The sequence below is a fragment of the Astyanax mexicanus genome, chromosome 9 (assembly GCF_023375975.1).
Source record: "Astyanax mexicanus isolate ESR-SI-001 chromosome 9, AstMex3_surface, whole genome shotgun sequence".
Classification (NCBI taxonomy): Eukaryota; Metazoa; Chordata; class Actinopteri; order Characiformes; family Acestrorhamphidae; genus Astyanax; species Astyanax mexicanus.
Genome location: NC_064416.1, coordinates 44475578 through 44547666, shown reverse-complemented (window position 1 = coordinate 44547666; position 72089 = coordinate 44475578). Strand labels below are relative to the sequence as shown.

The following is a 72089-nucleotide window of genomic DNA, read 5'->3' as shown; positions in this document are numbered from 1 at the left end:
ATTAAACACATTTTTAAAAGGTTCTGGAAAAATTCACACCAAGTCACACCATGCTGTTTCATTCTCCTCTGCTGCCCCCTAGCAGTCACCCCCCAGCACTGCCAGAGAGGTGGGAGGTGTACAGTCTGGCAGCTCTGAGACGGGAGAGAAGCTGGAAAGATCAAACAAAACCACAGCGAGCGAATGGAGGACATTTATGGATGGAGCATGTGTAGCAGAGAGGGGGGTTGAGGGACAAAAGCCCACCTGGTAATAAAGGCTCCCGGGACGAATCCAACACCTGATGGAGATCAAGTAATCAGACATGACAGGTATAGAGAGCTGAGCAGTGCTACAGACTAAGTGCACACAAACGTAAAGCCCAACAATTAACACTGTGAAAACCTGAGCTACGATGCTAATGTAGAACACAACTTAAACTTTCCCAATAGACTCTGTGCAGAAGAGGCTGTGATACAGTTGCAAGAAAAAGTACGTAAACTCTTTGGGATTATACTTGGATTTCTGAATAAATTGGTCATTGAATGTGTTCTGATCACAACAATAGACATTTTGCAGGAACACTTAAGACCATCTGTCCTCCAACTGAAGCTCAACAGAGGATGGATGATGCAACAGAACAACGACCCAAAACATAGAAGTAAATCAACAACCGAACGACTTCAACAGAAGAAAATATATTAATACGCCTTCTGGAGAGTCCTGACCTCCTGAACCCAATTGAGATGCTGTGGCATCATGACCTCAAGAGAGAGATTCACACCAGATATCCCATAATATTATAGCTGAACTGAAACAGTTTAGTGAAGAGGAATGATCCAGAATTCCTCCTGACTGTTGTTCAGGTCTGATCTGCAGCTACAGGAAACGTTTAGTTGCTCAAGGAGGATCAACCAGTTATTAAATCCAAAGATTCACATACTTTTTCCTCCTCACTGTGAATATTAACATGTTGTGTTCAATAAAATCATGCAAACATATGTTTTGTTTTGTGTGGTATTATTTTAAGCAGACTGTATTTGTCTATTGTTGTGAGTTAGATGAAGATCAAAACACATTTAATGACCAATTTATGCAGAAATCCAAGTATGTGAAGTCCAACTGTATTTTTCCACCTTGATTTACACAGACTGGTTTATTTTATGCCCAGGTTTTTAATGCGTTAGTTTAGCGAGAATTAAACATGAATATTAGTGCAAGCTTTCAGAACACTGTTTTCAAATTCAGTAGTGAGTTTAATTCTTTCCTGTGGAACCGGGGAGCTTTCATGATAATTCTGCTCTGTTTGGGTGTGTTCAATAATCTGGGCTTGCTCTTATTATTTGCAAAAGCGTTACAAAACTGTACACATCTAATTCATTAAAGTAAAATGTCATGCCTGTAATTCTGCAGTATTTTTTGATAATGGCTTTTAGCCCAAATATCCCAAACACTGTTTCATTAAGCCGACTAGCTTCTTTAGCTATCTAACTCCAGGCTGCTGCGCTTGGATTCATAACCTCAAATGGCTGCCTACACCCTAGAAAGTGCATGAAACAGTTATTACGTAATTGTTGCCCGCCTATGTTCTCTTAAGTAAGAGGAAATTAATAAGTTTGTACGCGACTTGCTTCTGTATTATGTGCACAGAGTCTATCAGGACTGTGAACAAGGGATCTATACTTCTACAGTCAGCACTGTGGACACTTGATCTACATCCCATCGATTAACCCTGTGAAAATGTAGAGATACAAGGCTGATGAACAAGCATAAGACAAGACATAACACCATGTTAACTGGTGGGTATAAGTTACATTATTTTCTGTCCCTGAAGCTCAAACATGACAGCAAACATGTTGGCACTGAGTTAAGGGAAAATATTGCGTTTAATTTCTGTATGAATGATCACCTTAAACAGAAGAGACTGTTTGCTATCACTATGAAAGAACTAAAATTAACAGAGGAGTAACACTGACTTACTGCAAATAAAATCTACTAAAATCACAAACAAGACTTTTTGTGCAGTGTGACTTTATATTTTAAGCTAAGCTCTGTTAGCTAAGTTCTGTAAGTGTAAGCAGCTCAGAGAGGTAACTCGGAAGTTAACCCTTATTTATCTTTTTAAAAACTAATGCTGACTGCATTCTGACTGGGATTCGTGGTCAGTTTAGGGGTGCAACTCTTTAAGTCTACAGTGAGCACCACCTAAAAAAATCCTCCTTAAATGTATCCGCTCAACCAGCAGTTCCATATCAAGCCATAGTTTTAGTCAAGATAATGTTAGCGACTTCCTATTTTTTCTCTTATTCAATGTTACTAGAGTTGCTGGAGTGTATAAACAAGACATTTTAGTCTCATTTTAGTAAATGTACATTTCTGTTTCACCATAAATGCAGCAGCAGTAAAATAAAATCTATCCAAACATGTTTAATACAAATTTAAAGCCTTTTTTAAAGGTTTTTCTGACTCACATTGTGTATATTCTATAATTCTTTGTGTAAACACTCCTATTTAATAATGGTAGGTTGTGTGTTTATCATACAATTACAACATTAGTTCTCTAAATATCTGACATAATTTTTGTAAAATATTTTATATATATATATTAAATAAGTTATAAATAAATAAATATATTTCTCTATAAACCAATTTATAATTAAATTATAATTATAACTAATTGAAAAAATAATAATTAGTTGCAGACCTAGGACTGTTTGTCTTATTGCTCACTGGTGTGTATAGATCAAGGCTCTGGAGTGGAATAAATAAATAAATCTCTCAGAGTAGATCCAGTCTGATAAATGGTGTACCTTTCTGCATTTCAGCCTCAATATAAAATGTTCCTAAACTGCTTCTAAATTAAAGCCTAGTACACCCAAAACCTACAGTTAAAATTTGTAAGAAAATGTAATGGTTTTAATTTATCCATTAAACCGATGTTCAAAAACAAATCTGATGATGTTCTAGGACAGTTAATGATGATGCATTTACAGGTTGCAAGTAATTTGTATTTGTTCCTGGCAAATCATTTTGGAGCCTTGATTCATTGCATATTTATCACATGAAAATTGCTGAACAGAATCATGGTAAAATCCTATAATGCATTAAAGTAACCCCTAAAAATCACAATAATTAAATCATGAAGATTATAAGGATAAGGAGTTATAAGGATAAGATTTACATCCCCACTACGCATGAATTAATGGAAGCAGAAGCATCAAGAGCACAACGGCTCTGCGCGCTTGTTTAACAGACTGTTCTCTGGCCCAATCAGTATGAGTAACTCACCTGGTAGGTGGTCCCTGCCCAGAACTGCCTGAACTCTTTACGGCTGCAGGCGACAACAGCGCTGGTGATCAGAGTGAACGGCACAAGATACAGCAGAGCCGGCTGCCCCATTTTGGACAGCAGCATCACCACAAACGTCACCACCAGGCCTACACAGTACGCTGCACACGCACACAAATCCAAATAGTTACACATAAAACATACATTAAATATTTCTAGAAATATATAATACTTAATTATATATTAAATTATAACCATTATCATCATAGCAGATCAACAATTCACTGCCCAGTTTATGCCACTGGCCTGGGACTAACTGCTCACTCTCTGCTACAGATTACATCTAAGTTTATATGAACTGTTTCCACTGCCGATGTGGCTATTTACCTGAATATATTAGACCTATGTAGATGTATAATGACTTTTTATCATTCATTTATAATATTTAAGATTTATTTATATGACCAAAGGAGGATGGGGTTCCCCTCCCCTTATATATTAGCCTTGATAGTACATGTGATATTACATGTTTACATTCAGAGTCTAGGGTTCTTTCAAAGGTCAAGGTTTAGAACAGTCCAAAATATGTAGGTCTAAATTGACACTAAAAATTGTAGCTTTACAACAGTCAAAGAGATCTAGATCTAAAGTGATGCTAAAGATGCAGCTCTAGACCAGAGGTCTTCCAACTGTGGGGCACACAATCAAATTGCACAAATAAAATTACTTGACCAGAATTTTCAAATATACACTGCTGCAATTTGCATATTACCGTGTGTTTAGGTGGGCCCCAAGTTGTCAAAAAGTGCCAAGTGGCACTTGGGACAAAAAGGTTTAAAGAAACCTCTAGACTGATGCTAATGGTGCAGCTCTAGTCAGACCATACAAATTATCATTGGAATGATGCCAAAAGTGTAGCCATAGACCCAATGAAACATGTTGTTTTGGACACACTGACCATATTTGGACATTTGAGCTAAATTTGAACAGTACAGATAGGTGGAGCTAACATCACTATACAAATAAACCAGATTTATTTTTTTAAATAAGTTGTTTAAAATAAAATGAGAGGAAAGTTAGGACATCCCCACATGTATTACAATTAAAATCAGATGTTGCATTTTTAAACCCTCATTAAAGAGTCTTTCTATTGCCTTTAGATTTATCAAATACTGACGTAAACATACATCCACTCATTCACAACCATCACTACATTCATACCCTAGACATTTTTAAATAGATTTTTATTTTGTATTTAATTAATAATAATAATCTTTTGTTTGAAACTTTAAATCTTGTGTTTCCCTCTTTTTTATGTTGGGCGGTGTGGACGAGCCCATGCAATAACAGAGGACTTTGGAGAAGTCTGTCTCATTTAAAGCTCAGATATTAGTTTTGTTTGATCTTAATTGTTGGAGCGAGTGGATTAAAATGGCAAAACCATAAGAGCTCTCTGAGGCCTTTAGAAAGAAGAGTATAGATGCAGATAAATAAGTCTGAGAGTGGATTTAACAAGATCTCAGACTAGTTCTTAAAAAATGAGCTGTTCCACTGTCTGCTAAATAATTTACATTTAAAGAGTACTTAAAACAACCACCAACAGCAAATTCAGGAAGGAGGAAGTCTTCAATAATTCTACAATGTCATTATGGGACCTTCATGTACAGTAGCTCTCATCACAGCTGATGTCAAGGTACAGGCAGCTACCATTAGAAAGACGCCAAACCAGTTTCATTTTCATGGAAGGTGTGCAAGGAGAAAACCCCTTACATCAGGGCAAGTTAAGACTGCACGATATATTGTTTAAGCATTGTTATCGTGATGTGCGCTACAGCTTAGATAGAGATTTTCCACCACGTTCCTCGGGCCGGGTCGAGTCGGGCTCCAGAAAATAGTCTGACACGTAGGCATCTGTTTTTTAATTATATTTTTATTTTATATAAAGCTCTGGTGTGATAATCACAATGTTGCTAAGTAACCAATTATTATCGTTAATGAAAACAAACCAATTAACTAAAACTGAAAGTGAAAAAACATTTTTAACTTTATAGTTAACTGAATCTAATAAAAACGGTAATTAAAAGGAAAAAAAACGTAACTAACTGGAACTGTATTGTGTGTTTATAAAACTAACTAAAACAAATTAAAATTACTCATAGAATACCACTCGTTTTCGTGTCTGTTTTGACCCGAGCAATTTTACTGGGCACAGTGTTGTGCCGCATGCGCACGCGGAGTCAGATTCGCACAACAGCGCGCACTGAGGAAGCTGCAGAATAGGATAAGAATATGAGCGCGAGGGAGAAAAAAACTTGTTCTGTAGTGAAAAAGGAGAGACATTGGAATAAACACCACACAGATATAAATACCTGTGAGTAACTCATACACCTGAACACCCTACGCGGAAAGATGAACTGATAAATCTCTTTTTCTCTCTCTCTTGTTTTCTCTCTATTTTTCTTCCTCTCTCTCTCTCTCTCTCTCTCTCTCTCCCTCTCTTTTACTCACTTACTCACTTTGGTGAAAATTAGTGAAACCTGTAAAGTTTATTGAGTTTTTGAATTTGTTTGTGTTTCTCAGAGATCTCACTCTAAAAACCAATTAAAACTAACTGAATTGGAGGAGAAAAAGTGAAAACAAAATAAAATTAAACTATAATGAAAATTTCCAGGAGTAAACACCGTCGAAAAAAAGAACAGTTGCAATGTACAATCTTTCTAATATCGTGCAGCCCTAGGGAAAGTCCTCAAGTTTTCCAGTGAACACCTACACAAACATCAAATGTCCAGATAAACCGCAGTAACAGAAGATATGTATGACGCAAACCAAACTTATAATCTGTGCACAAGAACTTTATATCTACCGTGAATCATGGAGCTTGTCTATGAAGGTAATCTGTCTAAAAACTTAAGTGGAGGTGGACCGTGCAACATGACAATGACCCAAACCTTTACAGAAAATCCACCAAGGAAATCTTACTAAGATATTGGGTAGGATGATTTCAAAAATGGGCTATCCATGCAATGGACTGTCCAACTTTCTCTCAATTAATCTCAAAGACAGGTAGATGGTTTTATGAAACATCTAATTGAGGTTATTTAAACCAAAGGGGGAATATTAGCTATTAGGGAATAGGGAGTCCTAACGTATCCACACACGAAATGTAGATTTTTTTTTTAATTGAACCTAAAACTTATGTATAAAAATATTTTTCTTTTATTTGTTTAGTTTTATAAGCTCCATCTCTCAATACTGTTGAAAACTGTACGGAAAGGTGAAAAGGTGAGAGATGTATTTCTTAATGAATGCAGAAGCTACAGCTGTACAGTTTGATACAGTACCAATGGTGCAGGAGATGAAGTAGATTCTGTTGGAGCTGTTGATCCACATGTCAAACCTGTGGCAGTATGCCACCAACAGACCTGCAAAAAAACAATGCAGGGGTCAGTCAGGGATGCTGAAAGACAAACACACCCTTTTACAGTGCTTGATAAAGATTCTGAATCATCTAGCTTTAAAGAAAGAAAAAAGCACATTAATAGAAGCAGCCTTTACTGAAATACTACTTATAACTTCAGCCTAGGGCTGGAGGAAAAAACTAATCGATATCACAATATATTTCTTAATTTCAGTCAATACAATACGACACCAATACAGATATAAACAGTATAAAAGCTACCACTCTTGGTGTATAAATTCACGCACTGAAAAAGCTGGGTGATATGATTAAAACTTAACATCACAATATTTAAAGACATTTTCATATTTTGACACAGACAAAATGCATAAGCAGTGGAAGATTCTGCTATTTAAATTCTATTTTATTTTATGCATTTATTTTTTACTGCACATCATCCAATTGAACAGGATTTGTTCCCCTTTGTAATGAAATTAACAGTTGTTAATTTGATATGATATAAAATAATATTGTGCTATTATTTTAAGGACATATTGCCCACCCCTTGTTTCCAGTATGAGTGAATGCACTGTGATCTGATTTTTGTGGCCCAGCTTTGATCATTATTTAGATGAATCATTATTTTAACATTCATTACTCTGATGAAGCTGAAGCTGAGTGTTGAAAATAAATTTATACCACAGTTAGTTCTGACCCTGCAAGGTGATTGGCTGAGAAGAATTCTATGAGTGCTGTTGTCAGCCAGTAATGCACTGTAACGCCACACACAGGTAACCTAGCAACAATGCAGCGCTTACAAGCCAAACAGCGCAGCTACAAACAGAACAGCAATAAAACTGTTTTAACTCACAGAATTTGTATAACCAAACAGATCGTATTTTCTCCTCCTCTTTAACTCAAAATCTTTCAATAAACAGCGATAATGAAACTGTGGTATAATCGCAATAATACACTCGAGGTTTGTGCTATAAAGTGTAATATTGTTACGATGCCGCAGGCTGAGTGCCGTAGATCAGCACAGCAGTGCCAATGTTACATGTTACACCACTCCCTCTCTTGTATTATTGCTTAATTATACGTAACCTCCGCAAAACCACCAGCTCATGGCAGAACATTAGAATAAACATGTGCACTACTGTTTGTGTTCTGTCTCTGTCTGGGTGGAAAGAGTGCCTCACCTGGAACAATGATGTCACCATAGCCCAGGATGGAGAACTGCATGCCACACAGGTTCTGTGCCCAGGCTGAAAAGCGTGGGACACGCATCACCACGGGCAACTGAAACACACAGACAGACATATAACTATTCTACACAATGTTACCTCTAAATGTCAAAAGGAGGCCATTTGTTAGTGGATTAGTGAAACAGGGTTTAATTCAGTGCTAACAGCACCAAAGAAAAGCACTATCTATATAGTTAAGAGAGTATACATGTGTGTATGCGTGCGTGCGTGCGTGCGTGAGCCCAGACGGAGCAAGCCTTACTTTCTCGTATGCCGGCGAGGGGTCGGCAGAGACCTCCACCACATCACCCTACAACAAGGAGCCCAAACACACAAGCACACACACACACACACACACACACACACACACACATACACATACACATACACATACACACACACACAGACACAGCCCAGATGGTTAATGACTGTTACGTTGCAAGTTCTCTCACACACTCAAGTGCACATATAAACACGCACACACACACATTTACCTTCTCTCCTCCAGCACCAGGTCCAAGTGCTACCTGCACCATGATGCTCTCTCCATTCTGAAACACAAACAAGCACGTTTTATCTATTATAACTATTCAAACCCAGAAAATTACTGCTCATGCAGTTTTTTGAGTTTTTTGCTTAGTATTTGTTTATTGTTGTGTATTTTACAGCCGTTAAATATCAGTATTCATCTTATCTGCTGTCACTAGTGCTGGGCAGTTATGTAAAAAATAAATAAATACACAAAACTGATTTCTAACCGACGATGGAAATTACCACTGTAACCCAGACAGTTATTTTAATGTTTTTATCTTCTTTTTAACATATTTCCACATGTCACGAGTCACGTGGCCCTCCCTATCTAATCTTCAACAGGGAAGCAATATAAAGGAGAACTAAAAGAAGAACTGAGCAGCAACTAGAGCAGCTTGAAACAAAGAAAAGACTGTATCTAAAATGCAATAAAATATTGGGTTGTGTGTGTGTGTATATATATATATATATATATATATATATATATATATATATATATATATATATATATATATATATATATATATATATATATATATAGAGCGAGAGAGAGAGAGAGAGAGAGAGATGAGAAATGGCTAAAATAACAAAAAAAGATGCAGAGCTTTCAGATTTTTCAGATCTCAAAAAATACAAAGAAAACAAGTTCATATTCATAAAGTTTTAAGAGTTCAGAAATCAATATTTGGTGGAATAACCCTGTTCAGCTGGTGATCATCCATCTTCCTCTTGATTATATTCCAGAGGTTTTTACTTTGGGAAAAATCAAAGAAAGTCATAATTTTTCAGTGATCTCTTTTTTTCCCCGAGCTGTAGAACCTTGTTTTATTCTTCAGAATTCAGATTGACCATTGCAAATGAGCTCTGTTTTGACTGGCTGTATAATTATTCATTTAAAAACAAGCTGAAACTTGAACACCCCTAAAAAAAATAAATGGGCACAGAAAAACAGTTCAATCAATGTGCTGTTTTGGCAGCTCAGTTTGTATTTGTATTGTTTACAGAATAAACACTACATTGTACTTTTATTAGTGATTATACATTACTTTAACCTTCATTAAAAAAAAGGTGAATGTAGTTTACCATGATATAGAATCTGATTACCTCTATGGGTTATTTGTTATTTTTGTTGATTTTTTTTGAGTATTTACGTATGTACAATGATATCTATGCCACAGAGTCATTTTATTAATGTAAAATGAAAAAACATTATTCTAATTCTGAAACACTCACAGGTGTAAAGAAGGGAGTGATGAAGACGAAGAAAACATCATAAACCAGCAGGAGACAGAGCAGGATCACACAGATCTACAGGAAAAAACAATAACCACATTATTACAGACACTACAATAACACCATCACCACAGTGCTACACCTCACTGAACTCCAATTTCTTCCTCGAGTCTTTTAACCTGTAAAAACTGAACACACTGCAAATTCCTACAGAACCACAGTCATAATTTAAAAACTGCACACACACACCTGATTCATATATTCAGATTAAAAACACAGCGTACAAATACATACACTGAAGATTCATAGTGGATTCAAATCACAGTGAAAAAACTAAACCCACTGCAGAATTATAATCGATAAAAGTCAGAGTAAACTTTTACACACTGCATATTCACACTGGATAAAAACTACAGTGTAAAAACTACAAAAATCTTGTCACCTGCTCACCTGAACTACAGACAAACCTAAAAGCAGTTTTATTTACTACAGTTAGCTTCAATCATCCATCACCAATCGTTAAAATCATTCAAAACAAACAGCACCTTGTAGTTGGAAAGAGTGATGGTCTTCATGAAGTTCAGGCAGAAGGCAACACCCAACAGATCCTGCAGGATCCAGATCCACCTAAACACACATAAAGTTTTACTTGCCAACTTAAATTATGGCCTTAGACACTCTCACACACACACACACACACACACACATACACACTCGGACGCAGACACACATAATAATGATTTCTAGTGTGCTTTAGCCTCTAGGCTAGACCACATCCTGCCCACAAACTCTCTTACACGCGTACACACACCCCTCAGACCTAACACCGAGCATGCATGGGTGTGTGTGAGAGAGAAAGTGTGCGCATGTCCACATGGTACCTGTCCTCATTGCGGTAGACACCCCACACCACCGCCAGAGTGATACACACAGCAGCCAACAGCAGCGACCTCAAGGAACAGCTCCGCTCTCCACAGGACACACTAAAGGAGAAACACACACAAACACACACACACACACACACACACACACAAAAGGTTATAGAAAATATAATAATCATCTTTTAAAGGTAGTCCAACACTATCCATAAAACACTCAATGCAGCCTTTGCAGTGTTAAATCACCTTACAGAGTCTTTAACTTTCCCTTTGACAGAACCTAAAACTTGCAAATACTTTTTGTAGCTTGAAGTTTTTTTCCTAACTCTTCTTTGCGGTGTAGCCCATGGTTGTTTTGAGGTCTAGTTGTCCATTTTCAAACCAAGATAATTGTATATTTGCATCCAGGATTTGCTAGGATTTTGCATAATCCTTTCTTGTCCACACAAGTGCAATATTGCAATTTTTATGACGGCTAAAGAACGCTGTTAGACTTGTGATAGGGATATGTGAGTGAGGTCTCTGGCATTAAATGTGGATATGTGGATTGCTGTCAGAGTGAATTGTCTTTAGCACAGCTAATTCTAGCCAGATGTTGCTTGGTCATGATTGTTACCACTTGCTGGGCTGTGCACTGTGGGTGAAAACAATGCCTTCTGTGACACTATACTGGTACACGTGACACTGTGGATGGAGAAATGTTAAATGCCCACACATCTTCAGAAATGTAATGTTCCATCATGACCTCTGATTATGTGCATTTTAGAGCATTATAATGCACTTTGTGTTAATGCAATCAATAATAATTATGGGTGTCAACGTTAAAGCGTTAACGCGCGTTGTTAATTTGTAATCAGTAACGCGTGACTTTTTTTTAACGCAAGTTAATTAAGGCACCATGTTTGACTCCTACTTACGCTGTAATCTGCCCCGCCCAACGCACTGATCTGTTTTTTGGCTGAACGACTGAACAGCGCTCTCATACAGTGTCTCCAGCAGTTACACTCCGGTTCAGACTTCCAGCTCAGACCCGGTTAGAGCTCTCTCTTTTTCTCTCTTACTTATACACGCGCGCACACATGCACAGACCCACACTGCACTGCACTGCTCCTTATCTCTGATATTTTTTAAATATTCAAATTAAGTTCGATTTCAGAAATCCTCACAACCAATTTTACAGTCCAATTTATCATGCATTCTTTATTCCAGCACCTTGCGTTGATTTTTATCTCCTCTCAAACATACAAGTATACCATTATTTTAATTGACACCACTAATATACATATAATTGCATTTTACATTTCTTACATTCATTCTTTTATGTACATTTAAATATCCACTATAATAATTTACGTCTGAAGAAAAAGAAATGCAATTAATCGCAGTTAATCACAGAATTTTGTTGTGATTAATTGCATTACATTTTTTAATCGATTGACACCACAATAATAATATAACTCATTAATTGCAAAAATGCATTGTATCTCCTCTAGTAAGTGTGCTTTTACCTTAGTTTGCCGCAACCGATTGCGTTCATGAGGGCATCAAGGCAGCTGTAGAGTGCTGTAGCCGAGGCCAGGCAAAATATGACGACGATCACATACACTGCAGAACACAAACACAAATACACCAGTTATAATCAAACCTCTCCACTGTTATATCTTAGGCTTGTTTTTATTGCGTCTGTCACTATTCCCCCCTTTTTTCAGGTGGATTACACAACTGATTGTCTTACTGGGCTTGGGCTTTAAGAGGCTTTTTTTTGTTCCTGTAATATTTTTTTTAGCCTACATGCAGATATTTGTATAATACTTGTTTTTCTGGAATGGCACTTTCGTGTTTTTTTTCCTTTATTGCATTAATTGCATTAAATCGTGTTCCTATGGTTATTTCTAGAGTTAAAGAAATCTCAAAAAAAGCATTTTCTATAATGGCGCTTAAAAATGACAATATTATCATTTATCGCAATAATTTCTGGGACAATATATCATCCTGAAAATGTTGTTATTGTGACAGCCCTATTCATTTCTTTCTTTTCCATATATATTAGTGACATAATGCCAATGCAAATACAGAACATTCAATAAATATAATTTTAATATAATATAATTTATAATATTTTCTCCGTTCTGATCTGATGGCTGAGCAGGCAGTCTCCCTATCATGTTGTTGAATCTTACCCCTGAGATAAGTAACACACATCATTACTGAGCAAAATTTAAGAGGAACACCAAAGACAAACAATCCTCTGAAGTTGTCTGCCTTGTAATCAGTATCATAGCCAGGTTATGATTTCTCTCTGAATTAAATTAAAAGTGTTTTAAAAATTCTTAAAACCCACGTAGTTCAACGTGTCCTAACTCCACACATTTGTTATTCTTCTCTTCTAATATGCTAAGAAGATGGAAGACCTGCAGTTACTAAGGTTGCATACACTGTTTAATGAAATCATCATGAAAAACTGAATTTATCTTTTGTTTTTATTAAATAGATAAGTAAAACTGCACTTCATTGATTTTAGAATATATATATATATCCACTTCTTCTATAGGACAATACAACTGACATTAAAGTGCATAGTTAACCAATCAGAAAGCAGAGATCACTCACCAAGCCACTTATAAAAAAAGTACATGAGCACGAGCATCCCACACATCAGCACTACGAATAGCAGCACCTTCAGCGGAGAGTACAGTGACAGATCACCACTGTCGGCTCTCTCTTCACCTCCAGACAGAACCGGTCCAGCGTTCAGCTTCTCTCTGAAAGCGCACACACACAAAATACATTTTTTTCACAATGTTCAGTAAGGTAACAATGTGCAACCATATTGTAAGCTGATGTGGGGCAGCGGTGTAGCTTAGTGGTTAGAGGACCAGAATAGGGATGTCACGGTGTGTGTCAGTGTATAGAGGCCACATTCCACCTTATTGTCCAACACAAGTTGTGTAAATATGGTTGTTTTATCTCATCTTGTTGTACAGTCTCTCATTAGGGTGATTATATATTAATAACACTCTAAATGTAGGTATTGTGATATAAACTGAGGAGGAGGAGCTACAGTCTCTCATTAAGGTGAATAAATATTAATTACACTCTAAATGTAGGTATTGTGAAATAAACTGAAGAGGAGGAGCTACAGTCTCTCATTAGGGTGAATATATATATATATATATATATATATATATATATATATATATATATATATATATATATATATATATATATATATATATATATATATATATATATATATTAATTACACTCTAAATGTAGGTATTGTCATATAAACTGAAGAGGAGGAGCTACAGTCTCTCATTAGGGTGAATATATATATATATATATATATATATATATATATTAATTACACTCTAAATGTAGGTATTGTCATATAAACTGAAGAGGAGGAGCTACAGTCTCTCATTAGGGTGAATATATATATATATATATATATATATATATATATATATATATATATATATATATATATATATATATATATATATATATATATATATATATTAATTACACTCTAAATGTAGGTATTGTCATATAAACTGAAGAGGAAGAGCTACAGTCTCTCATTAGGGTGAATATATATATTTTAATGACACTCTAAATGTAGGTATTGTGATTTAAACTGAAGAGGAGGAGCTACAGTCTCTCATTAGGGTGAATATATATATATATATATATATATATATATATATATATATATATATATATATATATATATATATATATTAATAGAAGATGGATGATCACAAGCCATCAAACCAAACTGAACTGCTTGAATTTCTGCACCAGGAGTAAAGCAGCATAAAGTTATCCAAAAGCAGGAGAACATGCAAAGATGCATGAAAACTGTAATTAAATAACAGGGTTATTCCAAATATTAATTTCTGAACTGAGGTGGACTCTTAATTTTTTCTTTAAATGTGGGTATTGTGAAAACTGATGTTATCACCATGTTAATGCTGAGAATAGGAGTGTCCATTCGAACTTTGATCATTGTGTGAGGTCACTAACCTCTCCGCAGCTCCACTCCAGAACCCGCCCATGCCTACGGTGAAGACTGCCAGGGCGAGCATGACTAGGATACTCACATCAAATGCAGGTATGGGTGGAGCATAGAGCTGCACCTCCGCCTTCTCTGGAAACACCTGTTACACACACAGAGGGGTGCTAAGATTTTATCTATATGACTATATATATTTATCTGTATGATTATTACATCACTGTACATAATCAGTGTATAGATAGTTGCAAAATTTTAAGTTTTTTCTAAAAATACTGTGGTCTCCACCCAGGAATGTCCCAATCATTTTTACCTTGTAGATATCAGCGAAGTCGCGGTATCTCATCAGAGCTAGAGGAATGTTAACTTTTTCAATTTCTGTGTCGTTGGCTAATCGACTCACCTGGAAAAAAGAGCTTTTCTTTAGCATGAATCCAACAGAAAGGGGAGAACAAAACATACATAGGATGCACTTTCTGTATCATTCACTATATGGACATAAGTACTGGGACAACGGGATAAAAGCAGATTATCTTTTACAAACGTCGCTTCTCTCTAGACTAATCTACTTATCTATGTGAATATTTTATTGCATTTAGCAACAATAAGTTCAGGTTGTTGGACCCCTAACTTCTTAACCCAAACCCAAAGTTTTGAACGAAGTATCATAATTCCAGAGAACACAGTTCCAATACTTCACAGCCCAATTTTACCCATAAACCATAAAGTGAACAAAAAAAAATGACAAACAGATTTTTTTTCAGCCTCGAACACACCCAAACAGACAAACATGGGGCCACACAAGCGACTTGTCATCTGCCAGTGTTAACGCAGGTTAATGCACTAATTAACACCTAGCATTAGACATGGTGCCAATAGATACATGTTAATCTGTCTCAGAGAGTTCCATTCTTTGGCAATATTTCTTAACAGGTACTAGACAAGCCCTGTGTGTGTTTTTATGTGTTTATGTTGGAAAGACTCATATAACAAAGACCTGTATTCAGAAAATTGTGTGTTTGTATTGATTTACATAACAAAAAAATAATAATTTCAATTTTTTTCCCATTTTCTCCCCAATTTACACAGCCAATTACCAAACCCACTCATTAGAACTTCCCCTATCACTAGTGATGCCCCAACACACCAGGAGGGTGAAGACTATGCTTCCTCTGATACATGTGAAGTCAGCCACCGCTTCTTTTCAAGCTGCTGCTGATGCAGCATTACCGAGCAGCATCACAGCGAGCTTGGAGGAAAGCGCAGCGGCTCGGTTCCAATACATCAGCTCACAGACACCCTGTGCTGCGGACATCACCCTAGGAGTGATGTGGGGAGAGAGCGCCATCTACCCACCCGGAGGGAGCAGGGCCAATTCTGCTCCCTCTGATCGCTGGCAGCTTGATGGCAAAGCTGCATAAGCGGGGTGCGAACCTGCGACCTCCTGCTCATAATCGCTTTAGACCGCTGGACCACTCGGCGCCTACATAACATTTTTTAATGGCAGTTACAGCTTCCCTCTCAGTCTGGTACAGTTAACATCCAAATAACATCCACACACTTTTCCCAAAAATCACTTACCATGGCGTCCTTGACGGCAATGAGCAGTACAGCCGCTCCGAGTTTCTGAGCCACCTGAGCTTTCTGGCTGAAGGTACAATTTCCTTTCATTACAGCCACAGCTTTACCAACCAGAGACCCCGGTGTCACCCCGCTCTCATCACACAGCACACTGTGGGTCATATTCACCAGCTCATACCTCACCTGAAAACATGCAAAAAAACATTCACACACACAATCTGAAATAAGAAACTGGAAACAAAAAAAATGAATTAAGTAAATCACTTGACCGAGAACATAGGTGCCTAAACTCTCACTTTCAACTCATAGCAGGCCCCCTCAAGAATAATTTTACAGTTGTTTGCCCACTTGTTTATTTATTTTTGGCTCTAAAAAAAACAGTCTTCCTATTGTCCACCGGCCACCAAACTGCTTAATGAACTATTTGTCATCCTTCATCCCTCATTCTTCTTATTCACTTACTTTTATTTTCCTATGGCTCTAATCAGCAGACATTCTGACCTGCCACTCATCTGTCATTTTCTCATACCTCCTTGCACACTTTCCACAACATATTGGCTATTTATGGCATCAACAATGTTCGTGACTTGAGCATCATAGACTTAAATCTTTCTTCATATAAAGGACTTTCATAAAATTAAGTATTTTAGCTGGTGAATTGTTTTTTCAAACAGTTCTTTCATATTTGTAACCCTATAAACGTTATTTCTGGTGTTTAAAAGTGCAGGGCAGTCTAATAAGATGTTTTTACTAGTTTGAGGAGTATCACTGAATTGGCAGGCCAGAGCCTGTTCACTAACTAGAAGGTGGCGGTGGGTAGGAGCAGCATGTCTGATTCGGCACCTTGTCATGATTGTCTGATATTGTCTATTAAGGAATTCCATATTGCATTTAACATTAATCATGGGGGATATTTTACTTCAGATGGCAAATACAATAATTTGAAAACAACTGTAGCAAGAGCCACCTGGAGGTCCTGTGAAGACATTTTAGAATTGTTGGAAATCATGTTGGTAGTTGTTCTAAACGGTTCTATTTGTTCTGAGAACAAATTATACCTAAAGGAAATTTCTTCAGTTTTATTTGTTAAGTTATACAACCCCTGGCAAAAAGTATGGAATCACCAGTCTTGGATGAGCACTCCTTCAGACATTTCATTCTGTAAAACAAACTCTGATCAAAAACATGATACAATAATAAGGTCATTCCAAAGTGCAACTTGTTGGCTTTCAGGAACACTCAAAGAAATGAAGAAAAAACATTGTGGAAGTCAGTGAATGTTACTTTTATTGACCAACCACAGGGAAAAAAATATGGAATCACTCAAATTGAAGGTAGAAAATAAGGACACACCCAGTCAATTTCCTTTCCCTAAATGGACACCTGCCTCAGATTAGATCTGCTCGTTAGTCTGCAGTTAAAAACACCTGCAGTCATGACACCTTGGAGGGCTGCTGGACGAATTAGAGTGGCAAGAACCATGGCTCCAACAAGAGAAATGTCTCTTGAAACAAAAGAGAGGATTGTGAAACTTCTTGAAGAAGGTAACTCTTCACGCATGGTTGCTAAAGATGTGGGCTGTTCACAGTCAGCTGTATCCAAGATATGGACCAAATAAAAACAGCATGGAATGGTTGTTAAAGCCAAGCGTACTGGTAGACCGAGAAAGACATCAAAGCGTCAAGACAAGCAACTTAAGGCCATTTGTCTTGAAAACCGAAAAAGTACAACTAAACAGATGAAGCATAAATGGGAAGAAGCTGGAGCCAATGTATGTGACCGAACCGTAAGAAATCGCCTAAAGGAAATGGGATTTCAATACAGGAAAGCTAAAAGAAAACCATCATTGACACCTAAACATAAAAGAACAAGACTGCAGTGGGCTAAGGAGAGGCAATCATGGACTGTGGATGACTGGATGAAAGTTATCTTCAGTGATGAGTCAAGAATCTGCATTGGACAAGGTGATGATGCTGGAACTTTTGTTTGGTGCCGTTCCAGTGAGATTTATGAAGAGGCCTGCCTGAAGAAAACAACCAAATTTCCACAGTCCTTGATGATATGGGGCTGCATGTCAGGCAAAGGCACTGGGGAGATGACTGTGGTTAATTCTTCTATCAATGCACAAGTTTACATTGACATTTTGGACAGTTTTCTCATCCCTTCAATTGAACAGATGTTTGGAGATAATTAAATAATTTTCCAAGATGACAATGCATCGTGCCATAGGGCAAAAACAGTGAAGGCATTCCTTGGAGAAAGACACATTCAGTCGATGTCATGGCCTGCAAATAGTCCAGATCTCAACCCAATTGAAAACCTGTGGTGGAAATTGAAAAAAATGGTCCACAAGAAGGCTCTGACCTGCAAAGCTGATCTGGCAACTGCTATCAAAGAGAGTTGGCACCAAATTGATGCAGAATACTGTTTGTCACTCATCAAGTCCATGCCTCAGAGACTGAAAGCCGTTATAAAAGCCAAAGGTGGTGCAACTAAATACTAGTGATGTATTTTGAATCATCTTTTGTTTATCTGTTTTTCATGATTCCATACTTTTTTCCTCAGAATTGAGTGATTCCATATTTTTTTCCCTGTGGTTGGTCAATAAAAGTAACATTCACTGACTTCCACAATGTTTTTTCTTCATTTCTTTGAGTGTTCCTGAAAGCCAACAAGTTGCACTTTGGAATGACCTTATTATTGTATCATGTTTTTGATCAGAGTTTGTTTTACAGAATGAAATGTCTGAAGGAGTGCTCATCCAAGACTGGTGATTCCATACTTTTTGCCAGGGGTTGTATTAGCTTTAGGTCTGCAAAACATATAGTTTCAGCATCATCATTACAATGTTAACACGTGCAATTGTCACAATTAAAGACATGTTTTGTGCAATATCAAACTACATGTTGTAAGCTGCTTTGTTGTTTGCTTTTTTTTCTTGATGCAAAAACACATTCATACTGTTAATACCATTTATGCTACTCCAAACATTGATAAACAGATTGCATTATTAATCTATTTTTTTAATGATTAATGTTTCCTCTTTTTTTTAATATCACAATATATTTCTTTTATCTGAATTACATATATAAGACCTGAACAATGAGAGCAGTGATCTGCACTTTTTGCATATTTCCACATTTAGGCACTAACTCTTTCATAGTGTTGGGACTAAACTAAGAGGCTTAATTCACTTACAGCATTGCTGAGAGAGTCAGAGATGTTAGACCATGAGGAGTTGTAAACGAGACAGTACTCTTTAATAAGAGACCCATTTGAAACATGCAGCACTGCCTCTTGGCACTCGCCCTGAAACAACAAAGTTAAACAACAAATACATGATGAGCTTTTGTTTAAAACAACTTTGTATTGATAGAAGTGGTGTCAATTGATTGCTAAAAAATAAAAAATTACAACAATATTATATAACTAACTTCCAATAATCGCACTTGTTCTTCTTAAGATGCATTTTTTATAGTGAATATTAAAATGTAAATGAAAGAATGAATGTAAAGAATGTAATATATTAAAATATAACATTATATTTTTAATAGTGGTGTTAATTAGAATACTAGTACATATTTGTAAGTTTGAGGGGAGATAAAGCCAGTGTGGGGCGCTGGAATAAAGAATGCAGAATAAAGAACACTTTGCACACTTCAGCTGGATTTTCTCAGTCAGATTTATGAGGTAGAGTGGCCTGGATTTCAGGCTTTCAGTTAACAGCTGTGCTGAACTTGTCAAGAGTTACTTGAATTTCCTGGGTCTTAAAGTGTTTGAGAGCATCAGTTGTAAAGTTGTGAAGAGGTAGAGTTACAGGTGAATAGAATACAGTGAATAGCTCTATTTGAGTAATGTTCTAATCCAGATTATGGCAAGAACTACTCAACTAAGCAAAGAAAAAATATTTTAGGAAATAAAGGTCAGTCAATCCAAAATATTTTAAGAACTTTGAAAGTATCCTCAAGTGAAGATGCAAAGAACATCAAAAATGTTATGATGAAACTGGCTCTCATCAGGACAACTCCAGGAAAGGAAGAGCGAGAGTTTCCTCTGTTGCACAGAATAAGTTCATCAGAGTTAACAGACTCAGAAACCATAAGTATTCTGGATTGTTTAACACTTTTAAGTTACTACATTATTCCTTATGTGTTCCTTCATAGTCTGGATGACTAAAGTATTAATTTACAATGTAAGAAAAGACATAAAAAGAAAGAAAACACACTGAATGAGAAGAGAGGAGGTGTGTCCAAAATTGTTTTTGACAGGTGCTGTATGTTTAAAGAAAAGAACTTATCAGTTCTTGCAACTTAACTCTTTGGTTGGTCTTATATTTTAAGAACTCTTTAGACAGCTAACAATACTAAAAGCCTGTTTAGGCATCCATATGATTTTCAAAACTGACACCGTTTATTATAGGACTGCTGCTTAAAAAAATAACAATACGAGATATAAATATTAACTTTAAGAGACAACTATGTCTCTTAACGTTATATAACCTAACTAGTTAACTAGCTACTTTATTGTGAGAATAATCTGGTTTTAACAGCTACAAAATCTTAATTATTTTAGTTATCCGGATATCTACAACTGCCTGGGAACAGGACATTTTCCCGCTGTCCCACTGGAGAGCTAAGATTAACCAGTTTTCTGAGAAAACCTCCTCTAAATTCCCCTTTTTCCATCCTTCCTCAGCACAGTTTCACTTTACTGCAGGTTAACAGCTGCTGGAAATCCCCACAGTTCAGCTTCCTCAAAATAACTAACTTGAGTGTACTTGTGATATACTGTATTTTACAACTGTATTTTACCACATATAACACACAAGTTCTAACACTTATAATAAAGCAGATACAAGTCTTATTTTATCTTCTGTGTCATAATAAAGTCGAAAACACTTAGTAAACGGAGCTGTTATGGTTCTGTAACCGGTCAGGCAACTCGCACAGCTGTGCTAAGCTAAACTAGGAGGCTAGGCTAAGCTAAGATAAGATAACCTAGGAGACTATGCTAAGCTAACGTCAACTAGGAGGCTAGGCTAAGCTAACGTAAACTAGGAAGCTAAGCTAGGCTAATGTAAGCTAATGTAACTTTAGCTGTTTTCCCACCTGGTAACACAGGAGACCCGCGGCCAGAATTATCCATATTTTCGCTGTCATGTCGGAAACATCTGCTTGAACAGGAGTGTATAGTATAAGAAAGCTCGTTGTTTAACGGTCTGAACTACTACAGCACTTCTGGTTTCTGTTTATCAGCGAGTGTTGGCATGTTTTGAGTCGCTAAGTGAAGTTCCTGTTCCGCAGCGCCTCCATCACATGAGCTGCGGCGGCGTTGCTCCTTAGTGGATCAGTAGTGTGTGTGTGTTTTTGAGGATACTGACTGCAGCCTGCAGGAAGGCGGAGTTGGACGTCCAGTGCGTCATGCCGTCCAGTCCCGCCCACTTTGTCAGCATCATGTCTTAGCTCCGCCTCTGAACGGAAGTAAACAATGTACAGGGCAGTTAGCGGACTTAAAATATAATGTGCCGTGTCGTCCGGCTTAAATACTGTGTATACTCTACAACAGGCATGTCAAACTCAGTTTGGCTCTGGGGCCGGATCCAGACTTTCTGTTCTCAGGTGGGCCGGATCAGTAAAAGAATGTCAACTCCAAATATTTAGCTTTGTTTTTCAGTACTATGCTTTATTATTCAGCCTACATTTTTAGCCTACCCTACATATTATAATCATGGATGAAAAGGGATCTTTTCTAAGCACAACACATTTATTCATAAAACAATGGAAATGATTTTCATGTTTGGCGGTGAATGTGTTAACAACTGGTTTATTTTAACAGTTGAGTGAATGCAGTTTTACACCTGAACCAACTCACCACATCAACAAACTCAAGTGGGAGCTATGAAAAAAATATTTTCACCTTAATTGTCATACTGCTTTGAAATAAATAAAAAAAAGAAATACAAAATAAAAGTTATAGCAGTGCATGGGCAATAAGATTAGACTACATCAGATCAAACTACTAGGCTGGGCCTACTGAAGCTGAGAACATCTCAGCTCATCTCATTGTCAAACGCTTTATCCGTGAAGGGTTGCGGGGGGGGGGGGGGGGGGCAATCCATCGCAGGGCAAGCTGAGAACATACTGCACAATATTAACTGTCTTTAATATGAAACCAGATGAATCTTATTTTTAATGATCTGTATTCATGAGTGCAAACAAATTTCGTGTCATCACACTTTTTCTCTCTCTCTCTCTCTCTCTCTCTCTCTCTCTCTCTCTCTCTCTCTCTCTCTCTCTCTCTCTCTCACTGCATTGAAATTTATGCCGGGCCGGATTAAATCATCCAACGGGCCTGGTCCGGCCCGCGGGCCGTATGTTTGACATGCATGCTCTACAAGCTTGCGAGACTGAAAAGGCGTGGCGTGGACAAAGTGGGCGGGACTGGACGCGCTGGACGTCCAACCCTGCCATCCCGCAGGCTGCAGTCAGTATTAGTTGGTGTTTTTGCCAATAAATCTTATATTGGTGAAAGCCTGTACATTTTTCTTTGAAATGGATCCACATTTGTAAGGAACATGCGTTTGTGGGATGTGCAGCAGAGCTACGAATGTGGGTTGTGCCTAGGGGTGGGCAATATTATATCGTATACAATATATCGTGACACAGAAATATCATGATATTAAAAATTCATATTGTGGTAATAGGGCTGTTCTGTGGGCGGCACAGTGGCGCAGTGGGTAGCACTTCCGCCTCACAGCAAGACGGCCTCGGTTCGATTCCTGGCTGGGGCAACCCGGGTCTTTCTGCGTGGGTTTCCTCCCACAGTCCAAAGATTAGTTCAGGCTAATTGGAACTTGATTGAAATTGACCCTTAGGTGTGAGTGAATGTGTCTGTTTGTCTGTCTGTGTCCGTCTGCCCTGCGATGGATTGGCAGCTTGTCCAGGGTGTATCCTGCCTTCCGCCGATGCCTGCTGGGATAGGCTCCAGCTTCTCTCCTCCCCCTCCGCAACCCCAGACGGATTAAGCGGTTGACGATGAGATGAGGGCTGTTCTGTCTTAAAAGTAGTATATTATTTACTGTGAAGCTTTAGGTTTATTTATTGTATAATTGTTTTAGTTTGCACTAAATATTCTGCAATATTATTTGCTGCATTATATTATTTTATGCTTTATTATTTATTTTGCCACATTATGATTATACTGTTATACTATTATACTATATTCCTGAAATAAATGAATTATTTTAGTTTTCCTATATCACCAAGTATATCGTTATCACAAAAATACCCTGAAATATTGTGATATTATTTTAGAGCCATATCGCCCACCCCTAGTGTTAGCCAAATTAGCCAAATCTTCTCTTCCAATGCTAAAAAATTATTCCGCTGCTGCTATTGATAACTTTAAGCTTCTGGTTGCCCGAGGTGCTGCCAATCATGTGCCTGATTAAAGGCCAATTCCATATATTGGTGGATGTCAGAGACAGGCCACAAAAGCAACTTTCAAGTTCACATTACAAGCTACATTGCACAAATCTGATTTTTTTTGTTTAGATCAGATTTGACTCTCTTGACGGTTCACATTCACAAATATAATGGACCTGTATCTGTGTGTAATGTTAACGAATCTGTCCTTGAAACTCCTCACATGCGCACATTGATACGTGTGTAAACATAACGAGCAACATTGAGCATTAAAAAACTAATTTGAGTCACTTCAGCCTGGTAATGTGAACGTAGCCAAAAAAGGACATCCTAAAAAGATTGTTACCTCACCTTCTCAGCGCTTAGGTACTGAAGGCTGTCTTCTACAGGTTTGCAGTCAAGGTTTGAAGGACAGTGTGGCCTACGGGTCTCCGCCCAGACAAGCCAGAACACACTCCAAGCAGCCAACCTGCCCTTAACTGCCCTTCACCATCAGGCCTGTTTGCACTGGTGTCGGCAACACGTGCACTGGAACCTGAACATGTGGAGGAATGTTATGTTCAGCGATAAGTCCAGATTCTGCCTATGGCAGTTGGATCTTTGGATCATAGTGTGGAGAAAACATAGAGAACGCTATACTGATTGCTGCACTGAAATGTAATTTATTTAGTGGAGGCAGGGTGATGGTATGATGCAGAAAAATATTGAGATGAAATTCTGAAACCAGCGGTAGTCCCATATCTCCACAGTCTGGGACCAACTACATCCTCCGAGATGACAATGCTTGCTCCCACAGAGTGGGTTTTTTTATACACTACCATCAGAATTTATGTGTGAAGTGGAGAGGATGGAATTACCGTATTTTTGGCACTATAAGGCGCACTTTAAATCCTTTAATTTTCCCAAAAATCAGCAGTGAGCCGAATAGTCCAGTGTATGAAATTTAACAGTCAGGTTGTAAGAAGCATTATTACAGGAGTTTCAGTGGTGAGTATTATGATCGGCCTGTAGCCTGCTGCTGCTAACCCCGGCTAGCACTGCTGGTTAAATTGCCAAGATTCGGTAAATCTTTCATGGGCGCAATCTCAGCACATACTGAGCTCCCACCACAAATGCGTAATTATAAAAATATTAAGAATCATTTTAAACCCACATTATCACTAAAACCAGAGCGGTAGATGCTCTGCACTGTCTCCGGGTTTGATGAAGCTGCTCATCACTGAGTGAATCAAGAGATCTCGCTGCTCCTGTTCTGTCTTTCACTCTTAAAACTTTCCACTGCATTCTGTATTAACTACACTAATTACACAGTAGTCTACTTTCATTTCCAGTACAGTATTTTTTTTTTGACACACAAACCACATGAATGTGACCAAGTCGTGTGAACGAGTTCCACCTCTAAAATTCATACCACCAACATGCGCTTTAAAGCACAGTATGACAAACATATAAATCCATGCATGGTTGTCTCAACACCAAATGTTTTTTTGGATTTAATACAGAAAACCTTCACACTTCCCAGCTTTTTTCAGGTTTATCAACAATTTCAGATGCAGATTCAGAAACAAAACACACTTGTATTGTCGTATTTAAAGGGAAATTACAAATTAAAAAAAGGGCTTCTGATTGAAATTAACACTTTGTTTTTTATTATTCCAAGTCATTTAGGATCCTTCCTTTCTGTTGATTAATCAAAAACTGAAAAAGTTTAAAAACATCAAAAAGAGATAAAGAATTATAAATATCAAGTAACAGTTTACAATAAGGCTACATAAATTAACAGTTCTTTCATCTCAACAAGGGGTTACGAGTGGTCCAGCGGGCTAAGCGCTGTCACTATGATCAAATCCTGTTTATGTAGCTTGCCATCGGGTACCGGAGCCCCGAGAGAGCACAGTTGGCCTTGTTGTCTCTGGGTGGGTAGATGATGCTCTTTCCCTTCAACTTTCCTAGGGTGATGTTGATCAGCACAAGTCGTCTGTGAGCTGATGTATCAGAACCGAGTCGCTGTGCTTTCCACTGTGATGTTACTCGGCAAAACGAGGTGATGGCTGACTTCACATGTGTCTTAAGGAGGCATGCACTAGTCTTCACTCTTCTGGTGTGTTGGGGCATCACTAGTGATAGGGGGAGTCCTAACGAGTGGGTTGGTTAATTGGCCACATAAATTGGCCAATTACTAATTCCTACTTATTTACAACATTGTTGTGCATTAAAATATAGTAATGTTTAATAATGTTGATTGTCACTATAAATAATTAATAATTAGTTGAGGCATTACGTATCCATTTATTGATGTTTATTACGGTCATAAGCAGTGTTTTTCTGTCAAGAGTTACCAAAAATCTGAAAGAAGTAATACAGCTGTATTATTTACAAATGGTATTAAAATGTTTTTTTTTACATGTGTTAATTTTATTAAATGTGGCCAAAACAGTAAATTTAATTCATTAAGTTATTAAAGTTATAAAGCTCTGTTTTGGCCACAGGGTTTGTTGCACATAATAAGTGTGGATTGGAAAAACTGAATGAATGCAAATGTATGACTAACAAATAGCCATATGGACTAAAATGGACTGAAAAAAAGAACACAGTATTGTGCAACAATTTGGCATTTTTATTTGAGCATCAGAAAGAAAATGAACAGTATCTGTACAAAAATACTTCCCAGTAAAAGAACTGAATAAGAGCGTTGGGAGGAATATTACAGTGAGGTCTGCACAGGTCAAGTTTACTGAAACAGAGTGCGTTTAAAAGCATTTCGTTAAAACAAAAAAGAAAAGAAAAAAAAAAAGATATTCCACAACCCAGGGAATATGAAATATAAGAAAGATATAAAATACAAGACCAATAAAAAGCAAGTTATTACAAATGAAACTAGATTTCTAGGCATTAATTTCTCATTATCATTTAAAGTTCGTTTGTAATCTAGAGACTACGCCTCCAAACGGGAAGTGGCCCAGCCACCATATTTAAATCCTTGTGAGACGAATCACGAAATAAAAAAAAGCGTCCATTACGAAAATGGAAACCAGATCATAATTCATTGCTCACACAAGTATTAGGATCAATCATTATCATTTTATGTTCCTTGGCTATTTGTACAATACGATCAGAGAGCTGTAAGCGAATGACAGTGCTTCTGTTATAAAAATAGACTCTCAAAAACAGTGGTCCGACTCTTTGGATCATCCAGTGTGGTGGTTTGGGCTTTTTTTTTCCTTATTTGTGAGTCCAGCAGGTCTCATTCATACACAAACACAAACACACACTCACACACAAACGTGCGCACACACTCACTCTCTCTCTCTCTCTCTCAAGTCACACACCCTGCAGAAACACAAAAAAAGAACACACACACATACACGGTTTTAGTCACACTTTAAACAAGCCAACAAACATTGTATATTTATTCATGTGTAATCTCTAAACTTCACAGGTAAACATAGTCAGATATTCAGAATCAAAGTCCAGCGTAGTTTAAACAACAGTCTACTCTCTGGATAAGCATGATGAAAGACTTTACGAAAATGTAACAAATTTAATAGGTAAGAAATAAGAAAGAAATTAACAAATAACTTGCTAGTATTTAAAAGATTAATTTCGTTTTTTTCTGAATTGTAAATGCATGTGAAAAAAGGGTTCTTTATACTATGATTCATTTTTCTTTCGCACAACCACAAATGAAAGTGTTATTCTCTGCTGAGCCAACCGAGCTTGTTTTTCTGCATCCCAAAAAGTACACTTAAACACATTACCAACATTACTCAGAGTAATGTAGTCTAGTATGAAGATGATCCGTGCAGAGACTCAAGAGAACTCCAGATAAACTCCAGTCCAACTAAACTTCTTTAATATATTTACTTTATTCTACTAAAATACATTCATTTACAATCAGCATATATGCAGCTGAAACAGGGAACAGCCTAGTGCATCTCAAATTTATCTACATTAATATTTTAATATAACAGTATAGACTTTATGGCTTTTAGAAAAAAAAAATGTAGGGGAGGGAGGGAGTAGTGCACTATAGGGCTCTGTTGTTCAGTCTAAGCTTTTGTCTTTAATGGTATTTTTTTTCTCCTTATATTACTTTTACTTTTATACTTTAAGTAGTTTTGAAAGCAGAACTTATATTTATTTACTTAAACAGTAAAAAGCTTGAGTTAATACTTCAACTTTTATCAAAGTATTTTAAACCTTAGTATCTATCCTTCTACCTACAGAGTAATGAATGTCAATATTTTTCACATCTTTGACTACACTGCACTTCTAATAATGGGCCACTATTCCTATAAACTATTTAGTGTGGGAAAAGTGCAGTTTGACTTGTTTAACTTGTGTTTGCTTTAACTTTTATAGATCTAAAGCTCGATCACATAATTTGATGTGTTTTACACACGTACGTTTCTATATAAATTAAAGATTTATATATTTATAAAATACACAATTGTGTCACATTGGTTTTTAAGAGTGTTTGTTGATGAATATGAATGTTTCGTACAATACAGAAAACAAATCCTCTCACCTGGTCACTGGACGTTCTCAGGTGTGCCGTTTCCATAGCCACCTTTCGATTTCATCTGAGCCTGGACTGAGTTCACCTTAATTATAGAGAAACATAAGACAGTTACACATGCTGTGCTCCCACAAAACACAAACATGCATATTTGTATTTAAAGCAGTGTAGACATTTTTATATATATTCATTGTCACATCAATACTACTCACATACACCAGCTGTTTACTGCACTTCATACTGTGTGAACAGTTTATAATAAATAGACCAACAGAAATGCTCCAGAATTACCAGGAATTGAATCCCAAGTGAACATTTACATTCCTATATATAGGTGTTGCTGAACCTGTTCTAATTGATGTAAAGTGAAACCTTTTTACATCTTTTAGGAAAGTGTAAACTAAACCCATTTGAATACACATTTTCATACCTTTAGGTTCCTTTAGAAAGCGAAACTACATTTGTCTTGGCATAGTCGAATAAGGAGAGTTCAGAACATGGAACTGATACATTATATCCCTCAAACACCGCTCTGTCCTCTTTCAAGAGAAAACCCACCAACAGCAAAAAAAAAAAAAAAAAAAAAAAGCTGAAAAGGAAAAAATACTAACAGATAACACTAGGCCGACTGGAGCATGTGCAAAATCTGTCATCTGGCATGTGGACGAGAAAAAATAGAAAAGCTAAAAGCTAAACCATCCAACAAGCTTCAACTTCGACTAGTTCACTACACACTGTGCAGTCTCACCACAAATTTATTCTTTACATTTCTATGCCAGCCTGGATTAGGCTATGAATTTGTGGGTACACTAAGGGTGCACTAAAAGCAAAGGCATCCCAGCTGGATGTAGAAATGTTTATATTAGCTAATGTAAAACGGAATGATATGTCCAAAAGTATCTTGCCATCCTTTCTAATTAGTATGGAGCCCCAAGACATCAAGTATAAAAAAGGCGTGGCCACTACTTATTTAGATGTGGGAACGAGTTAATTAAATTGTAGCCATTAAGGTGTGGTCACAAGGTCTTTTTGTTTCACAGCTAACAAAGCAAGCAGCTATCAGGGGCTGTGAACATTATGACAGCCTAAGGAAGGTAAATGGGTCTGCATACTGTCCGCGCCTGATCCCGTCAGCTTTTAGTCTGACAATTAACTGAGAATTACGCCATGTCTCACTGCAAGAGACTCAAAATTATTACCATAATTCATTCCAAGATTAAAATGAAAAAAGAAACCAATTTACTCTCTGTTTTATTACTAAAGATTGTCCTTGGATTGAAGTTTTGATGTAATATTCAGTTTCTTTATGGGCATTCATTAATAGAAAAGCAAACTTTATTATTCTCTGGTTTCGTCTTAATTATCTTGTTCCCACGCCTTAATAAAGCATGGCCATGACTTATTTATTTATATAATTTCCACTCCTTAGGATCTTGTTCCTACGCCTTAATAAGTCGTGGCCATGCATTGTTTAATGATGACACCTAAGGGGCTCCATAAATTAGGTACTTTAACAGTTTTATGGCTGACATTAACATATTAAAACACAGCTCTTACAACCCTAATAAAAAATAAAAATAAAAAATAAAAACAGCAATAACCAATAGAACGGGACACCCTACAGCAGGGGTCAGCAATAGGCAGCCCGCAAGCATGAAACAATAACAGCAATAAATGGATACGACCTTAATAATATCTGATAATGGTGATATTGTCTATTGTGTTTGTTCACATACAGTTGTGGTCAAAAGTTTACATACACTTGTAAAAAAACATAATGTTATGGCTGTCTTGAGTTTTCAATAAGTTCTACAACTCTTATTTTTCTGTGATAGAGTGATCGGAACACATACATGTTTGTCACAAAAAACAGTCATAAAATTTGGTTCTTTCATAAATTTATTATGGGTCTGCTGAAAATGTCACCAAATCTGCTGGGTCAAAAATATACATACAGCAACAAAATTTGTCAATTTTGGTGATGTAGCGAGTTGTGTCAATCAAATTAGCTTCATGTCATGGCCTCTTCACTTCTTGTAAGTGATTCTGATTGACTACAGCTGTTGACTTCTCATGAGCCCATTTAAATAGGGCTCATTTGACCCAGTGATTAGACTCAGCTACAAAAGCTACAATGGGAAAGTCAAAGGAACTCAGTGTGGATCTGAAAAAGCGAATTATTGACTTGAACAAGTCAGGGAAGTCACTTGGAGCCATTTCAAAGCAGCTACAGGTCCCAAGAGCAACTGTGCAGACAATTATACGCAAGTATAAAGTGCATGGAACAGTTGTGTCACTGCCACGATCAGGAAGAAAACGCAAGCTATCACATGCTGCCGAGAGGAGATTGGTCAGGATGGTCAAGAGTCAACCAAGAATCACCAAGAAGCAGGTCTGCAAGGATTTGGAAGCTGATGGAACACAGGTGTCAGTCTCCACAGTCAAGCGTGTTTTACATCGCCATGGACTGAGAGGCTGCCGTGCAAGAAAGAAGCCCTTGCTCCAGAAAAGGCACCTTAAGACTCGGCTGAAGTTTGCTGCTGATCACATGGACAAAGATAAAACCTTCTGGAGGAAAGTTCTCTGGTCAGACGAAACAAAAATTGAGCTGTTTGGCCACAACACCCAGCAATATGTTTGGAGGAGAAAAGGTGAGGCCTTTAATCCCAGGAACACCATGCCTACTGTCAAGCATGGTGGTGGTAGTATTATGCTCTGGGGATGTTTTGCTGCCAGTGGAACTGGTTCTTTGCAGAAAGTAAATGGGATAATGAAGAAGGAGGATTACCTCCAAATTCTGCAGGAAAACTTAAAACCATCAGCCCGAAGGTTGGGTCTTGGGCGCAGTTGGGTGTTCCAACAAGACAATGACCCAAAACACACATCAAAAGTGGTAAAGGAATGGCTAAACCAGGCTAGAATTAAGGTTTTAGAATGGCCTTCCCAAAGTCCTGACTTAAACCCCATTGAGAACATGTGGACAGTGCTAAAGAAACGGGTTCATGCAAGAAAACCATCACATTTAGCTGAACTGCACCAATTCTGTCAAGAAGAGTGGTCAAACATTCGACCTGAAGCTTGCCAGGAGCTTGTGGATGGCTACCAAAAGCGCCTAGTTGCCGTGAAAATGGCCAAGGGACATGTAACCAAATACTAATGTTGCTGTATGTATATTTTTGACCCAGCAGATTTGGTGACATTTTCAGCAGACCCATAATAAATTTATGAAAGAACCAAATTTTATGACTGTTTTTTGTGACAAACATGTATGTGTTCCGATCACTCTATCACAGAAAAATAAGAGTTGTAGAACTTATTGAAAACTCAAGACAGCCATAACATTATGTTTTTTTACAAGTGTATGTAAACTTTTGACCACAACTGTATATTACAGTAAACAGTATTTTACCCAGTCCTGCTAAATGACCAATGCTTTAATAACTGAGACTTTCACAGTATAGACTGCAGAAGGTGAAGGAAAAAAAGGTCATATTAGTGTACATAAACTATGATTAATTCAAATTTGTTGTCTTTTAAGGATGAAAAGAAGTATGAATGCTTTGTTATGCTGTTCTATTATCATTTTGTCAGTCACATTTAAATGGTCTGGTTCATCCCATAATTTCTGGGATGATACATTGTCCAAAAAAATTGTCATAGTTTCAGACCTACCCACAGCAAAATTTCAACACAAAAGTTAAACCACTTCCCAGAAGAGTAGAGGCTGTTACGGCAGCAAAGGGGAATAAACTCCCTACTAATTCTCTTGATTTCAGCTGGATGAGGATTTGGACGTAGACTATAGGAGTACTCTTCCTTTTGTTAAGAGCACAAAGTTTAAACCCTGAGTGCTGGATGAGGCTGTGTGCTGGTGTTATAACTGTGTGACTGTGATTGATACGAATATGAATAGTATTTAGTGACTCACCGCCGATAAACCCATGCCCATGTCCCCTGAGCCCACGTGTGTCATGTGAACGAAGTTGGTAGGTTCCCCAATCATCGTCCGATCTATCCTCCGCCTCCGCTTCTGCAGAGAGAACACACACAACATAAACTGTCAAACAAATCGAACAACAGAAACATCTATAACTATTTTAGAGTTCATAATTTATAGTGAACAGAATCTGACTGTCTGCATTGTTCTTTTATAGATACTCTCTCAGTTGGACAAGTTTATAGACTGTAGGTAAAAATAGCAACTCCTCCTTAGTTTATATCACAATACCTACATTTAGAGCATTATTAATACATATATATTCACCCTAATGAGAGACTGTAGCTCCTCCTCCTCCTCAGTTTACAGCCAATAAAACCCCCAAAAAATCAGTGTTTCAGAGAATTAGAATTATATTATTATATACGACCAATTGGCTTTTGGCAGTGTGGGCAGTGTGCCAAGTCCTGCTGGAAAATGAAATCTGCATCCTTCATAAAAGTTGGCAACAGAGGGAATCATGAAGTGCTTTTTATTATCAGACTTTAGACTTGATAATAAAACACAGTGGATCAACACCAGCAGATGACATGTCTCTCCAAAACATCACTGATAATCAGTAAATTTTACATTTCATTTGTAAATCAAGGGAGCAGAGTCTGGAGTCTAGTGTGAAGTTTCCACAATATTAACGGTGATGGTTTGGAGAGTCATGTCAACTGCTGGTGTTCTCTAGTTATTACTAGCTGCACCTTAATAACACAAGTACATACTTGAATTAATTGTCCGAGTCTATTGTACTTATTGTTCATACACCTTGTGTTTGTCTTGCACTAATGATCGTCTGTTACAGCCACAGAGATCTCGCCTTAAAGAGTTTTGCTGTTCTGTTCAACCAGTATTAGTATAATGACGATAAAGTTGAATAGAATTAAATATACTCTAAATGTGAGATGCTGTGAATCAGGCCTGATCATTTTAAGTAGGTTTCAGAGCGTTTTCGCTTCAGACTCACCGGCTGAGGTTGTTCGGCGACGCAACAGCTGAAGCAAACCCAGAACTCCGTCATGTTGAGTTTACAAGCCTAAAACTACAGCAACTTCCTCCCTGATGCACGCTCCGTCACCTTCTTCTTCCCCAGAATCGTATGAGGATCTTTCACGTCTTCCTGTTCAGGCCACAACCGTCTGCCGGAAGACGATTACAGCGTGCGCAAGGCTTGAAGACAGGCGTTCCTCTCCAGCAAGTTCACACACAGATAGATGCAAACACACATTCACACACCCATACACACACGCATACACACACAGCTGTATAGGGCCTGCCTACGCCTCCTGTAGGACACAACACAACACATTACAAGACACAGACATACAGCGTTACAGACTTGGTGTAGTCAGTGTTCTCAGAGAACTATAAAGTTGCATTAAGGCGCATGACACGCCTGTGGTTTGGGTGACATTTCCTCACAGCAGTCTGGAGGCCCACAGACGGCCTTTATTTACATCAACAGCACAAGTGCTTAAGTGCTTCTTATTCATTTGTCTCGAAGAAGGTCATGCTTCTATTTTTTTAAACTACGTCACTTAACGCGCTATATGTGGACAGATGTAAAAAATAAGAAGTCATGAACAGTCAATAAACATCCTAAGACTGGAGAGTGTACACTAGATAGCTACACCTACAACCAATGAGGCCTGACAAAAACAGGAAACTGTTCTACACTCCACTGAGAACATTATATTCGCTGCCTCCTTCAATAACTGCTGTAATCATGTATGACCTATATGTTACAGTGTTACTGCACCTTATCGTCACCACGCATATTTTCTCAGAAACTGAGAGCTATCTTATCTAGAATCGTATCCTCTTCTATTTGTTCCAACCTCTAAACAATGAGAGTGAAAATATAGTGAACTAAAAAATAATCTTATTATGTAATCTATGTACAGCTCAGGAAAAAAAAGAGACCACTTCAGCTTCTTTTTTATAAGTATATGTTTGAGTAAAATGAACATTGTTGTTTTATTCTATAAACTACAGACAACATTTCTTCCAAATTTCAAATAAATATATTGTCATTTAGAGCATTTATTTGCAGAAAATGAGAAATTGCTGAAATAACAAAAAAGATGCAGAGCTCTTAGACCCTTAAATAATGAAAAGAAAACAAGTTCATATTCATAAAGTTTTAAGAGTTCAGAAATCATCATTTGGTGGAATAACCCTGTTTTTTAGTAACAGTTTTCGTGTATCTTGGCATGTTCTCCTCCACCAGTTTTACATACTGCTTTTGGACAACTTTATGCCACTCCTGATGCTAAAACTCAAGCAGTTCAAGCAGGTTTGATGGCTTGTGATCATCCATCTTCCTCATGATTATATTCCAGAGGTTTTTAATTAGGTAAAATCAAAGGAACTCATCATGTTTAAGTGATCTCTTATTTTCCAGAGATGTATATTGCTAGGCTAAGCTATAAATTCTAGACACTAAACAAAAAAAAACTAATTCAGGAGTTAACTTATAAAGCAAGCTTTTTATTTTTTTGTAATAGCTACACACAATACAGAACACAATATACAAAAATACAAACTCTTGTAGAGAGTGTGATGACTACAAATTAGAGGTTAGAGGGGTGTAGCAAGCTTACTGGTAGTAGAATTATATATGTATATATTTATTTTTTTTCGTTCCACCTTAAAATGTGCCACCTTAATTAGCTAACCTAAAGAGACAACTTCAAACTACCATTAACTATTACCAGCTTTTTTTTACGTATTTATTGTAGCTACAAATATTTTGTACAGGAAAAGGCGATATTTCTTATTATGTTGACATTTTAATCAGTTTTATATGGAAACAAGCTCATTAACACATCCTCTACAGACAGGCTAGGCTAAGACAAGCTAGCTAACAGCTAACTAGTTCACTACACTGACATTAAACAGCTATAAGAAAGCTAATTCAAAGCTATAAACTCCCACTTTAACCACCAGATTATTAATAATAAGGCTTAATTAGCTAAATATCCGCCTGTTTTAAATAGAAAACCCTTTATATTACAGTTAAACGATCTATTTCAGACAGGGCGAGCTGGGTGGCTAGCTAACCTATTAGCTGCACGCCTGCTAACGAACCGACCGAATGAACGAAAACGGATCGACTTTAGCTAACGAATTGATTTATTTTACAAGTATGCGGATTATTTACGCGCATTAACTCTGTTTGATGACAGGCATATGCTTCTTTCTAGCACATACACTTACCTTTTAACGAGTTTAAGGGGGAAATAAACCCTTACCTCGGCTACTTCCTCGAAGTTGCTGTCAGAAAAAAAGTTGAAGGAGGCTCCGTTCAGATTTCTTTTTTTTTTACACTTCTATTACGGCATACTCCACCCGTGTTAAGCAGAGTCCCGCCCACATGCACTTACGGTTGGCCGTCTGTGTCATCGTGTTGGCGCTCTGATTGGCTGCTTGTCTTAGTTTTTACATTATGCTCGGGCTCTGATTGGCTATTAGCTCCTCCTCGCAGCCAGAACCGCCTTGAACCAGAGCCATACAATTCACCGGCGCAAAAAAGGCGGAGCCTGCGCGGAATACGGGTGGGGTTTGTTGTAATATGGGTGTGGTATATCGCAACACAGGCGGAAAACAAACAATAAAATCTGATCTATAAATAATTCTCTCAGCGGAAACGGCGCTGAGTCTGTACTGTACTCATTGTTTGTACGTCAGCGGTTTCCCTTTTTCCTCATTTTTCTTTCTGGTTTTATATATAATTCGCTTTATTTCTTGATTTATCTCACGTTTAAACGTGTAGAAACTATTCTCCAGCTCGTTTAACCCTTTAATCGTTTAATAGTTTTCATAATTAATAAATTAAGAAAGTGAAAATGCTGTGTTTAATGTTCGAAGATTACAGTCAATCGCTGAAAACTGTAATGGGCATAAAGATAAAGTCCAATGTATCCACCAGATGGTGCCACTGACGCAGTGTAATATTTTAAGCAATGATATATATATATATATATATATAATATAAATGTTTTTTTTCTGCTGTTTATTCTTTAACTTGTTTTTTAAATTAATTCAAAAGTTTGGAAACATTCAATTATAAAATAAATGAAACATAAAACATATTTTGGTTTATTTAACATGTTTTGCTTAGTAAATAATTCTACAATGTGAAAAATCATAAACAGAAAGAAAACACATTGAATGAGAAGAAGTGTGTCCACACTTTTGACTGGTACTGTGCAATAAAATATTTTATCTCTTTCAATTGTAGATCAGACTTTATGGTAATAATCTCTCTTGTTTTACAAGGTACAGCACATATTACCATCTGTACAGAAAACAATCATAACATTCTCAAATCTGAATTAGATTACAGTGAGCATTCACAGTTAAATTATAATCAATTTATTGTGTTTTATTGTTTAGTTTTTTATGTATAGCATTCAATTTGCTTTACGAGTTTATGACAGTTTTTGTAATGATGCTACACTGTACACAAATAAGTGTGTAAAAAAAGTAAAATGTACTGGAAGTTATATTACCTGGAATACTTTTTTTATTTTACAATTAGACCATATTTAAAAATATATATTTCTTTGTAAATGTACTGATAAATTCTGTCTAAAAAAAGATCACATTGTTCAAAATATAGAATTTTTAGAAAATTCACAGAAAAATATACCTTTAAAAACAGAACACAATCAAAATATTCATCAAAACCAAACATGTATTATGTCCTTGGCCAAGGTAAATTGTGTATATGTACACTACTACCTGAGAGAAAAAAGGTTCCATCTAGCAAGAGTACAGAAATGTTTCCTTTATTAATTACAGATTATGTTACTGTTCATTTGCATATATTTTTGTACAGTGCAGTTTACTTTAGTTTACTAATAATATTTAAGGGGTATATGTGAAACTGTTTTATTTATACTAGATTATAAAGAGGCAATGAGTCATCTGCACACACACACACACACACATGCACATACCACTTTAGCTGAACTTTAGTTTGCTTTAGTTGAACAGGATCTGTGCCAAACTTATCCTAAACACAGCCTCAGAAAAATATCCAAAAATAACTCAACATACATCTAAATGGAAATTCCACTTATTTTGTTTTGCTATCTTATAATTTTGAAATACTAAGCTATTAACTCTATTTCTATTTCTGTTTTTTTTTTTTCATTGTTTAACTGGTCAGGTGCTCCTAGCATGTGGCTCTGTGTCATCCTCTGGTGTCTTTGCCTCAGTTTTTAGTGTTGTCACCTGTGTCCTTTGTAACTCCACCCCCTTGTTACCTTGCCCAGGTGTTTCTTGTTCCCTGTTATATATAACATATATATAGGCCCTTTGCTTCAGTGTCCCCATGTCTGTTCTTGTATTTCTGTGCCTATTTCTAATTGTGTTCCTTTCCCTGTTACCGCTGTCCTAGTTCTCCTATCCAGTTTCCTGTCCAGTCACTGTTTGTATCTATTGTCCAGTCTGCTGCTCTGTCTAATGTGTAGTGTATGTCCAGTCTGTGTCCTTGTCTAAGGTCCTGTCTCCATTTGTGTACCCTGTCCAGTCTCTGTTTCCGACCCCTGTCCAGTCCCCATTTGTGCCTTGTGTCTCATCTCCTGTGCAGTCCTGTTCGCATCCTATGTCCAGTATTTGTTCCATGTTCAGTCACCTGTCCAGTTCACGTTTTCTTTCCATTCTCCCGTCCAGTCCCTGGTCCCGTCCTGTGTCCTTTCTGGTCCCTGTTCTTTTCCGGCAAGGAGTTGCACGTTTAGTGGTGGCTTCTGTCAGGTTCTCATCCTGTTTTCCGTGTCCGTCTTGTTAGATTGTAACTCCGAACCCTCCTTACCCTCCGCAGGCGTTTCCTGTTTCACCTCCGTGTGCATATATTCCATGTTCATATGTTTTAGTTTTTCCTTGTCTGTTCTTGTGCGTTTTCACATCGGTTACGTTTGCTTGTTCCATGTCTCAGTTTATTTCTTGTTTTTCTTAGTTAGTCCTGTTTGTTTATTCACTGGAATCTTCTTTAAGTACTAAATGACGCCTATGTTTTCTAGGCAACTGTGTGTTTTCAGGGGATTTTTTTAGTTATTAAGCTTACTCTAACTTTAGCCACAGAGATAATGAATACATCTGAGAAGTATACTTCAATTTGCAATTTGGAAGGTCCATTCAAGTGCAACTGAAGTACATTGAGTTACTGCCTTTTTCGGGTTATTGCGTGACCAAAGCACCACATGACAAACCATCTTTTTTTAAAGTCAGGGTTAGACCACAGCCTGAGCTGAAAGGGCCTGTCAGTGTTGAGTCACCACTGGGTTTATAACTGAATCCAGACTGTGCTGAAACAAGTCAGAGAGAAATTAATATATTATATAACACAGTGCAGTAAAATGTAATAAATGATTTCTAAACCATCTATTTTGCATAATTTAGTAAATATTGTGAATGATTTAATATCTACTATGAATAATTCAATATTCACTAAAATGTTAAAAAAGTATTCACTCTTTAAATGTTTTCTACTTTTTTGCTGTTATAAATAAAATCTGGTTTCTTTCATTAAAAAACTCTTTGTTGTCCAATTGAAAACCGACTTCTAACAAGCAGTTTCAAATAAGTAAAAATATACAAGGTCCAGGACAGTTCAGTTAGCAGTTTTACAGTGATTGAATGAAGATGAGCTGAGTGCAGTGAAAGTGTCTCTAGTGATTAATATAAAGACAGCTGTCAGGAAGGTTCTGGGTATTCTTATATTCCTGACTACAAATACACTGAGACAAAAGACAAGACAAGAAAAAAGAACTATGGAAGCCCATTCCCACCACCTAAAAACATCCAGAACATATTTTTTATTTTGAAATGTTATCTTATCATTTTTTCTATCTCATGTTGGGTAGATGTAAAGTGGTATAATTACAGGTCCTGGGTTAGGGACCCTGCTTTAGGCCCTCTGAGCCTTACACTCATACAGCTGCCTACTGTGTGTGTGTGTGTGTGTGTGTGTGTGTGTGTGTGTGTATGAAAACAGTGAATGTTTTGGTGGTAAAAGCTCGTCAGCTCTCTTCCACTAGGCTCATCCAGACACAGTGCGGAGGAGGAAACACTCCCTAAACCACCACAGCCTGTAATCCAGACACCATGTGTGTGTGTGCGCGTGTGCACGTGTGTAAACATGTAAACGTGTAAAAGTGCAGGGAGTGCAAGACAGAGAGGACAGAAGAGAAATCTTCATCACCAGATGTCTCACGTATCATCCAGCAAAAACTCTGCAATCAAATTGTACTTCAGTTTAATTCTATACTATTTCATTATATCATATGCTCTTCTATACTGCGACCACAGACTTTTTGTGTAAAGTACTAAGAAATGTTAAGCTATACTGAGTCAAAATAACATAAGAAACTCTATCAATGTATATTTTTAATTATAACTAGCTTTATGTTCAAGTGATGCAAAAGTAAGAAAGCTTTTTGCACTAGCTACTAGTTACTGTAATCAGGAAACTCACAGTTACGCAATGTTATGTATTTGATTGAAAGAGTACTCAAGTGATTAAATTTCCAAGATTATTAATTTGTTACAGTATATTCCAGCACATTTTATTCTGTTCGAATATATTCTTCTCTAATTTATCTAATTTCTATTCTATTCAGCTCTTTTTAATTCTAGTTATAGTTAATTTGTGTTCTCCATTCTATTTTATCTCATTCTTTTCACTAGAAATAAAAAAAAAGGATGGACAAAAAATAAATAAATAAAGAGATTAAAATAGAAAAGTGAGAGAAACAGAAAAGAGAAAGGAGATAAATAGAGAGGGAGAAAGTAGAAGATACCTAGAGAGAGAATCAACATTCATTCAGCGTTATGATTTTATATGTATTGTTTGTATTAACTCAATTTACTCAATTTTATTAAACATTTATTCAATGTTCTTTGTTGTCAACAGAGAGAGTGTTAGAGAGGGAGAGAGAGAGAGAGTGTTATGAATGCTGTTTCCACACCCCTCTCTCTCTCCCTCTCTCTCTCTCTGTCTCTCTGTCTCTCGTTTTAATTATGAAAATGTGATGCAACCTTTTTTCTGTGTTATAAGGAGAGAAAGCGAGAGAGAGAGAGAGACCCATAGAACAAAAGGATGTTCAATCAACATTAAATCAACATTTTTCCATTGCTAATGTGTTGTAGCCTGTACTGTGGTCTTGCAGTCGTAGAAATTGGCATTTAAATATTTATTATTATAGTTTTCTCTGTTGTTTACACACATTTTCTGAAAGCATGCCTCATATTCTCAGAACTATTTTTACATTTAAATCAATGTTATGTCTAGTCAAGATGGTATTTTGTTTTCAGATTACACACACAAACCTGAATTCATCACATGAATAAACATTTATAAGAACCAGTTGAACACTGATACGCTCAATGTAAAACACTTCTTCTTCATTCACTATAATGATTTAGGCCTTTTTATTCAGTGTTACACTTAGTGCATATAGTACACAGACAATTGGGTTGTAAAATATGTTATAATAATGTGCTTATAGTAATATATATATATATATATATATATATATATATATATATATATATATATATATATATTTTTTTTTTTTTTACTATAAGCACATTATTATAACATATTTTACAACCCAATATATATTATTTACCCATAAAAACAATGTGAACAGTGTTCATCCCAACCAACAAACAGTGGTCAAAAAGAGAAAGAAAAAGTAAAAGAGAGAGAGAACGAGTGAAAGAGAGTGAAAGAGACAACTAGTGAAAGAATGAAAGAGAGAGAAAACGAGAAATAGTGACAGAGAAAAAAAGTGAAAGAAAGAGAGTGTAAGAGAGAGAAAGATTTAAACAGTAACCAAGAGAGAAAAAATAATGAGAGAGAACGAGTGAAAGAGTTAAAGAGAGAAAGAACGCGCGAGAGAGAAATAGAGAACGAGAAAGAGTGAAAGAGAGAGAGAGTGAAATAGTAAAAGTGTGCGAGAGAGAGAGAGGGAGGGAGGGAAGGTGGAGGGAGGAAATATAAACACATTCTTTATAAACCCACAGTGTAAAACTCTATTTTTATGAAATATATGTAACACCGCCCCCTCTCTCTCCCTCTGAAAAGGGCGCGTCTATTGAACGTCTTGCTCTCTGATTGGCTGCTGGTGGCGCTCTCCGTTGGCGTGTTTCTGCTTAAATACCCAATCAGGGAGAGGGTCGTGGGCAGTAAAGCCCGTGTGCGCGCTCTGCACGCTCTCTCTTCCCTTTCCGCGCCTCGCGCCCTCCGGTGAAGCTCGTGTAGCTCCGCGTTCCCGCAGCACCATGGAGCAGAAAAGTAGCTGACGGCACGCGACCCTCCATCCCTCTCTCTCTCTCTCTGCCCACGCGCGCTCTCTCCCGGTCCTCCAGCTCCCGCGAGCCTCCGTTCAGTAACGAAACCAACGAACGAGCCCGAGAGACCTACCGGCTGACCGACCGCCCGCGCGCCCAGTGTCCAGGATGAAGTACGTCATCGGCATCGGCGGGTGAGTGTATGGCGGAGGGAGCACGTGGCTTCCCATTGATCGGAGAAAAAACGATATTAACGCTTTATATCAGTGTAATAACGCAGCTATTCGCGTTTAAACGCGCTTAATGGTGAGTTACTGAGTGTTTATGTGCAGTATTGGGTGTTATTAACTGGTAATAATGAGCCTATTAGCTTTGCTAGCTGGCATATGGGAGGTGAGACCCCGCACTGTAACCAGCTGCTGCATTTCTTACAGTAACGTTAAATATATGCAGTAAATAACTCGATATTAACTGTGCTCTGCTGTAAAACAGTGCAGTATTGTGTGGACGATATATTGCCCGATAAATAATTGTAATAAACGATATTATTTTCATTTTAAGACCATTTCATGCCACTCATGTGAACATTTAGTTGTATAATAATACAATTGCATAGTTTTAAATTGTACTTTTTTAGTCTTATAAAATAATAATACTTCTTAAAATATCCTAAAAATGAGTTAAATAGCTGTTTTTAAAGTCAGCATTTTGGGATAAACATAATGGGACAGTGGGTCTAATTATCATTACAGGACTATACTTTATATAAGTTAAATAAAATAAAACCATTTAAATAATGGATATTTCATGATAAATAAATACAATTATAGAGCCTGTGCATCAAAGGAAAAAACTAAGCTATCAATGCACCATGCTCATGTAATAGTGCAGCTAACCCTGTTTAAAGGATCTTAATCATGCATTGCTGAGTGTTTATGTACAGTGTTGGGTATTATTAATTCATAATAATAGACATAATGGTTGTAACATGTCAGGGAAAATTAGTAGTTAAATGAAAGAAGTTTCCCAGAAATGTACTGCTTTGTTTTGAGACTAAACACTGGGGGAAAAAAAAACATAAAATGTCAATTAATCAGTTATTTACATATAAACTATAAATTATAAATCTGAAGCAACAATGACACAGTCATAATGCATTTATTAAAGCCATAACTTACTCTAAAAAAGCTGTAAAATTGTGTTGCTTATTTACAGTAAACTGCTATCTTTATTATACAGTAATCGGCACTATCCTTTATTGGCAGCTTTTTTGCTGTTAACTTGTTTTTATGACATTTATAATGATTGTAAATGTTAATAGCATAGCTATAACCTTTTAGATGCGTATAATTTCCAGCACTAATTCTATATTTAGAACTGTGCTGCAAATACATTACGCACTGTCTCTGCTGTAAATCAATAATAAACATGCTAGTGAGAATTTTGATATACAATAATAATAATAATAATTTTCCAGCACATTTTGTTAATGAGGTTCTTTTGGTTTGTGTTTCAGTGTAACTAACGGGGGTAAGACCACCCTGACTGACAAACTGACCCGTACCTTGCCCAACTGCTGCGTAGTGCACCAGGATGACTTCTTCAAGGTGAGTACTGAGTGTGTGTTAGTGTGTATGTGTGTGTATTGTAAGCAGAGCTGTTGTTAGTCCTGTAGTAAGCCTGTGCAGCCACTGTGTTTATACTAAGGGTGTAAGGATTTCAGTTCAGTGTGTAAAACAGTGATTAATATTAGACACCTGAATTGTTTTTGTTTTTTTTGGCATCAGTTTTATATTTATATAATTTATAGCTCAACTGCACTGTTTAATTCTTTTTTAGACAAAATGTTAATTGATTTGTCCTATCAAATGAAATTGAGCTATGATATTGAAGCTGAAATATGTACAGTAGGGCTGCAACAGTTGGTCAATATAATTGACAATGCCAATTATTTAAATTTGTTGTCTACAAATTTAATTGTCAAAAAAAATATGGTGAGTATTTTCGATACTTTGCGTGAAATGCGCATAAATGCTCGGAGAGTGCACACTGCAAAGTAAAAAAAAAAGGAAGCACAAATTATTAAAATTGTCTAAACACTGCCGTTGTGCTGAAATTTCTCGCTCGCTCACTCTGTCGCTCTCACTCCCGCTGCCTCCTCCCTCTCTCTGTACCCTGAGATATTATAATACGGTAAAAAGGATCTAGTCTGGGAGAATAAACCACACTACAGTACAGTATTATTACTATATTATTACTATATATATTTTTTAAGTAAACTAATGCTGATATGTTTTTAAAGGAACTATTAAAATCTAAAGTGCATCTAGCCAATATTCTTAAGGAACATATATGTAGTTTAAGCACAAGTAATTCTGTTGACTTTGTTACTAATAAAGTGCAACTAACAAAATGCTTTGTTTGTTCCAACAAAGTCCTAAAAGATGGAGTCTCTCATAATGACAAAAAGATAACGAGATTTCTCATGTCGGCTGTTACATAAACACGTTGTGGGAGAATAGTTGTCACTGTTGGTTTAAAAAAATGTATTGTTTGAGTATCTGTATCTAATTCAAAGTATCAAATCATAATTGGTGTCAAACATTTTTAAAAGATCCTCAGCCCTAATAATGGGCTTAAACTAATCTTAACACTAAACTTGATCCATGTCTACAAAGAGCCAAAACACAACAAATTACATATTTACTCAGTAAAGTCTGAACATTTAAATGGCATCTGGACATTTAAATGTTTTTTTAAATCTTATGTTCAGCTGTTTCTGTTGCTTTTAGGGATGGAGGACAGAAATAATCACTGACTAATCGACTAATCGAAAAATTAATCATCAGATTATTTGACTACCAAAATAACCATTAGTTGCAGCCCTACTGTACAGCATCAAAAGCTGGACAATGTGAATCGTTACACCCCTAGTATCCGCAGTGAAACTGCAGCAAAGTCAGTTTGGCTTTATAGCTGAGGGATAGACTTGGTGTGTGCTGGTAAAGCTGAGAATCGTCCAATCAGCCGCTGCCGCTGAATGTACACGAGTACATCTCATCCATGTATGTTTCAGCCCCAAGATGAGATTGAAGTTGGTGAAGATGGATTTAAGCAGTATGATGGTAAGCCGGGGTCTTCTGGCTGGGTTTGGTCTTTTTTTTTTGTGTGTGTGTGTTGTGGGGGGAATTCGTGTGTGTGGGTGTGTGTGTGTGTGAGTGAGTGTGTGTGTGTGTGTATGTGTCTGACTTTACTTACACTGCCTTAAGTTTGGAGACATCTAGCTTTTTAAAAAGTGAAATTGTTCAGTTAATTTGCAACCTATAGATATATCATAAAAAATTAAATAGAACTAAAAAATGTGACTCTTTAGAAAACAGTTCAGTTTAAATACAAATCTGTATTTAGTAATAATAGTAAGTTAAGAAAATAAAAAAAATAATAATATTGTATTATTCTACGCTTTGTAGCAATTGATTAAGTTCAGTTACAAATGGTAAAATATTTGATCATTTCAGCAGTGATTTCATAGAAATTAAACATTTTACATCTTATAGAAAAACTACTATGTAAAATGATTTAGTGCAATACGAAGTCTCTGATTTTACATCGGTTCAGTTCAGTTTTCCAGTTTAACAGTGCTAAAATGTGTTCAGATTTGTAAAGAAGGCGAGGTGTTTCCAAACTTATGTCCTGCAGTGTGTGTAACACAGTTTGCATGCTTTTAACGAAGACGTCTAAAACGTCCACCACTGTCCTGCCATCTCATTGGCTGTTTGTGTGTGCGTGTGTGTCTGTGCATGTGTGTGTGTGTGTAGTCATCACAGCTCTGGACATGGACGCCATGATGAGCACCATCTACGCCTGGCGTGACAACCCGGTGAAGTTTGAGCGCTCGCATGGCGTCAACAACACTCTGGACTCCGAGATCATCCCACGGTCCAGAGATGAGGATACACACATCCTCATAGTGGAGGGGTTTCTGCTCTACACCTACAGGTGAAGCATTTGTCTCGAACACACAGCACTGACAGAATCAGTAGAATAACGAATGCATTAAACACAGCAGCCTCTTAGTATTAGTGCTATATTTCAAATAATATCTTTATTAAACACATAAAATGTCTTTTGTTTTATACGTCAACTTAAAATTCTAGTAGAAGACGCCCAGCCAGCGTCAGTGTCAGAGTTACTATATATAGACAGTGTGCTGAGTGCATATATAAATAGGATATGGAGGAATGGTATGAACAGATCTGTGCAGTTAACTAAATGCAGCAGTCAGAGCACAGTAACCCAGCTTCAGACCTGTTACTTAACTTATTTAACAATATATTTATTTTCTGATTTCCTTGCAGACCCCTGATTGATGTATGTGACCAGCGCTACTTCATATCCATCCCATACGAGGAGTGCAAAAAGAGGAGATGGTGAGTAGTGAAGTTGGCACTTACAATCATAAGAAAAGGTTCTCGTGTGTAGAAATGCCATCATACTAACGGAAAACATTTGCACATGCTTTTATATGTTTTGGGTCTTTTTTTAAGTTTCTGATTATGTAGGCATACTTTTAAAGCCAGGCCTGCTCACAAATTATACCTGTGTGTTTGTGTTTAACAGCTCAAGGAACTATGCCGTGCCAGACCCACCTGGTCTGTTTGATGGTCATGTTTGGCCCATGTATGTCAAACATACCAAAATGATGGAGGACCTAGGAGTTGATGTTGGTAGGTAACTCACGCATGTGTATGTGTATATGTATGGGAATTTGTGTTCTTGAAACATCAAATAGTGAATACGCCGTTATCAACCGGTAATGCACTGTAACCGAAGCTCTCCATGTATTACTCCGCCACATACAGGTAACCTAGCAACGATGCAGCGCTTACAAACCAAACAGCGCCGCTACAAACAGAGCAGCAATGGAACTATTTTTTTTTTTTTTCTCGCATAGTTTTTATAACCAAACAGATTGTATTTTCTCCTCCTCTTTAACTCAAAATCTTAAAAAACAGCAATAATGGAACTGTGGTATAATCTCAATAATACACACAGTTATTCACGTTCATGGCTCTGTCCCAGTAGACCCCATGCGTTTACATCTGGACCATGGATGCATTTTCCATTCCATGATTTTGTTCTCTCTGGAATTAATGGAACAGTTAATGAGTTAGAGTTACTGATAGGACATGTAGTGCCACATCTACAGTAGCATCAACAGAATTAGTCCAGTCCAGGACTGGAGAGTGGACAAAACTTTGTTAATTCATATTGTCTAACTGAATTACACAAATGTAACCATCTTCAATGTGTAAATTAAGTGTGTGTTTGTATTTACAGTGGAGCTTGATGGAACCAAGTCAAAGGAGCAGCTGTTTAACTTCGTGTACGGAGACGTAATCAACCATATCCAGAACGAACAAAGGTACGCTTTAGTCTGTACATTATGTTCTTACTAAATTCCTAAAATGAGGTGTTGTCAAGTTTCTTTAGGTAACGTAAATGGCCCTGTCTATCATTCTGTGCAAGCTGTGTTGCAATGTTCATTGCTATCTTACACCCCGACCAACAGTCTATTTGAATATATCTACGCTCATGGGCGTGGTGGTATTGAAGTATGGCGTGTTTAGGTAAATTTCTGAAACAGAAAACACAGGCGCACCACTAACTAAAATGAGCCTAGGCAACAGTCATGAGATGTTTACCGCTATCTTGACAATGCTGCACTAAATGCAGGGACTCAAGGAAACAGTGGTTTAAATCCAACTTTTACATCAACAGTAAACTGAATATAAAATAAAATAAGATTGTTTTTCCCTGTAAATGACCAGCTCACGCACTTTCACAATGTGAACGAGCGGCTCAGTTTCCTCTGCTGAGAAGCACGTGACATGCTGATTGGTTTATTTCATGTTACATCCAAAACACACCCATAATTAGTTAAGATAATTAGTACATGTTTTTTTGTGTTTTGAGCTGTGCAAGGCATACTTTTCTCGTCGTTATGACACACTGCCACGCCCCAAACTATGCTACATGGTGTGTAGTTGATGGCCCGCCTATAGGTTGCCTAAATAGGGCTCTAACAGACAGTTTCAGTAGTTATGAACATGTTGAACTTGGTGTGTTTAGGCCTAAAAAAAAGCAAAATGTGTTAGTCTTCTTACTTTGAGCACTGGTAGTATCATGTGATTTCTTTTGGACACTGGATATGACCAAATTAGGAGAAAAAAATGCAAATTTAACATTTGCGTTAAAACCAAATAGTTATATATAGTTTTATGTTAATCTACCATCCTGCAAGCTCCAAAATTAAAAAAATTAATAAGCAATAAGGCGCACTAACCCCTTCTGATCCCCTGAATTTACACTAATGTGTATATTTGTGTTGTGTTCCAGGTCTGTTGATCTGCTCTAAAGCGTAGCAGCAGGATGAAGACATCTCTCAGCAGCAGCAGCAGCAGCAGCATGTACCTGCCCAGACTGTGTCTGTGTTAATTACTACTCCGCTACATGCTTTTTGGCTTGATTTTTTTATACTCTCCATATTTATTGCCTTTTTTTAAACGATACTCCTGTTAAACTGCTCTGGATAAGGTTGCCATAGGCAGCACAACTCAATAAAAAAGGAACTCCTGGTAAAGGTGTTTGTGTTTTTCTGTTCCGTTTTGCAAATATGCTGTTGTTCTGGATGCCTCTGTGTTGTGGAAGTTCACTATAATGGAGGCTGTGAATCACTCGCACACGCAGCACATTCACCTCATTGTTATGACTCTAAAATCCAATCCTGTGACCTTGTTTACCAAAAGCCTCACTCTTTCCCTGCCTCTTTGTGGGCGTCTGGTGGAGCGTCCCGGCCACATCCTGCTGCTGCCAGAGCGCCCTGTTCATTATGGTTTCCACAGCCGGCCACTTTTCATTTCTTAAACACAGACTCTGAAACCAGCACACTGCCGGTGACCCGCTCACTGCCCAGTCACGCCCAACACACAGGCAACCGAGCACCGTATAATATACAGAGTCCATCTGCAGAGTCATGCAGTGTTCAGAGTGTTTCACACTAATCACTATTCCCTGATCCCTACACTGGAAAACTGGAATAGGCCTAATCTGCGTCATCATGACTCTTATTGAATATTGTATAAATATGATGGGTTTTCTCCACTATATAGACTTCTTCCACACTGTAGCCTTCTCATCTGTTAGCATAAGCAAAAAAAAAAGTGAAAAAAGTATTCCTATTTATTACTCTGTAGGAAGAAGTATAGATACTAGGGTATGAAATACTTTTGTAGAAATTAAAATATCAACTCAAGCTTTTTATTCTTAAAGTAAAAGTGAAAACCAGTAAAAGTACTGGTTTTAAAACTACTTAAAGTATACAGGTAAAAGTTATGTAAGGGGAAAAAATAACATTAAGAACAAAAGCTTAGATGGCACCACAGGATCCTATAGCCTCTCCACAAAACACAATTTTCTAAAAGTCATAATGACTATAATGTTACATTAACCCTTTGAGACCATGCATCCATTACAATGAACATCATGTATATTCTTTATTTTAAACATAACACTATTTGAGAGTTGTCGTCCATTAGAATAGACCATGAACCAGCCAAATGGACAAGTTTAAAAACCATTGAAACAGTAACTTTGCCACTGCACTGGAAGAACCGTAGCATTAGAGCCATTGTGGTACCATATTATGTGTACTAATTTAATGTGATTTAGAACCCTTTTTAAATCATGTTTGTTTACTGTTAAGGGGTGGTTTATGAAATAAAAAGGTCAAAATGAATGATAAAATATTACAATGCAATGGAAATAAAAAACAATAAATAATTAAATATTTAAGTTAACTGCATTTGTTTGTTCTATAAATTTTATAGCAGAATATGAGGGTCTTCTTTTCTATGCATTACAGACGAAAAAAACAGCATTCTTAATTTTTTTTTCCATCACTGAAGATAATTCAGCTCTGAAAGGGCTAAAATGTTAATGTTGATAATATAATGTGGGATGCACTAGGCTGTTCCCTGTTTCAGCTGCATATATGCTGATTGTAAATGAATATATTTTAGTAGAATGTAAATATATAAAAGTTGTAGTTTAGTTCGTCTGGAGTTTGTCTGGAGTTCTCTTGAGTCTCTGCACGGATCATCTTCATACTAGACCACATACGTCTGCTATGTTCTTGCTGTGGGGGGGCGTGTGCAGGTGTGATGGATCACAATGATAATGTTGAAATGATGGGGCTACTTTGATACACTGTACATTTAAGTGAAATGAAATGAAAATTTTAAGTAATTAATTCCAGTCCTCTCATACTTTGTGTTGTCGACCTGATACCCTTAAACTGCTGTTTTACTCTTATGGAGCAACAGACCCAGTGTTGTTATCAACATTAACAAGAACTTGACCATGAGAACCTCATCGTTACTGACTCTTATTGAATCTTGGGTAACGCTTTATAATACAGCCCGCGTTTTAGAGGGTAAGTACCCATTACTTACGGTGTAAGTTCTCTGTATGTACCCATTACTTACGGTGTAAGTTCTCTGTATGAACCAGGGTACATTCAACATACTTACCGGGTCCTACAGGTACTTAACTGTAAGTATAAATAAAGAACACAGAAAGAACCAGGAACAAGAGAGTAACAACTGGGTAACTTTCTGACACTTACCGTGTACTTTACCAAAACATATGGTATAACGTTTCTGTATTTATCAGTTTATTTAAAATACTTATGGGGTTCTCCTAGTACTTAAATGTAGGTACAAATTAATTACCAGGAACAACAGTATATAAAACTGGATATGTCATTGCCTGCACTTTCCCTAAATGTCTGGTGCAATATTAATGTATGTATATATATGTGTGTCTTATTTAAACATTTTGTTCATGATAGTTATAAAGGTTTCATTCCAGTCATACCCAAGGGACTTATCATTCTAATATATTTTATTAGTTTGAATAAAAAGATAATGCTGAGATTTCAAAGGAAATTTATTTGTTAATACACAGAAAACACAAGGATTTATTTTAATGGATAATGGTGGATAGGTTTCCATCTTCAGTCCTTTTCTGCTCGACTCTTCTCACCGTTGTTGCCTTTGTCTTGCTCCTGGAGTCCTGGTGCACACCTTGTCCTGTAAAGCTGCTTTTTATAACCCCTGTTCTAAAAAGAACTTTAAACCCACACTTCACCGAGTTCTACTGTTCTTACTCTGAAAGTATGCAGTACTTACTCTGTAAGTACTCAGAAACAACAGAGAGCGGGCTGTATTATGTAGTGTGCAGTGTTCTGCTGTTCTTACTCTGTAAGTACCCAGTAAGTACTCAGAAACAACAGAGAGCGGGCTGTATTATGTAGTGTGCAGTGTTCTGCAGTTCTTACTCTGTAAGTACCCAGTAAGTACTCAGAAACAACAGAGAGCGGGCTGTATTATGTAGTGTGCAGTGTTCTGCAGTTCTTACTCTGTAAGTACATACCACTGAGACCAATTTTTTGTTAAATCTTAATAAAAGCAAAAACAATCTGTACAACAATACATAACATTAAACTTATTTATTTATTTATTTACAATCATCATTGATTATATGTTTCTTTTAGGTAAAATGTTATATTTTTTGTTCTTCTTGATCTTCTTCTTCTTGTGCTTTTCCTTTTTTTCGTCTATCAGAAAGCAGGATGCGGAATCTTCTGCCCCTCTCCATCCTGCTTTTGTCCATAAGAAAAAAAAATGAATAAGTTTACTTTTTAGATGCAATTATATGTATCATTAATTTCAAAGCATGTCACACAAGTTTTTAGCCTTTAGCAAATACTCATTGTGCATTTATAAAGTATATATATATATATATATATATATATATATATATATATATATATATATATATATATATATATATATATATATATATAAACATACAGTTGGAAGTTTACATACACTCATGGACACAAATGTCATGGAAATGTTTGCAAATACAGATTTACACATGAGTGATCACAAAAATTATGCAAGATAGTTTTGTCACTGGATCAGAAATAATTTAATTAATCAACTGGCCAATAGGAAAGTTATAATAGCATCATGCTTTTTGGCAGTTTTTTTTTTGCCAATAGATACATTAAAAAAGGTAAAGGGAAAATGAAGAGAGTAGGAAAGCTCAGAATTCTGCGGCTGAACCTAAAACTATCAGCTACACTGCTGGAATAAGCAAGGCAACTTTTTAACACTCTGGCCTCAAACATACAGGAAACGTGTATTGTGCTTAAAAGTTGTATCTGTGCAAGGAAACCAACAAATTTAGCGACATCTACTACTTCAGCCAAGAATGATCAAAACTACAACCACACAGACACACGCAAAGGCAACGTGTTGACACGTCTCAGAGGTATAAACTTATATATGTATATACTACGTCTTGTCTCTTGAACCCAATATTGTGAGATGAGTATCTCGTCACACCTTTTGTGAGCAGTGAACACTGCACATACACATTCAGTGTGAAACAGCTTAGCATGGAGCAGCAGCAAAGATGCATTAGTTAACAGCTGTAGTAATTATCTGGCTAATATATCAGATGAATCTGACCACAAGCAAACTGCTCCAGACCACAGGGCACCTAAAGAGGACTTGTGATTAGGAAGGTTGATAATGTTATGCTTGATCTGTGTATTTCTGCAACTGAAAGTGAGAGAGAATTTAAACGATTTAAACAATAATTTACACATGCACACGGAGACACACACACACCTGAAGGACCTGCAGCCATGTCAGGAACAGATGTTAATTTGTCCACATGTTCCTTCAAAACTGTGCATTCATCATGTAGGAATTTGATTTCCACCTTTAGCTTTGCCACCTCAACTAAAAACAAAAACAAAAGAAAGTACAACATGTTAAGAGTGTAAAACCTTGTGCTGCTTGAGAAAATGTTTTAGGCTAATGGATTAATAAAAGAGTCACACCCCTAATGTATGTATCAAGTTTGCTTTAGTTTAATAAATGGTTTCATTTATAATTACATATAAATTATACAGATGCAGTTAGTCACATTTAAGGGGGAGGGGGGATCACTGTTTGTAAAATGCCTGGATGATGGGGCAAAAATATATACAGTGCCTCAAATAGGGCAGTGCAACAAGATGATATGTTTCATTATGACAATAAAAAAATGTCTATTGTTTAGTATTAAGGTCTATCATCTATATCGTTGCAAAATACAACTTATTTTTTTGTTGCCTGGGTGATGCACCAAGGCTAATAGGATAGAAATGGGATAATAGGACAGCCCTACATCAGGATAGAAATGTTTGATCAAATTGCAAGGCCCTACCTCCGAGTACTATTCAACCCCCTACAGATTTTGCAAGTTAAACAGTCACAATTAACATATAATCGTGAAATATGGCCTATACGTGGCCCTGGACATGTTAAATACACTGTAGCAAAAAAATTATTCTCTGTTAAATTCATTTTGAAACATTTTGAAAAGTTAAAAATGGTCAATTATTATCCAACAATTCAAACCACCAGAATTCTGTGTGGTTCCCTCAAGTTTTAAAATGTATTTGAGCTATTACAAACAATGAGCTTCACATGCTTGGATTAATTTTTTTTCTGACTACAAAAGCCCCTCCCTAAACAAAAGAACAGCACTCATACATGGTAAGCATGGAAAACACTTGTCACAGATAAAACCCTGGAGGGTCACAAGGCTGGCAAGGGCTATAAAACCCTTTCAATGAGTTGGGCCTTTATGTCTTTGCTGTCGGGAGCATCATCCAGAAGTGGAAGGATTTCGGAGTCCTATAAAACCAAAAAATCAAAATGTTATCCAATACCACCAAGACAGTCTTAAAGAACACATTCCATGGAATGTGTTCTTCAAGACTGTTCTGGTGCCTTGAATAACAATTTGATTTGCTGGTATTATAGGACTTTGAAATGTGGTTTATGCAAAAGCGAACAGACATTTTTCCTAAGTTTGGTATTCAATTACTCCAAAATAATACAGTTATATCCTTTGTTACTCATGTCATTAATAGTATAACATGGGTTCTTTAAGACAGTCTTTGTGGAACTGGATAACAATTTAAGTTGCTGGTTTTATAGGACTCTAAATCTGTTTTATGCATAACCGAATAGACATTTTCCTAAGTTTGGTATACCATTACTCCAAAATGATACAGTAATATCCTTTGTTACTCATGCCATTAATGGAATGTGTTCTTCAAGACTGTCTGAGTGTCATTGGATAACCATTTGATTTGCTGGTTTTATAGGACTCCGAAATGTGGTTTAAGTACAACCGAATAGACATTTTTCCTAAGTTGGGTATCCAATTACTCCAAAATGATACAGTAATATTCTTTGTTACTCAATCTATTATTAGTATGGAATGTTTTCTTTAAGGCTGTCTTGGTAGCATTGGATAACCATTTGATTTGCTGGTTTTATAGGACTTTGAAATGTGGTTTATGCTAAAGCGATTGGACATTTTTTCTTAAGTTTGGTATCCAATTACTCCAAAATGATACAGTAATATTCTTTGTTATTCATGTCATTATTAGTATGGAATGTGTTCTTTAAGGCTGTCTTGGTAGCATTGGATAACAATTTGATTAGATTAGATATTTTTCTCTAAATATATTTTACTCTAAAATTTTACAGTAATATCACTTGACATGAATAACATTAACAGTATGGAATGTCTTCTTCACGGATTTCATTGTCTAATATGATAACAATTAGATTTTTTTTTTGTTTTATAGCCCCGAAATATCTTTAAAAAAAAAACGAATGGACATTTTTGGTATCAAATTACTCCAAAATGATACGGTAATATCACTTCAAACATTTATCTGGGATATATGAGAAAAAGATCACTAAGAATTTAGTGCTGTGATATGATATTAATTTGATTTGCTTATTTAATAGCTCTTTTTCCAAAACGTTACACTGCTCTACAGATAAGCAGTGGTCTTTCTGGTGTATATTTGTGGATTATCCCTCATTAAATCATGTTTATTTGGGTGTAAAACTAGTTTCTGTTCCATTTTAAGTCTCTGCACGAGAAGCGCCAGTCTCTGCTCCTCCGGGTGCGCTGTGCACGCGGCTACCGTAATACACGGCTTAGACGCGCACTCCAGTTCTCGGTGTAGATAGCGCGACCGAGCGTTTTCTAAGTGCAGATGGCGTGACCGCGATATAATTCCAGTAAGTAACGCTTTACTCATGTCAATGATAGATAGTAAACCTAAACTGATTTTACCTTTTTCCTTTCGTGTCTCCTTTTTTCACGGCTGCTGGCTCCCTCGCTTTGTGCCACTCAGTTTTCCAAACAACTCCTGCGGTCCTGACGTCATTTCCTGCTGCATTCACATTTACTCTCGTAAATGTCTAATTGGCCATAATATATTTTCTTTTAATTTGTTGCTGTCAAACAAAAAGTAATACATGCATATGTGTTTCATAATAACATTTTTGTGGACAATGTTTTGTCAAATACATTATTACGAAAAACAATATTATTGTAATTTTAAGACGATTAAATGTGACAAACATAACAATAATATAGCATAACAAAGCACTTATACCCTTTTAAATAAAACAAAATTTGAATATATAATATATATATATATATATATATAGTTAAATATAAAATAATAATAATAATAATAATAATAATAATAATACGTTTTTATTATGATTACTGTAATAATATTATTATTAATATAATTTCATTTTATGCCTTGTTCAAATGATCAAACCCAATAATTAATTAAGTGATATTGTCAAGATGGGTCAACATTTTTTGTATTTATTTTACTAATTATTTATTTAGAAAATGTTTTTTTCTGTTTTACTGTTATTTTATTTACTTTGTAGACTAGTTATAGGTACCTTGGAATTGGTTTGCGACAAAAAAAAATTGAAAGCATTACAAGCTAGCAGTATTGCTAAACCTCCCTTCCAGTAGGTGGAGTACTGAGAATTTAAACTTAGTTCACTTGGTTAACTGTTTGTACTACAACACTGGCTGTTAAGCATGGAGCGAGGTAAGGTGGAATATGATATGAGACATTAATATTGATATGCATAATAGGGTTTATTGATTTTAAGTCAACATACATAGATGTTACCAATCTTAGCTTAACTAGTTTAAATTATAAATCCTCTAGCTGGTCAACACACAGCTCCTCAGCAACGTTTTTTGCTCTGCTCCCGACAGCATGGATTTGTAGTGATAGCTAGGTTAACTGAAGCTATAGGGTTCATAACAAAATTACTTCAAAGAAAATAACAAGGCTGTTGTGAGTTTTTTTTTTTGGTTCAAATACCCTGTTACACCTTAAGTGGCGCATCATTTTCCCCCATTCCACCTTAAATATTGCTGCAGGAATAGAAAGTATGTTGCGCAATTTAAGGTGGTACTGAGAATGTCCAATAGAGCGGTCTGCTCAAACAAGAAGCAAAATATAAAGCTATTTTTTTTGTGACGGCCATAGGATCGGAAAATGCACCCTTTGAATCCATTAAAAAGTTTCATAGTTAGTAATGTTAGTAGAGTAATATTATTATTATTATTATTATTATTATTATTAATATTGATCCATGATGGTCTGCTCTACTCATTAATACTTAATAATTACATATTAATTGATAGTTTAACAATACGTCTAGGTCATTTTTATGCAGGATTTTCTTTTTAATATTTACAGTTATGGTATATAGAACTTATAATGATCTGTTTTCCAAAAGCATCTTAACATTAAGAACATCAGACTTAATGATCTTAAACCCAGCCATGATTGTTAGATCCTCAGCTGGTTAATTTGGTTTGCAATTCATTTATGTGTAGATAATCAGGGATTATTTTATTTCAACCTTTCCTTCATTCAGTTTATTATTTTAAATATTTGCTTATTTGGATTGTTTTGTAACATTACAGTATATGAAATGCACTAGACCTGATGGATTTTTAACATAATATCAAATTACATTTAAATATTGTATTGTTATGTTTAGTCTGCAGAAAATATGTTCAGAAAAACACAATGTTTCCTACTATTATTATAACAAATTATCATTCACATATTAATGCAGTAATTTAACTTTGTGTATTTCATACTTATTAATGTATTGTGTTTTATAATAATTTTAATATACTACCATTTTTGAGCTTCTCTTTTTTATAAATGCACTGCTCTTTATTTTACACATCTTTATTATTGTAAAATTTATTTAATCAAACATTTTTTGTAAAATAGTTCGTTCATCCAACATTTATTTAATTATTTAATAAAGTTACATACATTTCTAAATAAAAGTATTTTCAATTAATGATTCAGACATCCTAACTAATATTAAAGTTAAGGGTGCAGTCTTACAATATGAAATATGCACTAATATTAATAATAATACACAACCGTCAAACAACATACCCTTATTTAGTACACATAAGTATCAACAACAAAAAATTTAGTGTTAATAATAATTTAATTCAATAATTATTTTCAGTTCTGATTCAAACTATGTATGTTTATACAGTCTCATATCTATGATCTACAAAATTACTGCACAACAACAAAAAAATGAATGTTAAATAGGTTTTTGACAAAACAGTATATTTTTTTGTTTTCATTTACAAATTTCATGAACATTTTTACTCTGTGCCCTAAGATGGAAAGACCAAAAAGACTTCTTCCTCAAAAATATGTGGACAATGAAGAGACAGGTGTGACCAAGGATGAAGCATCAAGACAAGAAAGAAGCAGGTCAAGCAGCCAAGGTGACAGTGGATATTATATAAATTGAAATGCAGCAACCGAATATTATACATCTGCTGTGATTTCTATGGGTTCTATGATATATCTTGCTGGCCATTTTTGACCCATGTTGCACATTAGAGGAGTAGTGATACAAAAAGAGCTTTTATTAAAAAAGTAAGAAAATACAAAATAAAATAAGGATGCACTATGATCCAAAATACTGAATACTGAATGATTAAATTAATTTAAATTTAAATTAATTTATTGCAAACCTGTGTTGCGCATCAAAGGGTTAAAGGTAATGTATTAATAGTTTTGGCTTTGGATAGATATCTATACGAACATGCTCGACTAGTTTCCCTTCTAAGGTAGTCCATTACATATATTGTCACTATAAGACTTTATGTTAAGTATTTTGCTTGGAACTATTGTGATGTAATTCATTACTTATGGTATTTTTTGAAACCAATGTCCCCACCACCATTAGCTAGCCATGACCATTTAGACAAGACTGATCTCTGCACAGGAGGAAACTTTGAAAGGCTGTCCAGGGCATGTAAGGTTAAAAGTAGCTACATAATCCTTCCACTTCTGGATGATGCTCCCGACAGCAAAGACATAAAGGCCCAACTCATTGAAAGGGTTTTATAGCCCTTGCCAGCCTTGTGACCCTCCAAGGTTTTATCTGTGACAAGTGTTTTCCATGCTTACCATGTATGAGTGCTGTTCTTTTGTTTAGGGAGGGGCTTTTGTAGTCAGAAAAAAAATTAATCCAAGCATGTGAAGCTCATTGTTTGTAATAGCTCAAATACATTTTAAAACTTGAGGGAACCACACAGAATTCTGGTGGTTTGAATTGTTGGATAATAATTGACCATTTTTAACTTTTCAAAATGTTTCAAAATGAATTTAACAGAGAATAATTTTTTTGCTACAGTGTATTTAACATGTCCAGGGCCACGTATAGGCCATATTTCACGATTATATGTTAATTGTGACTGTTTAACTTGCAAAATCTGTAGGGGGTTGAATAGTACTCGGAGGTAGGGCCTTGCAATTTGATCAAACATTTCTATCCTGATGTAGGGCTGTCCTATTATCCCATTTCTATCCTATTAGCCTTGGTGCATCACCCAGGCAACAAAAAAATAAGTTGTATTTTGCAACGATATAGATGATAGACCTTAATACTAAACAATAGACATTTTTTTATTGTCATAATGAAACATATCATCTTGTTGCACTGCCCTATTTGAGGCACTGTATATATTTTTGCCCCATCATCCAGGCATTTTACAAACAGTGATCCCCCCTCCCCCTTAAATGTGACTAACTGCATCTGTATAATTTATATGTAATTATAAATGAAACCATTTATTAAACTAAAGCAAACTTGATACATACATTAGGGGTGTGACTTTTATTAATCCATTAGCCTAAAACATTTTCTCAAGCAGCACAAGGTTTTACACTCTTAACATGTTGTACTTTCTTTTGTTTTTGTTTTTAGTTGAGGTGGCAAAGCTAAAGGTGGAAATCAAATTCCTACATGATGAATGCACAGTTTTGAAGGAACATGTGGACAAATTAACATCTGTTCCTGACATGGCTGCAGGTCCTTCAGGTGTGTGTGTGTCTCCGTGTGCATGTGTAAATTATTGTTTAAATCGTTTAAATTCTCTCTCACTTTCAGTTGCAGAAATACACAGATCAAGCATAACATTATCAACCTTCCTAATCACAAGTCCTCTTTAGGTGCCCTGTGGTCTGGAGCAGTTTGTTTGTGGTCAGATTAATCTGATATATTAGCCAGATAATTACTACAGCTGTTAACTAATGCATCTTTGCTGCTGCTCCATGCTAAGCTGTTTCACACTGAATGTGTATGTGCAGTGTTCACTGCTCACAAAAGGTGTGACGAGATACTCATCTCACAATATTGGGTTCAAGAGACAAGACGTAGTATATACATATATAAGTTTATACCTCTGAGACGTGTCAACACGTTGCCTTTGCGTGTGTCTGTGTGGTTGTAGTTTTGATCATTCTTGGCTGAAGTAGTAGATGTCGCTAAATTTGTTGGTTTCCTTGCACAGATACAACTTTTAAGCACAATACACGTTTCCTGTATGTTTGAGGCCAGAGTGTTAAAAAGTTGCCTTGCTTATTCCAGCAGTGTAGCTGATAGTTTTAGGTTCAGCCGCAGAATTCTGAACTTTCCTACTCTCTTCATTTTCCCTTTACCTTTTTTAATGTATCTATTGCCAAAAAAAAACTGCCAAAAAGCATGATGCTATTATAACTTTCCTATTGGCCAGTTGATTAATTAAATTATTTCTGATCCAGTGACAAAACTATCTTGCATAATTTTTGTGATCACTCATGTGTAAATCTGTATTTGCAAACATTTCCATGACATTTGTGTCCATGAGTGTATGTAAACTTCCAACTGTATGTTTATATATATATATATATATATACTTTATAAATGCACAATGAGTATTTGCTAAAGGCTAAAACCTTGTGTGACATGCTTTGAAATTAATGATACATATAATTGCATCTAAAAAGTAAACTTATTCATTTTTTTTTCTTATGGACAAAAGCAGGATGGAGAGGGGCAGAAGATTCCGCATCCTGCTTTCTGATAGACGAAAAAAAGGAAAAGCACAAGAAGAAGAAGATCAAGAAGAACAAAAAATATAACATTTTACCTAAAAGAAACATATAATCAATGATGATTGTAAATAAATAAATAAATAAGTTTAATGTTATGTATTGTTGTACAGATTGTTTTTGCTTTTATTAAGATTTAACAAAAAATTGGTGTCAGTGGTATGTACTTACAGAGTAAGAACTGCAGAACACTGCACACTACATAATACAGCCCGCTCTCTGTTGTTTCTGAGTACTTACTGGGTACTTACAGAGTAAGAACTGCAGAACACTGCACACTACATAATACAGCCCGCTCTCTGTTGTTTCTGAGTACTTACTGGGTACTTACAGAGTAAGAACTGCAGAACACTGCACACTACATAATACAGAATCCGTGTATCATTCGTTCATTTGATATTCAATTGAGAATCAAAATCGGAAAATTAAAAAACCAATTCGTTTTTTCCTTTTTTCGTTTTTGAATATAATACCAAAAAACGAATAACGGCTTGTATTTTGTATTTTTATTTGGTTATCCAAACAAAAATTGGAAATTTAAAAAACGGACCAGGAGCCGAATTTGATTTTGATTTTGAACTTGACCCATTTGTGTGCCCGGAAGTTACTGATTTGTTTATTCTTGGTGGGTTTCTGTTGCGCGGGAGTTCACTGCAGTGTTATCTACACAGTCTGTATTGCTGTAGGCTTTGGATGGAGTTGAGGATGGAGAGTTTTATCTTGTTCAGAGGAACTAAACGCGTTGCAGTGAAAGAAGACGATATGACAACAGAAAATACATGTCTTTTTCGCTTAAGGTCGTGTTGAACACAGAACCTTCTAACACTCATTGCAGAACATCGCTGGATCCCCATTTGCTGCAACGTGCACGAAATCTCTTCATGCGTCTTACCACCTTCAAAAAGATCTTTAATTAGGCCAGAATGTGGTTCCAGTCCGGCCATGCTGCCTACAGCAATACAGACTGTGTAGATAACACTGCAGTGAACTCCCGCGCAACAGAAACCCACCAAGAATAAACAAATCAGTAACTTCCGGGGCACACAAATGGGTCAAGTTCAAAATCAAAATCAAATTCGGCTCCTGGTCCGTTTTTTAAATTTCCAATTTTTGTTTGGATAACCAAATAAAAATACAAAATACAAGCCGTTATTCGTTTTTTGGTATTATATTCAAAAACGAAAAAACGAAAAAACGAATTGGTTTTTTAATTTTCCGATTTTGATTCTCAATTGAATATCAAATGAACGAATGATACACGGATTATACAGCCCGCTCTCTGTTGTTTCTGAGTACTTACTGGGTACTTACAGAGTAAGAACAGCAGAACACTGCACACTACATAATACAGCCCGCTCTCTGTTGTTTCTGAGTACTTACAGAGTAAGTACTGCATACTTTCAGAGTAAGAACAGTAGAACTCGGTGAAGTGTGGGTTTAAAGTTCTTTTTAGAACAGGGGTTATAAAAAGCAGCTTTACAGGACAAGGTGTGCACCAGGACTCCAGGAGCAAGACAAAGGCAACAACGGTGAGAAGAGTCGAGCAGAAAAGGACTGAAGATGGAAACCTATCCACCATTATCCATTAAAATAAAACCTTGTGTTTTCTGTGTATTAACAAATAAATTTCCTTTGAAATCTCAGCATTATCTTTTTATTCAAACTAATAAAATATATTAGAATGATAAGTCCCTTGGGTATGACTGGAATGAAACCTTTATAACTATCATGAACAAAATGTTTAAATAAGACACACATATATATACATACATTAATATTGCACCAGAAATTTAGGGAAAGTGCAGGCAATGACATATCCAGTTTTATATACTGTTGTTCCTGGTAATTAATTTGTACCTACATTTAAGTACTAGGAGAACCCCATAAGTATTTTAAATAAACTGATAAATACAGAAACGTTATACCATATGTTTTGGTAAAGTACACGGTAAGTGTCAGAAAGTTACCCAGTTGTTACTCTCTTGTTACTGGTTCTTTCTGTGTTCTTTATTTATACTTACAGTTAAGTACCTGTAGGACCCGGTAAGTATGTTGAATGTACCCTGGTTCATACAGAGAACTTACACCGTAAGTAAAGGGTACATACAGAGAACTTACACCGTAAGTAATGGGTACTTACCCTCTAAAACGCGGGCTGTATTATAAAGCGTTACCGAATCTTGCACCCAGTAACCTCTGTGAGAAAAGCGTCTTATCTAATCTGTATTTTAATGGGGCCCCTGGCTCATTGGGGCCCCCGAACAGCTGCCAGTGTTCGACAGGCTCTAAAACCACCACCATCTGTCCAGTCAGAAATGGAGTACTTTTGAAAGCATGCACATAAATTAGTTCTGTTTATTTAAGAAAGCACTCTTAGAGCCTTATTGTACACCCTGCGCAAGGCGTGTCGCAATGCTCTTTGCTATCTTACAGCCTGTCAACAGTCTATTTTTACATTTTTACAACTGTGTTTAGGAATAGGACTACACTAATGGGTGTGGTGGTCTGGAAGTGAGGTGTTTTCAGGTCAATTTCAGGTGTGTTTCTATTTTGACAATGGAAAACACAGGAGCTCCACTGACTGAAATAAACCTAGACAACAAGTCAATCACAGTTCATTCCCATTAGGTGCGCTCAGCGGTCGTACAACCTGCTCGTTAAAAAATGACACACACAAACACGGACGCGCTGCAGAATGCAAACCTGACTTTTACCTCAACAATAAACAGAATAAAAAATAAACCTTCACAGTGTGATGCACAGGTCAGTAAGCGCCACGCTGTTAAGATAGCAATGTGCCAAAGTCAGAGCTCACCTGGCTTTTAAAGAGAATGGCAACTGGTACACTAATTGCTTTAGTTCACATTATGCCTAAACATGATTCATTAAGATAATTTGTACATGTCTTTTACTTGTTTTAAGCCACACAACGCATATTTTTGGTGCCCTCACGATACCTAAGGCACACCAATGTGCCTTAAATCCAGCTGCGTGATCCACTGGTATGCTATAAATCATTAAAATAATTAAGGACTCTTAATCTAACTTTGTTATGTGTATAAAACACACCAAATATCACAGAATCTTCCATTCAAACCTCTTGACCACCATGTGTAACATGCAAGATCTGTCAAAGGACATCAGAGGCATAAAAGCACAAATCTGCTATCGGCTACAAGACAATCAGCAAAAGGCTTTGGTGGAAAAGAGACCACTGCTGGTGCGACCATTTGAAAATGGAAGAAAAACAAGATCAGTCAATCAATCGCCCTCTCTCTGGAGCTGCATTGCAAGATCTCACCTCATGGGGTAAGGATGATTCTGAGGAAGGTGAGGTGTTGGGCCAGAATTACACATGGGAGCTCGTTAATGATCTCAAGGGAGCTGGGAGTCACCAGGAAAATCATTAGTAACATGCTTCACTGTAATAGGTCAAAATCCTGCAGGCTTGTCTGAAGTTTGCTAATGACCACCTGACTGATTCAGAGAAGGCTTTGGAGAATAATGTAATGTGAGCAGATGAGACCAAAATTTAGCTCTTGTTTGGTGGCAGAAACATGCTTTATATGACCCCTAGAACATCATCCTCACTGTCAAACATAAAGGTGGAAACATTCTGGTTTTGCGCTGTTTCTCTGATAAGGGTACAAGAAGACTTCACTGCATTGAAGGGCTGCTAAACGTGGTCATTTACCAAAGAATTTTGAATGAGAACCTTCAGGCCTCAGCAAAAATAATGAATATAGAGTGCGGATGGGTCTTCCAGCAGGACAATGACCCAAAACATGAAGTCCTCGATCCTGCCATATTAAGATCCTGATTCAAGTATTGTTTAAGGATTAAATACTTATTTTACCTAATCAAATACAAATCAATAACATTTTTTAATTGCTCTTGTCCTGTTTCTTTTGTTGATATTCTGTCTTTCTCTGTTAAAATAAACCTACCATAAATACGTATTAAACTGGTTCTGGATCTGTTGGTGTCTGTGGTCTCACTACTGCACAGGCTGAGGCCTTGAGAGTGAAGCCGGAGGCCGAGCCGCTCTCGCTGAGCGGCGAGATAGCGAGGTGTAATCTGCGTCTTCAGGAGTCCTCCAAACTTCTCTGGAACATGATCTAGTGTTACATAATCATGTGCAACTGTGTGTGTGTGTGTGTAAGCGATCATGTGAATGAGCCATTTTACCCAATGTTCTCCAGCACGTGCCTGAACATATCAGCCCTCCAACAGCTGCTGTACAACAACTCAAACACCCTGAATGCTTCACTTTCTGTTAAACCCTTGAGCCTTAAACCTACGAGCCAGTTATTAATCGCTTTATCCAACAGGTATTCAAATATTGTATTCAGTATCTAGTATGAATTATTCAGAATCCATTATAAATTATTCAGCATTGACTATGAATCACTCAGCATTTATTATGAATTATTTAGAATCTACTATGAATCATTCAGAACTCACTATGAATTATTTAGTGTCTACCATAAATAATTCAGTATGCACTATGAATTATTCAGCATTTCCTATAATTCCTTCATAATTTACTATGAAATATCCAGAATCCACTATGGTTATTTAGTGTCTACCATAAATAATTTAAGATCCACTATGAATTACTTAGTATCCACTATGAATAATTCAGCATCCATAATAAACTATTTAGTATCTACAGTGAATAATTCAGTATCTACTATGAATTATTCTTTATTTACTCTGAATTATTTAGTATTTACTGTGAGTAACCTAGTATCTACTATACTAAATTTTATTTTAATAATAATAACAATAACAATAACAATAATAATAATAATAATAATAATAATAATAATAATAAAATCAAATCAAATTTATTTGTATAGCGCTTTTTACAACTGGTGTTGGCACAAAGCAGCTTTACAGAAACATGATTACAGGACAAAGAATCAGGCAAAACATTAAACATAGAATATACATAATACAGAACCCCCAGTGAGCGCGGAGGCAAGGAAAAACTCCCTCAGAGCTGCAGGAGGAGGAAGAAACCTTGGGAGGACCAAGACTCACATTAAAGGGGGGACCATCCTACCACTGGTCAAATGGCTTTTAAATTAATTTTCAAAAGTCTTTCATACATCCACATAGGTTTTATATATTCAGGTGTATAGCAGCTCCACTAATGGCTTATAGAGTAAGATGGATGATGAGCAGCTGATCTGTGGTGGTGGATGGAGAAGAGCTGACTTCAGAAACTTCCAGTCTGGCCAGACAGAGGACATGAGAGCCTGAGGGTCCAACATCCATCGGTATCGGGTCAGACAGGTGGGCAGTCAGTAACTCGGAGGAAGGCAGAGAGATGGAATTAGTTTTGACTGGATTTATGTAAAACAGAGAATATAAAACATTATCAGAGTGTGGCAAATGACTCCGGCAGATCTAAATAAAACAGCCTAACTAAAGGCAGAGAGCCAGAAGGTAACATAGACATGGAGGCTCCCTGAAACACTGGCATCCACCCACTCCACCGCCCACAAACCTGAGTGACCGTGTGGAGTGGGAGAACAGCAGCACCAGCATCTCAGTTTACCACAATTTCCTCTGTCCATGAACCCCTGAATCTGCAGCCTTATCTAAAGGGAAAAACATTAATTACCAAAAGCTAAACTAAACAAGTAAGTTTTCAGTCTAGACTTAAAGATTGAGACTGTGTCTGAGTCCCGAACATATTCGGGGAGATTATTCCAGAGTTGAGGCGCTTTATAAGAGAAAGCTCTTCCTCCTGCAGAGCTCCTCTGAATTTTAGGAACTACTAATAAACCAGCACCCTGAGATCTAAGTAATCGCGGTGGTTCATAACAGGAGATGAGGTCTTGTAAATACTCAGGAGCGAGCCCGTGTAGGGCTTTATACGTTAACGGGAGAATTTTATAGTCTATGCGGAATTTGACTGGAAGCCAGTGCAGTGCTGATAGTACTGGACTAATATGGTCAAATTTTCTCGTTTTAGTAAGGACCCTGGCTGCAGCATTTTGAACTAGCTGAAGTTTATTTAAGTTACTGCCGGAAAATCCAGACAGTAGCGCATTACAATAATCTAGCCTTGAGGTAATGAAGGTATGTACTAATTTTTCTGCGTCATGCAGGGATAGGGCATTTCTTAGCTTGGCAATATTACGGAGGTGTAGAAAAGCTGTTCTAGTAACATTAGATATGTGTTTATCGAATGCTAGATCTGAATCTATGATAACTCCAAGGTTTTTAGCTGCTGAACCAGGGGTGGCTGAGAAGTCAGCCAGATTTAGCATTAAGTCTGATAATTTATTTCTAGCAGCTTTGGGGCCTAATAGGAGAACTTCTGTTTTATCACTATTTAATAGGAGGAAGTTGTGCGACATCCATGATTTTACATCTTTTACACAATCCTCGATTTTCTTTAATCTCACTCTGTCATCAGGTTTGGCTGATATGAAGAGCTGCGTGTCATCCGCATAACAATGAAAATTCACATCATGTTTTCTAATAACTTTGCCCAGTGGGAGCATATATAATGTAAATAATAACGGTCCTAATATAGAGCCTTGTGGAATTCCATATCTTACCTTGGTATAACTGGAAGACATATCATTTAACCTCACAAACTGATAGCGATCGGTTAAGTACGATTTAAACCATGCTAAGGCAGTTCCGGTTACACCGACCATGTTCTCTAGTCTTTCTAAAAGGATAGTATGATCTATTGTATCAAAGGCTGCGCTCAGATCGAGAAGTACCAGTAGGGAAACACAGCCTTGGTCAGCGGCTATAAGTAGATCGTTTGTTATTCTAACTAAAGCTGTCTCAGTGCTATGATAAGGCCTAAATCCAGATTGAAATTTTTCATAGATCTGGTTTCTTTGCAGGTAAGAGCAAAGTTGTTGGGCTACAGCTTTTTCTAAAATCTTAGAAATAAAGGGTAAGTTTGAAATAGGTCTATAGTTAGACAGTACACTAGGATCAAGATTTGGTTTCTTGATCAGAGGTTTAATTACAGCTGTTTTAAAGGCTTTGGGTACATGGCCCAGGGTGAGCGATGAGTTTACTATCATTAACAGAGGTTTAATTATATCTGGCAGTACCTGTTTTAGTAATTTTGTGGGAACAGCATCAAGTGTGCAGGTTGTGCTGTTTGAAGAGGAGATAATTTTCTCTAGTTCTAGCTGTGGAAGTGGGTTAAAGACTTCCAACCTAACTTCAGTAACAGGGTTTTGTTCTAGATCAGCCAGACCAGATGACAGAGAGGATGTAATATTTATCTGTTTAATTTTATCCCGAATGTTTTCAATTTTACTATTGAAGTCCATAAAATCGTTGCTGGTGTGAATGGCTGGAATCTGAGGTTCAGTACCTGCCTGGTTTTTAGTTAATTTGGAAATAACACTAAAGAGAAGGATTATTTTTATTTATCTCGATCTGTGAGGCCAGATACGCTGAGCGGGCTTTATTTATTTATTTTCTATATTTAACAAGACTGTCTTTCCACGCAGAGTGAAACACTTCCAGTTTAGTTGATCGATATTCACGCTTTAAGGTACGAGTTTGATCATTGTACCATGGTGCGAGCTTTTTCTGTCTCTCTATTTTGTGTTTAAGGGGTGCTACAACATCTAAGGTAGAGCGAAAGGTATTTTCTAAACCTTCGGTTAGTTTGTCTAGTTCTACTGGGTCTATAGGAGAATATATTAGAGTTGATAAGTCTGGAAGCTTACCTGTAAATTGTTGGGCTGTAAAAGGCGTAATTGAACGTTTTACAGAGTAGCTAGGGGATGTACATATATTATGACTGAGATGTAATTTAAATGAAAGAAGGTAATGATCTGAAATTGCGGAGGTTTGAGAACGAATATTCGGGTTATCTATGCTCACACCCAGGGTCAAAACTAAATCCAGAGTATGATTACAGTAATGAGTAGGTCCTGTTATATTTTGAATAATACCAACTGAGTCTAAAATCGATGTGAATGCCTTTTTTAATGGATCATCCAATTTTTCGAAATGAATGTTGAAGTCTCCAACTATAATCACTTTATCATAACTTACTGCTAAGTCTGTGACAAAATCACTAAATTCTTTTAAAAATTCTAAATAGGGCCCTGGTGGTCTGTAGATGTTAATTAAAGAAAATGCATTCTTTTTTGTAACTGGATTAATTATACTGGTGTAATGGAGCTCAAAAGAAGTAAAATTATCATAGTGTTTCTGATTGCTAACTAAGGTACTTTGGAAAAATATGCAGACCCCACCTCCTCTACCGGACAATCTCGGATTGTGTATATAATTATAGCCTGCAGGGGTGGCTTCATTTAATGCTACATATTCATTTGGCCTAATCCAGGTTTCTGTCAGACACAGAACATCGAATTTCTGATCAGTTATCATTTCATTCACTAGAACTGCTTTTGAATTTAGAGATCTAATATTAAGTAAACCAATCTTTAGGCTTGAAATGTTAGTACTACAGTCTGGATATGATTGTTTAATATAAGTTAAGTTATTTAGATTTACTGTTTTAGTTTTTTGATGTTTTTGTTTGTCTCGGGGGACAGACACAGTCTGAATACATTGGTATCTAGGTAACGTCTCTTTGCAGCTCGCAGACGGTCGGTTAAGCCTCTCTGTCTGCGGCCTGGTCCCGGCTCTGGATTGTCAGCAGCTTCTAATACTACTCTGCCGACTAACTAAAAGGCTATGAGCTATGCTGCATGAAAGTAAGGCAGCACCCTCCCGCGTGGGGTGGACACCATCCCTACCTAAAAGACCAGGCTTGCCCTCAAAGTGTAGCCAGTTATCTATAAAGCCCACATGATTTTCTGCACACCACTTGGACATCCAGCGGTTCAGCGAAGAAAGCCTGCTGTAAGCTTCATCACCACGCCTCATTGGGATGGGGCCAGAGCAGATTACCTCCTCGGACAGCGTCTGGGCCTGTTTAATCACCTCTTTAATATTAGCCTTAGTTACTTCAGACTGCCGCAGACGAATATCATTGGCCCCTACATGAATTACTACCCTCGAATATCTCCTATTCCCTATCAGCCTAAGGTTGCCACTAATGTCCGGTGCTCTGGCTCCCGGTAAACAAGTAACTGTTGCCGCTGGTGCCCCTAAAGGAGTAGCTAATTTCACGTGTCGGACGATAGAGTCTCCTATCACCAGAGTACCTTTAACAGGCTCCTCAGTTGGTGCTTCACTGAGCGGGGCAAACCTGTTTGACACGTGAACTGGGGGAGCGTGGTGTTTAGGTGGGCTGGCTGTGGCCTTTGCGGTAGCATTAGCCTTAGCCTTTCGACTATGCCGCCGAGACGTTACCCATTCGCCCCGCTGTGAGGGCTCTAAGGCCGGAGTCGAGGGGGTACTAACTCTCCCTGAGACACCCGGGGCTGCTAACAGTGAATCCTGCTGTCTATCCCTTATTAAACCCCGGACGTGCAGCTCTAACTTATTCACCTTATCCACCAAGGTGCTAACTATCTCACACTTAGTACAAATACCACTATTGTTACCAGTATCGGTGGATAAGGGATCTAAGCTATACATGCCACACTCTAAACAGGTGTAAACCTGAGCAGAAGCCATGGAGAAATAAAGCACTCACCTTGTTTCAGTTGAATTTAGAAACTTACACAAACAAACTGCAGCAGCAAACAGCTAATCCAGCAAACCTGAGGAAAAAGTATATAAAAGTAGACTGAAAGTGGATTAATAGGTGTGTAGAGCAAAGAGGAAGCAGACTAAAAGTGGATTAGTAAGTGTGAAGAGAGTAAAAGAGAAGAAAAGTGTAGAAGCTGAAGATTAAAGCAAGCTTTCAGCAGCAGAGCAGCACAGCAGCATTATAATAATAATAATAATAATAATAATAATAATAATAACAATAATAATAATAATTTATTGATTGAGTGTGTATACTGTACATACTTTCAGTAGGCCAACTTTTCTGTAATAAAAATATATTTTTTAATTGGTCTTACATAATAATCCTCTTACTTTTACTTTATACTTTAAGTAGTTTTGAAAACAGCATTTTACATTTTTACTTAAAGAATAAAACCCTTCTACTTCTACAGAAGTATTTAAAACCCTGGTATCTATACTTCTACCTACAGAGTAATGAAGGTAATGAATAGCTTTGACAGCTTTGCTGGTGGGCAGGTTTTAAGCTCACAATGGGCTGGGGATTTTTGCTATCCCTGGCAACCCTGGTCAGGATGAAAAGGATATTTTCATTCACTGAGACGGGAAGTGAAAATCTTAATCTAAAAGCAGAAGTTGACTGCAGAGCGGTTTTCTTACTGTATTGATATGCATGCAGACTTATGGAGCTAATGCTCAAATTTTGATTTAGCCGGAAAACACACACACACACACACACACACACACACACACACACACACACACACACACACACACACACACACACACACACACACACACACCTCATTATGACACTGTTTGTGCATGTGTGTTTAGCACAGTGGTGGCCGTTGCACCGTGGTGTGAATGGCGTACAACGCACCAACTCTCAGAAACACAATGTTCTCGTTCTGTCCACACACACACACACACACACACACACAGAACCACACACATACAAACACACACAGAATGCTGAGGGAGCTGTTTTATTGTGATCGTTAGTAGCATTTGGTGTCCTTCTGTCCACCAGGGGAATTCCCAGGGCCTGAAACCTCCACACACACACACACACACACACACACACACACATACACGCAAACACACACACACACTTCTATACACTCACTGCTACTGGGACTGGTCGGAATAAACAGAAATATCAGGGAAAGCCCACTGAGGTTACAGTAAGTGATGGAGAGTAAGACACAGTGCAGTTTAACCTACACCACTCAGCCGTAACATTAAAACCACCTGCATAACAGTGTGTAGGTATTATCTTGCTGCCATAACAGCTCTGACCTACTGAAGCATCATGAACTCAGCAAGACCTCTGAAGATGTCCTGTGGTATCTGGCACCAAGACGTTAGCAGCAGATCCTTTTAAGACCAGGAAGTTATGAGGTGGAGCCTCCATGGATTGGACCGGCAGTGTAGTGGTTTACACACCCTGCAGCGTGTTTAGGTGGGTGGTACGTGTCAAAGTAACATCCACATGAAGGCCAGGACACAAGGTTTTCCAGCAAAACATGTGCACATAACATCTCTGCTTCATTCCTATTTGGAAAACACAAGTGCACCATGCACGCTCAATGCGCATCCACCACTGCTGGTTAATCACATACATGGACGCAGTGCGGAAACTCAACTTTTACATCAATAATAAACAGAATACTTAATAAAATAACACTGCCATTCCCGTAAATGAGCTGCTCATGCACCTTCACAGTGTGAATGAGCAGATTAGTTTCCTCTGCTGAGAAGCGCAGAAGAGCTGCGCTGTTAAAATAGCAATCCGCCAAAGTCAGAGCACACCTGGTTCCTAAAGGTAATGGCAAGAGACAGGCTTGTTTTATTTCATGTTACATCCAAAACACACCAATTATTAATTAAGACAATGCCAGTTTCTCAATACTGAGTGGACAAGTTTGTACTCCCATACTTTAGTGAGTGTATTGGAACAGCAGCGTATTTGATGACATCACACTCTCAGGGGAGTGAAAAACGTAGCACATTTTCACATAACTGCTTTTTTTTTCTAACAAATAAACCACATACTGAATCTGAAGTCTAAACCACTATATCCCTGCGTAACATTAACTTCTAACTTTATTTTGTCACAAAGCAGCACTATTCAAAAATATATAACTTCCAGGTGTGTACTTTTCCTCCGCCATTAGGCCTATACTACTGCGAGGTGCATTCTTAGATGTCGGACCTCTAAGAATCCACACAAGTCAACTTCCATGTGTTCTCGATGAAGTGGGAGGAGCAAGAACTCTTCTGGGTATTTGTAGTAAACTTGTTTAACTGTGAACTTCTAATTGGAACAGTTCTTGGGCTGCGACTAGTGACGTTTTCGGAGTCCACAAGAACACAAGAAGTACAGACAATCGCCTACAACATTTACTTTGATTAATTATATGTGTACAGTTTTGTTAAGTTAAACTCACTACTGAATTAAAGAACAGCATTCTGAAGCTCCTCCTTCACATTTCTAGGAAAAACCTGTGCAGTTACCCTCGTGAAAAGAAAGTATTCTTGAGAGCATTAAAAATATACTTAAATTAGGTAAAGAATACTAAAAGTCTATATTTAATTTAC

The 72089-nt window shown here is 36.9% G+C and overlaps 3 protein-coding genes and 2 long non-coding RNA genes across 11 annotated transcripts in view; 2 read left to right on the top strand and 3 right to left on the bottom strand.

The window, feature by feature from the left end:
* The window catches only part of zgc:123258 (PA_hSPPL_like and Peptidase_A22B domain-containing protein), a 24695-nt gene extending 3166 nt beyond the window's left edge, over positions 1 to 21529 (bottom strand). Inside the window, exons 1-16 of one of the 3 annotated variants that reach the window (XM_022687039.2) lie at positions 21258 to 21529; positions 19348 to 19458; positions 16150 to 16332; positions 14882 to 14971; positions 14580 to 14713; positions 13161 to 13312; positions 12059 to 12155; positions 10554 to 10655; positions 10218 to 10299; positions 9673 to 9747; positions 8403 to 8459; positions 8171 to 8218; positions 7864 to 7963; positions 6609 to 6689; positions 3268 to 3428; positions 247 to 280 (exon numbers count right to left, since the gene is read on the bottom strand). In XM_022687039.2, coding sequence (XP_022542760.2) covers positions 247 to 280; positions 3268 to 3428; positions 6609 to 6689; positions 7864 to 7963; positions 8171 to 8218; positions 8403 to 8459; positions 9673 to 9747; positions 10218 to 10299; positions 10554 to 10655; positions 12059 to 12155; positions 13161 to 13312; positions 14580 to 14713; positions 14882 to 14971; positions 16150 to 16332; positions 19348 to 19458; positions 21258 to 21308 — 1558 coding nt within the window. In that variant the 5' untranslated portion in view covers positions 21309 to 21529. The remainder of the gene's footprint in view (positions 1 to 246; positions 281 to 3267; positions 3429 to 6608; positions 6690 to 7863; positions 7964 to 8170; positions 8219 to 8402; positions 8460 to 9672; positions 9748 to 10217; positions 10300 to 10553; positions 10656 to 12058; positions 12156 to 13160; positions 13313 to 14579; positions 14714 to 14881; positions 14972 to 16149; positions 16333 to 19347; positions 19459 to 21257) is intronic. The other 2 variants (XM_022687040.2, XM_022687041.2) reach the window with 2 other exon arrangements.
* Positions 21530 to 26169: 4640 nt separating this feature from the next.
* LOC103035706 (CDC42 small effector protein 2) lies at positions 26170 to 35461 on the bottom strand. Its single transcript, XM_022687042.2, has 5 exons — positions 35332 to 35461; positions 33045 to 33363; positions 32021 to 32122; positions 28102 to 28177; positions 26170 to 26903 (listed from the first exon to the last, which is right to left on the bottom strand). The coding sequence occupies exons 2-4, from the start codon at positions 33096 to 33098 to the stop codon at positions 28106 to 28108; spliced, it is 228 nt and encodes a 75-aa protein (XP_022542763.1). The 5' UTR covers positions 33099 to 33363; positions 35332 to 35461; the 3' UTR covers positions 26170 to 26903; positions 28102 to 28105.
* Positions 35462 to 41268: 5807 nt separating this feature from the next.
* On the top strand, positions 41269 to 48023 carry mibp2 (muscle-specific beta 1 integrin binding protein 2). Of its 2 annotated transcripts, XM_007241242.4 has the most exons (8): positions 41269 to 41574; positions 42897 to 42987; positions 44457 to 44505; positions 45199 to 45379; positions 45739 to 45810; positions 46001 to 46107; positions 46721 to 46805; positions 47780 to 48023. In XM_007241242.4, exons 1-8 carry the CDS (start codon positions 41549 to 41551, stop codon positions 47796 to 47798), a joined length of 630 nt encoding a protein of 209 aa, XP_007241304.2. In that variant the 5' UTR covers positions 41269 to 41548; the 3' UTR covers positions 47799 to 48023. The 2 variants fall into 2 exon arrangements, with proteins under 2 accessions (XP_007241304.2, XP_049339446.1); XM_049483489.1 differs by lacking the exons at positions 41269 to 41574; positions 44457 to 44505.
* A 2913-nt stretch (positions 48024 to 50936) lies between these two features.
* On the bottom strand, positions 50937 to 54779 carry LOC111195036 (uncharacterized). Of its 2 annotated transcripts, none has more exons than XR_007440731.1 (3): positions 54665 to 54779; positions 52144 to 52257; positions 50937 to 51104 (listed from the first exon to the last, which is right to left on the bottom strand). It is a non-coding gene; the product is annotated as an uncharacterized LOC111195036 (long non-coding RNA). The 2 variants fall into 2 exon arrangements; XR_007440730.1 differs by having other exon boundaries at positions 50937 to 51101.
* Positions 54493 to 59950, top strand: LOC125804606 (uncharacterized). 3 transcript variants are annotated; one of them, XR_007440734.1, is made up of 4 exons: positions 54493 to 54609; positions 57076 to 57184; positions 58675 to 58788; positions 59774 to 59950. It is a non-coding gene; the product is annotated as an uncharacterized LOC125804606 (long non-coding RNA). The 3 variants fall into 3 exon arrangements; XR_007440732.1 differs by lacking the exon at positions 54493 to 54609 and adding an exon at positions 55350 to 55451; XR_007440733.1 differs by lacking the exon at positions 54493 to 54609 and adding an exon at positions 55350 to 55451 and having other exon boundaries at positions 59771 to 59950.
* The last annotated feature ends 12139 nt before the right edge of the window (positions 59951 to 72089 follow it).

Bases quoted from the DNA above. Each gene is read 5' to 3' on its own strand.
- LOC103035706 (XM_022687042.2), bottom strand. From the start codon at position 33,098: ATGACGGAGTTCTGGGTTTGCTTCAGCTGTTGCGTCGCCGAACAACCT. The intron at 32,123-33,044 runs GTGAGTCTGAAG...TTCTCTCTGCAG, and splicing joins TCGCCGAACAACCTCAGCCG to AAGCGGAGGCGGAGGATAGA. The intron at 28,178-32,020 runs GTGAGTCACTAA...TCTATAATTAAG, and splicing joins TGGGCATGGGTTTATCGGCG to GTGAACTCAGTCCAGGCTCA.
- mibp2 (XM_007241242.4), top strand. From the start codon at position 41,549: ATGAAGTACGTCATCGGCATCGGCGG. The intron at 44,506-45,198 runs GTAAGCCGGGGT...GTGTGTGTGTAG, and splicing joins TGGATTTAAGCAGTATGATG to TCATCACAGCTCTGGACATG. The intron at 46,108-46,720 runs GTAGGTAACTCA...TTGTATTTACAG, and splicing joins GGACCTAGGAGTTGATGTTG to TGGAGCTTGATGGAACCAAG.